General features: G+C 39.5%; 1 pseudogene across 1 annotated transcript; it reads right to left on the bottom strand.

Annotated features, from left to right (window-relative positions):
• Positions 1 to 47,592: 47,592 nt before the first annotated feature.
• Positions 47,593 to 50,531, bottom strand: LOC308653652 (iron-sulfur cluster assembly 2 homolog, mitochondrial-like; annotated as a pseudogene). The gene has a single exon. The product of its transcript is annotated as an iron-sulfur cluster assembly 2 homolog, mitochondrial-like (transcript).
• Between the last annotated feature and the right edge of the window lie 21,558 nt (positions 50,532 to 72,089).

Genomic DNA, 72,089 nt, shown 5'->3' with positions numbered 1-72,089 from the left:
CTATATCATGAGCCATCGATGAAAACACAAGGGAAATTAGAAAATATATGATCTAAATGAAAATCAGAATATAAAGGGAAACTATAGCTTCAAATGCTTATTACAGAAATGATTCAGGTTCTAAAAATGCTGTTTACAGCTGAAGAATTAAGAAAAACAAGAGCAAAGTAAACACAAAGTAAACAGAAGTTTAAAAAACATGAAACAATGATTATATTTTTAAAAAAAACTTAATGAAACAAAAAGATTAGCAAGTAGAATCCAGCGATAGTAAAAGGATAATATATAAAACATGACCAAGTAAGTGTTATACCAGGAATCCAAGTTTGGTTACCATTCAAAAATAAATCAATGCCATTTATCATATTAACAGCATAAAGGGGAAGGGTCACATTGTTTCAATGTGTGAAGGAAAGCATTTGAAAATTTCCACCCCCTTTCATGATAGAAAGTTAGAAATAGTAGTAAGTTTTCTCAAACTGAGAAGAGTATTTTTAAAAAACTTTTAAGTATTTTTCTTAAAAGAGAAAAGCAAAATTATTACTCCTTATGTCATGGCTAAGGTCCCTGCTTACTCTAACCACTTGTATTTGACACTGTTTTTCAGTTTTTAACCAGTATGATAAAAGAAGGAAGAGGAAAGACAAAAACTGGCAAAAAAAACAAACATTTGCAGATGATATGATTGTTTAGCTAAAAGAAAACTAAGGATTCTGCAAAAGAACTACTAGAATGAATTTATCAAAGTCATTGGGTACAAGGATAATATGCAATGATCAATTGAATTCTTATAGACTACTTGTAAGTAATTGGAAAATTAAATTAAAAAATACAGTCCCATTTACAGTAGCAAACAAACATATACAATACTTAGGGATAACTCCACAAAAGATATCTAAGACCTTCACACTAAATTTAAAAAGTATTGTTTAGAGAAATTTGAGAAGTCCTAAAGAAGTCAAGAAGTATGTCATGATTACAGATAAGAAGACTATAACACCGAGATTCAAAATATTCCCAAGTTTGTCACTACAATACCAATAAAACTTGTACCAGCTTTTATTAATAGATACTGAAAAACTGATTTGAAATTATAGAAATGCAAAAGACTTAAAGTCGCCCCGGAAATTTTTTTAAAAAGAAAGAACAAATTAGAGGATTTACTGTATTTGATTTCAAGATTTACTCTAAAGTTGTAGGAATAAAGACATTTTTGTATGGTAAAAAGATTATCTATGCATCAATGAAACAGAGTAGAGTCCAGAAAGAGACCCACATATGTATGGTCAGTTGATTTACTACAAAGGTATGAAGGTGGTTTAATGAGGAAAAAGGTCTTCAAAAGTTGGTGCTGGAAAGATTAATACAAGGAAGGAAGCTGGGGCAGGGGGGTGGTGTAAGGAGAGATTCTGGGGCTTAATTAGAATAAGATATTCCATGCTTGTATATTAAGGTCAAAATGGATTCTACTGTTATGTAAAACTAAAAGAACCAGTAAAAAAAAAAAAAGTTGATTTTGGATATCAATATAAAAAAATCAACCATACCTTATTTCATACGTAAAATTATGCTAAAATAAATCAAATGCCCAAATGTAAAATCCAACCTTATAAAAAATCAAGAAGAAAGAAGAAAATCTTTGCTATCTTGGGGTAGGCAAAGTTAAACAAACTGTAAAGAACAAAAACTGTAATAAAATGATAAAATTGGACTTCATCAAAATTAAAAACATTTGTTTTTCACAAGAAAGCAAAAAGGCAAACCACAAATTTGGATGAGATATTTGTAACACATATATCTGCCAAAAAGACTTGATTTGAAAATATAAAAACTCTTGAGAAGAAGACAAACAACTCAGCTAAAATATGAACAAAAGATTTAGATACTATCAATACACTTATTAGAATGACTAAAATTAAAATAACTAAGTTTTGGTGAGGATATGGAGCAACTGGAACTCTCTTGAACTATTGGTAAAATGGTAAAACAATTTTGAAAACAAGTTTGTAGCTCCTTGAAAATTTAAAACTATACCTATAGCCCCACCATTCCACTCCTAGAAAATAGAATTGCTCATAGCTGCTTTATCTTTAATAAATGAAACCTGGGAAAAACCCAAATGTATATCAACAGTTTAAATGATAAATTTAGGTTTACCTATATGGAGGGATACTACTCAGCATTAAAAAAAATGAAATATTGATATATGCAACAATGTAAATAAATCTCAAAATAATTAAGTTGAATGAAAAAAATCCAAGCAAAACAAACAAACAAAAGGAGTGCCTATTATATGATTTCACTTGTTAAAAGATAAACTGAGGAGCATTAACTATTAAATATTTTACCTGAACAGACAGTGATTCATGAATCAGACAGCACCAGACCACATGTGTGGGCTCCCCGGCAAAAGGTACAAGGGGAAGACTTTTTTTTAGATGAATGAAGAAACAATGCAAAATAATAATTGGGGTTGGTCAAAGCGGAGCAGTACATTTATTTAGGTCATTCTAGTGAAAAGTCCCTAATTGGAGGTTAGTTGGTGGTTTCTAATTTGTTAAGTTCAAATTTCATGTTACTATTTACAATTTGAGTTTCAGTTTGATTACACAGAGACCCAGAGTGAAGCAGTTGCCTCAGCCTAATTGTCTCCCAATTAATCATTTTAAACACATTTTTATAAAATTATAGCAAATGAAAGTAATGAATAGTGACAAAGCAGATCAATGGTTATCCAGGGACTGAGATGGAGGGTGAGATCACAAACAAGCATGAAGAAAAGTTTTGGTGATAGAAATGTTTGTTACCGGGGATTCCAACATGGCGGCGGGCGCGGAGAGATCAAGTCTCTGACCTCTTCAGCTGTGCAGGCATAGGGAGTCGAAAACAACCTAAATCTGTTTGCTCAGGATCACTAGGCAATGCTGAGCTGACGTGGATCTGAGGTGAACAGTCTGGGCCTCTCAGAACACACACTGAGCCCAGATCGGCTGAATTCAAGCTCCCGTTCGCCTGGTTCCCGTAGACAAACAGCTATGACTCAGCACTAATCCACCCGGCTGAAACAACTGGTCAGCCCTTCTGATCCTACGGAGGTAAATGCCAACTGAGCCTTCATAGGTAGTGGCCACAGGTTTGAAACAGGGCTTGGGAGAGACAGTAAGGACCCACCCATTGCATTGGTCACCCGGCAAAGGGAAACGAACTGTCGCCATTTGCAAGAGATACGGCCATGGCAGAGAACTGACGTCATCAGACTGTGGCGGAGGAGATAACTTCATTGAAACCTGCGGCTACAGGTGTGTAATTCCCTAGCCTTCCCTCTCCACACATCGGGGAAACCTTAAGGGCCCCTCCCAGCTCTCCCGTAAGGGCCCCTCCCAGCTCTCCCGTGAGTGCAATAGCCAGACCGAGGGAATCAGGGTTGCGCGGGACCCGTGGCGCGGAACTACCGCTCCCACCAGTGCTGACAGCTGAGGTCTCTTGCACCAGCTACCGGGGGCGTGGCTATCGGAGGGCAAGTAAAATTCGCTGAGGATTCTCAGCCCCAAGCTCTACAAACTTAGGGTCTGAGGGAATGGCAAATTGGGAGAGTGTGCCCAGTCGTTCATGAAAACAGGGCTCCCGGGAGCAGCAGACCTGGCATGTAGCCAGTATTGTGGTGAACGGCACCCGTGAGAGGGGCCTGGCTAGAGGAAAAGTGGGAAGTGACTAGACACAAGAGGAGGCCCTAGGCACTCAGGATTGGAGACTCGCCCAGTCTGGGAGGAGCTGCTGCACAGTGATTGGTTCCCGCGTATTGACAGGAGAAATTTGGCCTGGTGGGCACAGCACCACCTACTGAAAGAGAAGTTAATCAAACTCTAAGACTGCATTTATTAGTTTTTTTTTTCTTTTCTCTTTTTTTTTTTTTTTGATTTGGGTTTTTCTTTCATTTTCATTTTTCTTTCTTGTGGTTTTTTTAAATTTTTTTTTACAATTTTTTTAAAATTTTTTTTCTTCTAATTTTAATTTTAATTTTTTTTAATTATTTTTTTAAAAAATTTTTTTTTCTTTTTTTATTTCCTATTTTTTTCTTCTTTTGTCTTTTCATTTCTTTTGAATTATCTTATCCCCCCTTCCTTGAATTCTACCTGCTTACTCTCATTCTCTTTAGTGACTTCTTCCCTTCCCTTCTAATACCTTTCCTCCCAAGCATCAAATAAATTTATAGGAGTAAACAGTAACTCAGCAGTCAAACAGAACAAGAAGTAACATGAGCAGCTTCAAAAAGCAAGGAAGAAAAGGAGTACAAACAACGCAGGACAGCCTAAATATTCAGGAGGACCTAGAGTCATCAGAAAAATGGTCATATAAAGAACTCAAGGAACACCTTAGACAGATGGAATGGAACCTTAAAGAGGATACAAGACAGCAAATTCAAGCAGCGAAAGAACACATTGAGAATGAATTACATAAACAGATAAAAGAAGAAGTTAAGCATCTTAATCAGGAGATAGAGATTATAAAAAATAATCAAACAATAATTCTAGAAATGAAGGAAACGATAAACCAAATTAAAAACTCAATTGAGAGTATCACTAACAGAGTGGAGCAAGTAGAAGCCAGAACGTCAGATAATGAAGACAAAATATATCATCTTGAAAAGAGTCTAGCCAACTCAGAAAGGCTAGTAAAAAATCATGAGAAAAACATCCAAGAGTTATGGGATAACATAAAAAAACCAAACTTACGAGTCATCGGGATAGAAGAAGGTACAGAGATTCAAACCAAGGGAATGAGTAACCTGCTGAATGAAATAATTACAGAAAACTTTCCAGAAATAAAAAAGGAAACAGATATACAAATTGAAGATGCATACAGGACACCGAGCACACAAAATCACAGTAGACCAACGCCAAGACACATTGTTATGAAGATACCCAATATACAGAACAAAGAGAAAATATTAAAAGCTACAAGAGAAAGGAGACAGATTACATTCAGGGGTAAACTAATAAGGTTAACAACGGATTTTTCATCACAGACGCTGAAAGCAAGAAGGTCATGGAACAATGTATTTCAAACACTGAAAGACAATGGATGCCAACCAAGAATTCTGTATCCAGCAAAATTAAGCTTCAGGTATGACAACGAAATAAAAATCTTTCATGATAAACAAAAGTTAAAAGAATTTGCAGCCAGAAAACCAGCATTGCAAAGCATTTTGAGCAAAACACTACACGAGGAAGAAATGAAAAACAATAACCAAAACCATCAGTGGGAAGTGCCTCGGTAAACACAGAGGGCAAGGGGAAAGATAATCATGGAGAAACAAACTACATTTTTTTAAAAAAGGATAAATAATCAAACATGGATGGAAGTACAAACCATATATCAATAGTAACTCTGAATGTTAATGGCTTAAACTCTCCAATAAAGCAACATAGGCTGGTATCATGGATTAAAGAAACAAATCCAACAATATGCTGCCTCCAGGAGACACACCTGATTGGAAAAGACATACACAGGCTGAAGGTGAAAGGATGGGAAAAAATATACCACGCACATGGTCCTCGTAAGCAAGCAGGGGTGGCCATCCTCATAGCGAATAAAATCGACTTCAAGACTAAGTTAATCGGGAGACCCAACATGGCGGCCGGCGAAGAAGCAGTATTTTCAGTATCTCCACAGTAACGCGTTCAGAAAGACCCATTAATACACCTAGAATCTACCTACGGAGGGACTTCTAGCAAAATTCCGTGGAAAGGAGACCTGCCGGGAATCAGTAAGTTTATCAGAGGTGACAGTTTGTCCTAGACGAGTGAATCTTGGCCACGCGGTGCAGGGGTTCAGTCTCACTGCCAGCCGCCGCCAAACGGCGCCTCCGGCGCCGCCTGCCCGGTTCTGCAAACAGCCCCAGGCGGCCGGGCCCAGCGGGGCGATAAGGGTCCCCGCCCGCACGCCAAACAGCCCCCCACCCACCCAGCGCAGGAGGCGACGTGAAGGGAATCTAACCAAGCCTTTATGAAATAGCGAACTGGGCTGCATACGGGGGTTGCTGAAGTGCTGAAACTGGTGCTCAGAGTAGCGGCTTTAATAGAGACTTTGCACAGCTTGTTAGAGCTCCTTTCACCATTAGTCTGTAGTGAACCACCCGAACAAGCAGCAGAAAAAACAAAGAGATTGAACGCTTTCCTGTTCAGAGCCACGGGCGCTTTGCGCCCATATGCTTCCTCTTTCACTTCGCCCCCTGCGGAGAAGCTGAATGGGTAATCAGCAGTGGATCTTAAGTACCTGAGGCAAAGAAAGCTCAGTACACCCCCCCGCCCTTTTTTTTTTTTTTTTTTTTTTTTTTGAATAATGACTATACAGGGAGAGTTAGTGGTCTGAAATTGTTGGCTGGGCTGGGGTTTCGGGGCCGAAAACCCACTCCGCGGGAGCCGCCATTTGCTTTCGGCATGCTGCCTTGATGGCCTTGTCTACACGGTCCAGCAGCCACATCTAGAGACTGGAATTGGGCTGCATGCCGAGCCCTGTCCTCTGAAGGCTGGACCACAGCCTCAAGCGCCTCGGTCACCTGTTCCCTGCTGCACCTTGGGGCAGAGCCTGCTCTGGGGTCGTTGGGCATCCCCCTGCGAGGGGACCCGTGCTCCGGAGGAGGGGGTTGGAGAGCCGCAGCGGCAGCCGCTTGGGCCCCAGGAGCTAGGCACCGGGCCGAGGAGCAGCGGAGGCCGCGGCGGCGCTGCTAAGGTCGTGGACCAGCGCGGTGCCCAAAAACGCGGTTATCGCTCCCACCAGGACTGACAACAGAGGTCCTTTGCACCAGCTACCAGGGGAGTTGCTACCTGAGGGCAAACAAACTCGCTGGGGGTCCTCAGCCCCAAGCCCTAAAAACATAGGGTCCGAGGGAGGAAAACAGAAAGGGTGTGCCCAGGCATCCTGGAAAACAGGGCTCCCAGGAGCAGCAGACCCGGCGTGTGGCCAGTAATGTGGTAAACATCACAGGCGAGTGGGGCCTGGATTGAGGAACCACAAGAGAAGGACCTAAGCACTCAGGACTGGAGACTCGCACAGTATGGGAAGAAGAGCTGAGGCACAGTGATCGGTTTCCACCTATCAAGAGGAGAAGCCTGGCCCAGCGGGCATAGCTCCACCTACTGGAAGAGAAGTTAATCGAGCTCTATGACTGCATTTATTATTATTATTATTATTCTTTTTTTTTTTTTAATGATTATTATTAGTATTTTTTTTTATTTTTATTTTCACTTTTTGTAGTTGACGTTGTTGTTGTTCTTTAACTTTCTTATCAATGGTTTCAATTTTTTTTAATTCTTTTTATTCTATTATTATTACTATTCTTTTTTTAAACTTCAATTTCCATTTTTTAATACCATTATAATTTTTTGTTTGTTTGTTTTAAATTTTTATTTTTTCGTTTTTTCTCTCTTTCATCTCACTTTTCTCTTTTGTCTATTCATTTCTTTTCAACTTTCTTATTCCCCCTCTCTTGAACCCCACCTGCCTACACTCACTCTCTTTAGTGACTTCTTCCCTTCCCCTCTAATACCTCTCCTCCCAAGCATCAAATAAATTTATAAGAGTAAACAGTAACTCAGCAGTCAAACAGAACAAGAAGCATCATGAGCATAAAAAAGCAAGGAAGAAAAGGAGTACAAACAATGCAGGACAGCCTAAATATTCAGGAGGACCTGGAGTCATCAGAAAAATGGCCATATAAAGAACTCAAGGAACACCTTAGACAGATGGAAAGGAACCTTAAAGATCACATTGAAAAGGAATTACAAAAACAGATAAAAGAAGAAGTTAAGAATCTTTATCAGGAGATAGAGATTATTAAAAAAAATCAAACAATAATTCTAGAAATGAAGGAAACGATAAACCAAATTAAAAACTCAATCGAGACTATCACTAACAGAGTGGAGCAAGTAGAAGCCAGAACGTCAGATAATGAAGACAAAATATATCAACTTGAAAAGAGTCTAGCCAACTCAGATAGGCTGGTAAAAAATCACGAGAAAAACATCCAAGAGATTTTGGATAACTTAAAAAAACCAAACTTACGAGTCATCGGGGTAGAGGAAGGCACAGAGATTCATGCCAAGGGAATGAATAACCTGCTGAATGAGATAATTACAGAAAACTTTCCAGAAATAAAAAAGGAAACAGATATACAAATTGTAGATGCATACAGGACACCGAGCACACAAAATCACAGTAGACCAACGCCAAGACACATTGTTATGAAGCTATCCAATATACAGAACAAGGAGAAAATATTAAAAGCTACAAGAGAAAAGAGACAGATTACATTTAGGGGTAAACCAATAAGGTTGACAACGGATTTTTCATCACAGACGCTGAAAGCGAGAAGATCCTGGAACAACGTATTTCAAACACTGAAAGACAATGGATGCCAACCAAGAATTCTGTATCCAGCAAAATTAAGCTTCAGATACGACAACGAAATAAAAATCTTTCATGATAAACAAAAGCTAAAAGAATTTGTAGCCAGAAAACCAGCATTGCAAAACGTCTTGAGCAAAACTCTACACGAGGAAGAAATGGAAAACAATAACCAAAACCATCAGCGGGAAGTGCCTCGGTAAAGACAGAGGAAGGGGGGAAAGCTAATCATGGAGAAACAAACTAAATTAGGGTGAAAAAAAAAAGATAAATAATCAAACATGGCAGGAAGTACAAACCATATATCAATAGTAACTCTAAACGTTAATGGCTTAAACTCTCCAATAAAGCGACATAGGCTGGTAACATGGATTAAAAAAACAAACCCAACAATATGTTGCATCCAGGAGACACATCTGATTGGAAAAGACATACACAGACTCAAGGTAAAAGGTTGGGAAAAAATATACCAAGCACACGGTCCTCGTAAGCAAGCAGGCGTGGCCATTCTCATATCGAATAAAATCGACTTCAAGACTAAGTTAATCAAAAGGGATAAGGAAGGGCATTATATACTGTTAAAAGGAACCATTCACCAACAAGACATAACAATTATCAATATTTATGCACCAAATAATGGCGCTGCGACGTTCATAAAACAAACTCTCCTCAAGTTCAAGAATCAAATAGACCACAACACAATAATCATGGGTGACTTCAACACACCTCTCTCACCATTGGACAGATCCTCCAAACAAAAGTTGAATAAAGAAACTATTGACCTCAATATCACTATCAATAACCTAGACTTAACTGACATATATAGAATATATCAACCATCATCAAGTGGATATACTTTTTTCTCAGCAGCACATGGAACCTTCTCAAAAATAGACCATATATTATGCCATAGGGCAACCCTCGGTAAATACAAAGGGGTTGAGATAATACCATGCACTCTATCAGATCACAATGGAATGAAACTGGAAATCAATGATAAAAGAAGGAAGGAAAAATCCTACTTCACATGGTCAATGAACAATATGTTACTGAATGATCAATGGGTTACAGAAGACATAAAGGAGGAAATCAAAAAATTCTTAGAGATAAATGAAAATACAGAAACAACATATCGGAATCTATGGGACACAATGAAAGCAGTTTTAAGAGGGAAATTCATTGCCTGGAGGTCATTCCTCAAAAAAAGGAAAAACCAACAAATAAATGAGCTCACACTTCAACTCAAAGCCCTAGAAAAGGAAGAGCAAAACAATAGCAAATGTAGCAGAAGGCAAGAGCTAACTAAAATCAGAGCAGAAATCAATGAAATTGAAACAAAAGAAACTATTGAAAAAATTAACAAAACAAAAAGTTGGTTCTTTGAAAAAATAAATAAGATCGACAGACCCCTAGCCACACTAACGAAGAGAAGAAGAGAGAGAACTCAAATCACTAACATACGGGATGAAAAAGGCAATATTACAACAGACGCTTCAGAAATACAGAAAACAATTAGAAATTATTTTGAAAACCTATATTCCAATAAGATAGAAGAAAGTGAAGACATCGATAAATTCCTTAAGTCATATGATTTGCCCAGACTGAGTCAGGAGGAAACTCACAACTTAAACAGACCAATATCAATAGATGAAATAGAAGAAGCAATCAAAAAACTTCCAACCAAGAAAAGTCCAGGACCGGATGGGTATACAGCGGAGTTCTACAAAACCTTTAAAGAAGAATTAATACCAATACTTTTCAAGTTATTTCAGGAAATAGAAAAAGAGGGAGCTCTTCCAAATTCATTCTATGAGGCCAACATCACCCTGATTCCGAAACCAGACAAAGACACCTCAAAGAAAGAAAACTACAGACCAATATCTCTAATGAACCTAGATGCAAAAATCCTCAATAAAATTCTGGCGAATCGGATACAAAGACATATCAAAAAAATTGTGCACCATGATCAAGTAGGATTCATCCCTGGGATGCAAGGATGGTTCAATATACGGAAATCAATAAATGTTATCCACCACATCAATAGGCTTAAAGATAAGAACCATATGATCATCTCGATAGACGCAGAGAAAGCATTTGACAAAGTACAGCATCCCTTTATGTTCAAAACATTAGAAAAAATAGGGATAACAGGAACTTACCTCGACATTGTAAAAGCTATCTATGCTAAGCCTCAGGCTAGCATCATTCTGAATGGAGAAAAATTGAAGGCATTCCCTCTAAAATCTGGAACAAGACAGGGATGCCCCCTATCACCACTTCTATTCAATATAGTTCTCGAAACACTGGCCAGAGCAATTAGACAGACGAAAGAAATTAAAGGCATAAAAATAGGAAAAGAAGAACTTAAATTATCACTATTTGCGGATGACATGATTCTATACCTAGAAGACCCAAAACGGTCTACAAAAAAACTACTAGAACTAATTAATGAATTCAGCAAAGTGGCAGGATATAAAATTAACACACATAAATCAAAGGCATTTCTGTATATCAGTGACAAAACTTCTGAAACGGAAATGAGGAAAAACACTCCATTCACAATAACCTCAAGAAAAATAAAATACTTGGGAATCAACCTAACAAAAGAGGTGAAAGACCTATACAATGAAAACTACAGAACCCTAAAGAAAGAAATAGAAGAGGATCTTAGAAGATGGAAAAATATACCCTGTTCATGGATAGGCAGAACTAACATCATCAAAATGGCGATTTTACCGAAAGTTCTCTATAGGTTCAATGCAATGCCAATCAAAATCCCAATGGCATTTCTTGTAGAAATAGATAAAGCAATCATGAAATTCATATGGAAAAATAAAAGACCCAGAATAGCAAAAACAATTCTAAGCAGGAAGTGTGAATCAGGTGGTATAGTGATACCAGATTTCAAACTTTATTACAGAGCAATAGTAATAAAAACAGCATGGTACTGGTACCAGAACAGGCGGGTGGACCAATGGTACAGAATAGAGGACACAGAGACTAACCCACAAAGCTACAACTATCTTATACTTGATAAAGGAGCTAAAAACATGCAATGGAGAAAGGATAGCATCTTCAACAAATGGTGTTGGGAAAACTGGAAATCCATATGCAACAAAATGAAACTGAATCCCCTCCTCTCGCCATGCACAAAAGTCAACTCAAAGTGGATAAAGGAGCTAGATATCAAATCAGAGACTCTCCGTCTGATAGAAGAAAAAGTTGGCTCCGATCTACAGATTGTGGGGACGGGCTCAAAATTCCTTAATAGGACACCCATAGCACAAGAGTTAATAACAAGAATCAACAAATGGGACTTTCTTAAACTGAAAAGTTTTTTCTCAGCAAGAGAAACAATAAGAGAGGTAAATAGGGAGCCTACATCCTGGGAACAAATTTTTACTCCTCACACTTCAGATAGAGCCCTAATATCCAGAGTATACAGAGAACTCAAAAAATTAGACAATAGGAAAACAAATAACCCAATCAACAAATGGGCCAAGGATATGAACAAACACTTCACAGAGGAGGACATACAATCAATCAACAAGTACATGAAAAAATGCTCACCATCTCTAGCAGTCAAGGAAATGCAAATCAAAACCACCCTAAGATACCACCTCACCCCAGTAAGATTGGCAGCCATGATGAAGTCAAACAACAACAAGTGCTGGCGAGGATGTGGGGAAAAGGGTACTCTTGTTCACTGCTGGTGGGACTGCAAACGGGTGCAGCCAATTTGGAAAGCAGTATGGAGATTCCTGGGAAAGCTGGGAATGGAACCACCATTTGACCCAGCTATTGCCCTACTCGGACTATTTCCTGAAGACCTTAAAAGAGCACACTACAGGGATACTGCCACATCGATGTTCATAGCAGCACAATTCACAATTGCTAGACTGTGGAACCAACCCAGATGCCCTTCAATAGATGAATGGATAAAAAAAATGTGGCATTTATACACCATGGAATATTACGCAGCACTAAAAAATGACCAAATCACGGAATTTGCAGGGAAATGGATGGCACTAGAGCAGATTATGCTTAGTGAAGCTAGCCAATCCCTAAAAAACAAATACCAAATGTCTTCCTTGATATAATGAGAGCAACTAAGAACGGAACAGGGAGGATGAGCAGGAAGAAAAGACTAGCATTAAACAGAGACATGAGGCGGGAGGGAAAGGGAGAAAAAAAGGGAAATCACATGTAAATGGAGGGAGACCCCCATTGTTATACAAAATTACATTTAAGAGTTTACTAGGGGAATGGGATAACAAACATGGAGGGAAATGAATTACAGTAGATGGGGTAGAGAGAGAAGATGGGAGGGGAGGGGAGGGGGGATAGTAGAGGATAGGAAAGGTAGCAGAATACAACAGTCACTAATATGGCAGTATGTAAAAATGTGATGTGTAACCGATGTGATTCTGCAATCTGTATTTGGGGAAAAAATGGGAGTTCATAACCCAATTGATTCTATTTTATGAAATATGATTGGTCATGAGCTTTGTAAAGTTGTGAACATCCAATAAAAAAAAAAAGACTAAGTTAATCAAAAGGGATAAAGAAGGACATTATATACTGTTAAAAGGAACCATTCACCAACAAGACATAACAATTATCAATATTTATGCACCAAATAATGGTGCTGAGACATTCATAAAACAAATTCTCCTCAAGTTCAAGAATCAAATAGACCACAACACAATAATTATGGGTGACTTCAACACACCTCTCTCACCATTGGACAGATCCTCCAAACAAAAGTTGAATAAAGAAACTATAGAACTCAATACCACAATCAATAACCTAGACTTAACTGACATATATAGAATATATCAACCATCATCAAATGGATATACTTTTTTCTCAGCAGCACATGGATCCTTCTCAAAAATAGACCATATATTATGCCATAGGGCAACCCTCAGTAAATATAAAGGGGTGGAGATAATACCATGCATTTTATCTGATCATAATGGAATGAAACTGGAAATCAATGATAAAAGAAGGAAGGAAAAATCCTACATCACATGGAAAATGAACAATATGTTACTGAATGATCAATGGGTTACAGAAGACATAAAGGAGGAAATCAAAAAATTCTTAGAGATAAATGAAAATACAGACACAACATATCGGAATCCATGGGACACAATGAAAGCAGTTTTAAGAGGGAAATTCATCGCCTGGAGGTCATTCCTCAAAAAAAGGAAAAACCAACAAAAAATTTAATAAGAGAATGCCATTGTTTTACATTTTTGTCAATTTTCTTAATATCTGGCTTAATAGAAGACACGAGGATTCTTATACTGCTTCAGTCTTCAATCTGCTATGGTACGTTCTTTTAGTATATGAAGAAAATCTGGTCTCTTGAAGATATGTAGTTGAAAATGTGGACCCCAAGAGCACCATGAAATAGTCTTGGGAACTCCCAGTCTCTTCAGACTTCTCTTTGAGATCCTCTTGCTGCAAGTTATGACTTCTGCTTAGTCATTTTGGACTCTTCGTGGTAGTAGAACAACAGGAAACAAAAAAATAAAAATAAGTTACTATAGTGGGAAATATAGGTCCTGATTATCATAAGGAGATAGGAGACAGGATTGCTAATGTATGATATTAGCAGGCAAAAGGTCTGAATTCAGGAAATTCACTGTAACACTTTTTATTGATTTCAAACATGGTAACCATCATGACCAGGGAAGTCAAACAATTCTCCTTTGACAAACTCATGATAAATATGGGACTCAGATCCTCAGAAATGAAAATAGGTCATCACATCAACATAGCAACCTAGACCAGCAGGATTGCCAAAAAGGTGATACAGGAGGAAGATGGTAATTATTAGTTATAACTTTAGGAACACTTGCAGCTGTGGAAAATATATCTTGCCCTAGTAACTTTACTGACTCTTTATTTTTCTGTTTTGAAAATTTGACCAATCATTTTCTAAAGAATCAGGAACAAAATAGCTCAATGCAGTGTCCAAGGGGATCTGAATGATACAAAGGTGGACCACAGCTTAGCTGTTGGTGCTCAACCCATATCTTTTCAACAGTCTCCAGCCCCTTATATGCTGGTGAATGTCTGCTTCAAGCTCCTGAGACTCTAAGGCTGTTCAACACCACACAAATGGAACACTGGGCATGCTGGGGGGACCTAGGTTTCCGAAAACATCCTTGAACCAATGCTGAAAGGCAGTTAGTGGATGAAACGACTTGGCTAAGATTTGTGTTATGCAGCGTCATCTAAATCCCAATTGCCCGACCCCACAATATGTAGATCTGAGCCAACTTTTTCTTCTATCAGACGCAGAGTCTCTGATTTGATATCAAGCTCCTTGATCCATTTTGAGTTAACTTTTGTGCATGGCGAGAGAAAGGGATTCAGTTTCATTTTGTTGCATATGGATTTCCAGTTTTCCCAACACCATTTGTTGAAGATGCTATCCTTCCTCCATTGCATGCTTTTAGCCCCTTTATCAAATATAAGATAGTTGTAACTTTGTGGATTAGTCTCTGTGTCCTCTATTATATACCATTGGTCCACCCGCCTGTTTTGTACCAGTACCATGCTGTTTTTGTCACTATTGCTCTGTAATATAGTTTGAAATCTGGTATCGCTATACCGCCTGATTCACACTTCCTGCTTAGAATTGCTTTTGCTATTCTGGGTCTCTTATTTTTCCATATGAATTTCATGATTGCTTTATCTATTTCTACAAGAAATGCCATTGGGATTTTGATTGGCATTGCATTAAACCTATAGAGAACTTTTGGTAATATCGCCATTTTGATAATGTTAGTTCTGCCTATCCATGAACAGGGTATATTTTTCCATCTTCTAAGATCTTCTTCTACTTCTCTCTTTAGGGTTCTGAAGTTTTCATTGTATAAATCTTTCAAGAGTTAATAACAAGAATCAACAAATGGGACTTACTTAAACTAAAAAGTTTTTTCTCAGCAAGAGAAACAATAAGAGAGGTAAATAGGGAGCCTACATCCTGGGAACAAATTTTTACTCCTCACACTTCAGATAGAGCCCTAATATCCAGAGTATACAAAGAACTCAAAAAATTAAACAATAAGAAAACAAATAACCCAATCAACAAATGGGCCAAAGACCTGAACAGACACTTCTCAAAGGAAGACATACAATCAATCAACAAGTACATGAAAAAATGCTCACCATCTCTAGCAGTCAGAGAAATGCAAATCAAAACCACCCTAAGATAATCTTACTCCAGTAAGATTGGCAGCCACTATGAAGTCAAACAACAACAAGTGCTGGCGAGGATGTGGAGAAAAGGGTACACTTGTACATTGCTGGTGGGACTGCAAATTGGTGCGGCCAATTTGGAAAGCAGTTTGGAGATTCCTGGGAAAGCTGGGAATGGAACCACCATTTGACCCAGCTATTGCCCTTCTCGGACTATTCCCTGAAGACCTTAAAAGAGCATGCTACAGGGATACTACCACACCGATGTTCATAGCAGCACAATTCACAATAGCTAGACTGTGGAACCAACCCAGATGCCCTTCAATAGATGAATGGATAAAAAAAATGTGGCATTTATACACCATGGAATATTACACAGCACTAAAAAATGACAAAATCATGGAATTTGCAGGGAAATGGATGGCACTAGAGCAGATTATGCTTAGTGAAGCTAGCCAATCCCTAAAAAACAAATACCAAATGTCTTCTTTGATATAATGAGAGCAACTATGAACAGAGCAGGGAGGAAGAGCAGGAAGAAAAGAGTAACATTAAACAGAGACATGAGATGGGAGGGAAAGGGAGAGAAAAGGGAAATTGCATGGAAATGAAGGGAGACCCTCATTGCTATACAAAATTACATATAAGAGGTTGTGAGGGGAATGGGAAAATAAACAAGGAGAGAAATGAATTACAGTAGATGGGGTAGAGAGAGAAGATGGGAGGGAAGGAGAGGGGGGATAGTAGGGGATAGGAAAGGTAGCAGAATACAACAATTACTAATAGGGCATTATGTAAAATTGTGGATGTATAACCGACGTGATTCTGCAATCTGCATTTGGGGTAAAATTGGGAGTTCATAATCCACTTCAATCTAAGGTATGAAATATGATATGTCAAGAGCTTTGTAATGTTGTGAACAACCAATAAAAAAAATTTCTTCTGAAAAAAAAAATAAATCCCAATTGGCATTGTAGTAAATTGCTTATCATCACACCCTGCATTGCATCTGAGTTTACTTCCCCTCTCCCCTACCTGTGATTCCTTAGATCTTATCTCAAATAAATTTCTATCACTGTCTTAACTGCTGTTTCTGGGAGAACCCAAAGTAAGCAACCTTTTTTTCCACTAAAACTCAGCCTCCCATCCACCAGAGTGTCAGTACACCAGAGTCATTGTCTCAGAAATCATCACAAACATTCAAGCAAATTGTTTCAATGAATGTATATGCTATTCCTCTCACGTAATGACTTGAGGTTATAGTAATCTCAAACACAATAAAGAAATGTGATATGAAAACAGAAGATAGTGGGTGTTGTGTTGGAGTATTAGTTGGTTGAGGGGATATTTTGCAGAACCTTTCTTGTTCTGTCATGAATAGAAATGAGTTTGGCGCATGGAACTACTCTTTTTTTGTTTTTAATTAACCATGAGTTCTAATGTGTTAGCATCCTTCTTCCAAAGTATGTTTAATAATTTTTAGTGTTTATTTTTTAAAAAAGCAAATTAGTTACATTAAAAATTTATATTCGACTTTAGAGACATCTTTCCATATGCTGTTTCTTGTGAAATTTTTATTTTACAAAGAAACGTATCTGAACTTCAGTTAAAATGTTTTGAAGGCAAAAACAAAACAAAACAAAAACGCCAAATGTTCTGTCATGTTGTGCCTGTTTTTCAAAGTAAAAGAAAAGCATGTGTTTGTATTGGTTATGGGAAAAAAAAGTCAAATAACCACTGCATATATATTTGGAATATATTGTATTTACATGATTTTTGTTTATTTAGCATGATATACCAGAAATCTTAAGTTTTAGAAAAAATTAAAGCTATTCCTAGAACAGTGTTTTCTATTTTTATTTTGATTATTATAACCTGGGAACTGGTGAAAATTCAGATTTCTGGGTGCCACTTCAGAGTTACTGACTTACAGTCCCTTAGAGTGGGGTCCAGGAATTTTCTTTCTAGGTATTAATGCCTAATGATCCTAATGTGAGTGGTTCTTGGTCAGACTTTGAGAAACACAGCAGAAATTGGACTATTTTGACTACAGCTTGGATGAAATGCATACACTGAATTTATCCAAAGGCTAAGAGGAAACCCCAGAGGGGCAGTTTTTAAGATGGTACCATCCCTACTGAGGCAAAGTAGGAGGAAGTTAGAAACCCGAGCAGGGTCACATGTGAAGTTCAGACACTAGGATAAGAGATAGGACATGATTTGTAAAATCTAGGTGATGGAAAAATTATGTATTTTGAAAGTCAAATTTTATTCATCAGCATACTCTTTGCTCCTGTTCCTGTTGTTCTTCTGTGGTTTATAAAAAAGTCTTCTTAGAAGCTGTGCCTGTGTCTGGCCCAAAAAGGGAATTTACACACCTTTGTGGTCAAGTATGGTGGTGGCTACCAGAGTCTGACTTCAGAGAACCCCATGCAGAAGAATGAGATCCTTGGGGATAGAATTAGCGCTACTTAACTAGCTGCCTACTTCTCCTACACTGAATGGTTTTTCTTTTTGGCTGATCACAGAGAATTTGGGGTTTTACTTTAATAACAAGTAGGTTTCATTATTAGCTTTCTGGGTGCCTCTAATAAGGATTTTAAGTCAGTTTTCAGCTACAAGTAGTGGGTCTTCAAAAATGGTTGGTTTGGGGGGCTCAACAATGTCTTCAAACATGATGATATTTTGCACCAACCTAAGATTGCTTCTCCTTGGGGTAATGCCTGCCATTAGGAATCAAGGTGATACTTTTTTTTTTTTTTTTTGTCCAATAAGAACAATGATAAAACCTCTCCCAACCTTAAAATAAAAGTCCTTTCTTTCTAACTGGGCCAAAACCACAGATAGTTCACATGTCCTAGCCCTGGACCAGTAGAGCCACAAGGGAGAAGAATATCAAGAGCTAGTTGGCTTAGGCATGTGTTCTGAATCAATCATTGAAAATGGGGATGAGGTCATCATGGGATGTGGTCACCATGATAATATTAATAACAACCCATCCAAAACGAAAGGCAGGGTTGGATTACCCTAAGTTACATGGACTTCAAAGAAAAGGGATGGTGGACACCTAAAAAGTATGTGAGATCTTTTGGTAAAAGATGTTAAATGGAACAGATATAGGAGAAACAATTAGTGGTCTATTATGCTTAGGTCACAGAGGTATCCATTTGAAGATCTGTGTCCCATCTTGAACATAAGCTTACTCCATTTAGTTGGAGAGGTTTTTCCCTGTGACCCAGTGAAGAGTCCAGGAAGCCCTTTGGGCTAAGATGTCCTGGTATGTAGCCCAAAGAGGACATAGCCCAAAGGGGTACACTACAATATAGGACAATGCTCTGTGGCAAAAATACTTACCATGTCCATTGGATAGTCAATTCAGTGAGGGGTTGGTACAGATGAAAAAGAACGCTCTGAAGTGCCAGTCAGAAACTGTGGGGTGAGCACCTCACTTGTTGTGAACACTAAGGTGAATGGAGTGGACTGAGTCTTCATATTCAAGAGTACTTTCCAGTTTCTTTCCCTGTTTCCTGTTCAATGCTCCTTTTAACTATTCCCTTCATTAAATCTCTTTTCCCAGACAATTCTTTCTCTCTAGTAACTCTCCCTTTTTCTTGCTCACTACCTCCAGGTTTTAGTACTTTTCAGAGCCCTAGCCCTAATCCCTCTATCCATCAATTCCAAAGCTCTAGTTGATTTACTTTTCTTTAGTGCAATAATCTTCAACAGCTTTAAAAGCCAGGGCTCAAATCCCTAGCAACTGAACTCTAGCTTCCCTTTTCAGGGAAGGCAGATTCAATTATCAGACACTTCCTGGGGAAAAAGGAGAGGCGTTTGTTTTCTCTCCTGGGGGTAGGGGGTGATGGGAATGGAAAGAGGGTAGAGGAAGTTTCCTCCCTCTAAAATAGGTCGAATGGCTCATTGCAAAAAAGCAAAGAAAACCAGAAAAGAGAAGACAGATAGTCTTCTGTCTTCCATATTTAAATTGGTTTAAAACTGTCCTGTTATCTTTATATTACTATGTAAGTATCTTGTATGTCTAGAATAATTCCTTATGATTAAAAAGAGAAATGTATGGTGACCCTCTACGATCTTGATCTTGGCTTCTCTTTGCCCTGTGTTTGATGGTATGGGCTGGTGAAATGGAGCTGATATCAGTGATTCTAGTAAAAACTTCTCTTTTTTATTAAGTCATCTTGATCCTGGCCACCAAACCTCCCCAATATCTTCAGATTAAGAGCAGAGTCCGTGGTGGGATTTGTCAGCTTGGATATGGTTATAGAGTGGAAATGTAAAATGAATATGAAAAAGCAGGTGTGCTCTCACTAGAAAAATTCTTAGTAACTCCAGCCTGTGAGTCAGAAGATTGGAATTAGTGATGGAGTATCGAGTATGTTTTTCCATCCGTTAAGTTTATTCCTTGACTCTTTAGTGGGTAAAACCCCACCGCCACCCCAGTGTGCATGGACAAAGAAGTAAGGTTTCAGGTTTGCTTGTCCTTTATTAAGAGGAAAGAGTAATAGTTCTCTCCCTCCTACATACATACAACCATTTCATTTCAGATCACAGAGATAATTAATATTTAGTAGTACTTGCACAGATAAAAGTAACCAGGCCATTTCATTGAGAAACCAGCTTGCCTAGGCACAAGCTTCTTTTCTTCACTGCTCCACATGCAACTGGCTTTCTCTGTCTGCAGATGACAATACATTTCCTACTAATGACCAGCATGTGGAACTGTAGTCACTGTCACTTGTTTTGTGACGGCTGTACCCTTTTGATCTCTACCCATGATCAACTTTGATTGCTTCTTTTTCTGCTGCATTTTTACCTGCACTCCCATTAAATATTAAAAACAGGCAAAATATTTAATAAATATCCCTGTACCTGTTAAGGAGAAAGATTCTTTTCCAGGATAAGGTGATCTCTGGTGATCTCCAGTACTACAATCTGCACACTATTGAGCTCTGCTGTGCCTTATGGCACCTGGTAGCCACATATGGATATTTAAATTTAAATGCCTAAAATAAAACAATTTATTTCTTCAGTTGCACTAGATACATTTTAAGGGCTCAATAGTTGCATGTGGCTAGTGCCTACCATGTTGGAAAGGTGAATGGCGTGGACTGAGAACTTTTGCAAAAAGTTCTATTGGACAACACTGCTATAGAAGCCTAATGAAATAATGATGTCACACAAAAGGTCATTTAAAATTCTAGTTGACTATAACTATAATTTTTATACCCATTCAGGAATTCTAATTGAGTATAACTAAAAGTTTTGTGGATTTTTCCCCTTTTGTTTTTTAATAAGTAGTTCACTTATTTCAGTGAAATTGGGTGCACAGTTAGGAGTGATGATCCGCAAATTAGACAGCCCTGGATGTATTTCATGTGCCACCAATACTAGAAAATAATCTCTTTTAATCTTCTAGTATAGACTCTGTCCAATAAGATGGAGAAAAGTATGTACCTGCTTTATTATGTCCTCTTGAGTAGGGAAGGATTGCATCTCGTGCCTTATTTATCTTTGTACCCATGAAGCTTAGAACAGTGAGTGGTACATAGCTGGTGCTCAGTAAATGTTCACTGAGCTCAACAACAAAATAATTTACATGAATTTCTTTGGCAACTTTAACTTTCTCTTTAATATATAAATGTATAATTAGATGAAGTACTTTATTTCAAAATTTGAAGGAAGGCGCCTTTGGCATTATGAAACTTGGGGGAAAAGAAAAGATGGCTACAGAGGACTTTTAGAAAGTTTTATGGGAATTACAACAAAGATCTAGTAAATTCTTGAAAGCTTTCTGAGTCACAGTAGTATGGTTTAACTATTACCCTTGACTGCATTTGGCTTTAAAGTAAGTGTAACCAGACCTCATTTTATGTGTGTTACAATCATATAAGAGATTAAAAATTGTAAATTTGCTTTTTAGAATCCTTTAAATGATAATTTTCTTCTGTTTTACCCCTTGTTCTCCACAACCCTCACTAGCTCAAAGTTAGTATATAGTTTTGGGAGCGTTTCAAGAGAGCACAGTAACTTTCTGAACTGTAGAAGCTGGCTTTCTTTGCTGCAATCATACACAAAGTTACATTTTTTTCAAGAACACTAACTTGGCAATGCCCTGTAGAACACATATGCCAATCAACACTTAGAGTTTTGTCAAGTGGCTTCTGAATTAATAGGGAAACAAACTTGCCAGCCAGATGTGTGCAGGAGAATTCCAGCTGAGAAGTGCAGAGTCAGGCTGTGCTGGTGGTTTGGAGAAATGGTTGGGTTACTTCAGGAAGACTCTGGAAAGAAGGACTAAATGTTCAAAACAGATAAGCACCCTGACAGATTGGGAATAGGTTTGAGAGTTTGGGGGAACAAAGGACTATGAGGACTACATTGTTCCTTGCTTTTCTTTGCAAAGCCAGAGCCCAGATGTCCTATGTTCCAGGGGTGAGCTGGCCGGGCACATAGCCCAGTCTCTGTTTTTATTTCACAGGGGTATGAAATTCAGCTCTCTTCTTTCCTGCATCATAGAAAAACCTGGTTTTGTGCTTTGTTATTCATTTATATGCTACTGTTATTTAGATGGCTTCATGTATTCTCATCTTCATTAGTGTTTGGCATTATGAAACTTGGGGGAAAGTCTACATTCATTTGCATGTTTTAAGAGAGTTCCCTTATATAATTGAAGTGGCAAGATGGTCCTATTTTCCAACTGATTTCTATATCTTCTTTCCTTTTTTTAATTTAATGAAGGTGGTGCAAAAAAAAGGAGGTATAGAAAGGTCTTCCTTTTTTTTTTGTATCTACTACTACTTTAGCTGCTGTGGCTGACATTCTCAAAATATCCTAAGGATGATAAAAAAAAATACATCCTCCAAATGTTGATTTCTATGCAGACTGTATTCTGTAAATTCAGTTTAAATAACAAATTAACATTCCAATATCCTTTCTGCCACTTTGTTTTTCTTTTTAGGATGTGATTCCAGACCTGAATTTCTTCAAGATGACAGAACTCTTTTGCAGGCAGCCGGCATCATCTCAAGGCTAGCGCACTGTATGTCTTTGGGCTGCTTCAGGTGCACTGAAGTCTGGGTTCGTTGGTCTAATGGTGGCTACAGTCACAAAGTGATGGTTAATCTTGAATCCTGAGCATTGCCTCACTCTCCTTTCCCAAAAGATGTATAAACATAGTTCATCCTGAGAGAGAACACTGGAAGAACAAGGCAGTCCAAAGGCCTGGGTCCTTGTGCAAGTAACCAACATAGGCAAATCTTCCTCCCCTCCTCTGTTTTCCTCAACTGCAAAGGATGGAGCTAGAGTAGGTAATCGCTAAGGCTCTGGGAAAACTTCAGCCTATAAAGTCTGGAGAATACTAAGGCAGATAATTTGGGTAGGGATGACAGAAGCACCCCCTCATTGCAAATGTAAGAAAATTCTAAGCAGCAGACCATAGACCTCTCAATTGTTCCTGTTCGTCTGGTTTGAAAAGAAACCAGAAAATAAAAGATAGTATAACAAATTACTTGCTCAAACTACTCCTTTGAATGAATTCATTTTTAAAAAATGTACTAAGTGTTTCTCCAGAAAGAAGAGACTTCTTCTTTTTCATATCTCCCAATTCCAGGAACTTTTTAAGATCTCTATGTTGCTCAACATTTGGTAAAATATTTGACTTATTGTATGAGATTATGAATATGATAGAGTTATTTTGGGATACTTTATTTGAAATCTCTGTGTATTTTAAAAATATGATTTATAAATGTGAAAGTGAGTTTTTTGGTGGGCATTCATGTCTGGAAATTTATAGTGTACATCAATAGATTTCTTATTGGGAGATCAATTCCTCCAAAAAGTGAAATTTCAGAAAGTTATCTGTTGTATAAATTAGATCTACCAGCGCAATGTTTAGTCTCTTCCTCAAGGTCCCACACTGAATTTCTGTGTCACACTGTTCCTCATCCTGACTTGCTCTTTTCTCACTCCTCTGCCCCATCGACATACATTCCAGGGTTTAGGACCCACAAGTGATGTGTTTACAATGAAATAAAAAGCCTCCAGATTAAATTCTTCTGTTAAAAAGAAAAAAAGGGCTAGGGATGTACCTGAGAGATGGAGCGTTTGCTCATGATGCACAGGCCCTGGGTTCAATCCCCAGCAGAAAGAAAAGAAAGAGAGGGAGAGGGAGAGGGAGAGGGAGAGGGAGAGGGAGAGGGAGAGGGAGAGGGAGAGGGAGAGGGAGAGGGAGAGGGAGAGAATCCTCTGAAGAACAACAAATGGAATGACAGTATCCAATATCTTGGAGTAGCATTTGCTAATTCAAACCACACTGAGGTTGCCAGCATAGGGGGTAACCCATGAGCATAAAGAATAGTGAACAAATTCTATAATCTTTTTAATCCTTTGGCACTTTTGTGAATTGCACATCCCCCTTTCTCCATGAACTCAACAAGGCTAAAAATGAGATCCTCATCTTCAAGGTCCTCATCTTCAATACACAAGGGGTCTATGTATCCACTTTGAATCACAGATGGGCCCTTGGGACTCTGCTTTTTCAGGTTCCTCATTTGCCCAAGCTCCCTTTGCAATACCAACTGCTGTACCCAGAGCAAATTTCTGGAGGCTCCAATGCTTTGCCCAGTACCTGATGTCAAGCTGCAGTGTGTTCTTTCAAATATTTTTGCTAATGTGGGCCATTTTACTTCCTCCAACAGATCCAGTCAGTGTTTTTAGATGACTGATTCTTGTAAATCAGGGTAATTAGATTATCAGGTCTGTAACTTCTTCATTGGTTTCTTTTGTTTTCCTGTCTTTGAATTTGAGGAAAGTTGACCCTGGATAATCACCATATCAACTACCCAACTAAAAACCACAGTACCCAACAGGAAATTCTGCGCTTCTCTCCAAAAAAAAAAAAAAATGTAAAAATCATCATTGGGTAGAACACTAGAAGGTTTGGATGACTTACTACAGGTTGGAATTTCAGACTGATTTATAGCCAACACTTTGGGGAGATTTTCAGGAGAGATGGTTACATTGCAAGTCTGTGTGCTGGCCTTTATTCTTTCTAATTTACTAAGTTCTTATCAACTCTGATCACTTTAGTTAAGCCTGTTTCTAGTGCCAGTGTGCACACTCTCTACTAATAGAAAAAGACAGAGGTTTTCACATTGAACTACATGAAAAGTTGTCTGAGAAACTGTCTCAGGGATTATTGTGGGATAGGGAAGGTTGATTGAGTCAGGAATCAGATCACACTGTTTCTACTACCCAGATATTTTTTTGTTTTGTTTTGAACAATGAAATTCTGTATTTAACTTTGTTCAGAGAAAAGAGTTCTCGAACTCTTAAAATTTGATCAAAAAACCTTTGAATTGAGTATCCAAAAATGTACGTGTTGTTGGATATAGCCCATAAACTCTAACTAATATAGGGAACAGAATTGACAAGATCATTCTGCTCTTGGTTAAGCTGTGTGTTCATTCAAAAGAACTCAGGACCTGTGCATGAGCACAGGCCATTTAGTCATGTATGTTACTTTCATTGACAATTTGTGTATGAAAGGAAAGCCAGGAACTGTGAGATGGACGAGTGAGAAATGAAAGAAAGAGACCAGGGAGAGATACACATGAGAGTTTATTTGTCAGAGCTGAAGAATAAAGGCACATCTTTCCGTAGACAGAGAGAGGCAACACAGGCTTGGGGTTCAAGATTTTTATGGAGAGAGGCTTAGGGATTAGAGGCAGGTGGGTCCTAATGTGGGCAGTTCAGGGTAGGGTTGGTAGGTCCTTGGGCAGAAAAGAATGTGTGGTTAAAGGTGAGGCTGGTATGAGGGAGTGGTGAGCCTTCCTCAGAAAGGCCCTTGGGTGGGAAAGCCTTAAAATGGTGGCTGTCACTTAAGATGGCCATCCAGATGCTAAGCAAGGACCTTACTCTGTGTGTATGTATGTGTGTGTGTGTCTCTGTGTGTGTGTCCCTGGAAACAATATTTTTCTCTTGGGAAATACCAATGTTTTACCTATATTTCTAGTGACCAGATCCTTAATGAGAACAAAGCACCCTTAATTTAATTGAGTGCTTACCATATTTTCTCATGTATTCCTTTGACCTAACCTTTAACATGAAAAGTACATATTATTATCTGCCTGCTTCAGATGAAGAAAGTAAATCTCAGAAACACTAAACAATTTCTGCACAGTAATTTACTAAGTAAATAGTCTTTGCACTCTCAGCCTGGGGCTCTCCAGTCTATCAGCTCAACTGTAGGATTGGATAAGGCACACCATCTTTGAACTCAGCTGAATCATGTACAAAATGGAGATGATATCTTCCCTACATTATCTGGTTGGCGAAATTAAAATGAGCTGATAGGTGATAGAGAATTTGAAGGCAAAACCAACCCTATACTAGTAATAAGTGGTGTATTATTTTTTGAGACTTTGTTTGGTTTTACCTTCTGGCTATGCTAGTCAGAAGGTCAGAATCGATGATCACATAATAATGGCACAAGAGTAAGTCAGTAGTTATTGGAAAAACAGATCAGGACAGGGCTTCTCAAACTAGTTCTAAGTTTAAAATCCAGCTAGTTCTAAGTTGTTAGCTCCTTGTGGATGAATATACCAAATATAAACCCCTCTTTTCATGATTAGCTTCAAGGAATTTAAAATTGTTGTGACAAACGGCTGAAAAATTCTAAACCTGTATGAATGTTGTCATGGACTATAAGACAGTCTGTGAACATTTTCAATGGTGCTGGGTTAAGAGATCTGCAACTGATTGGAACTGAAGTTTTTCAAAACTGTTATACAGAACCGTATTTGACCCTACAAATATGAGTCCCAAATGAGCTTATAAAGAAAAGAGAGATGGGTGAAAAGAAAACATTCTTCATACTCCATATCAGGGTTTCCAGATTAGACAAATATAAAGGGGAAATTTTATCCAAAATCAGTCATCCCATGGTTTATGCAACAGAAATTTCCCAGTGAAAGAGAGCATAAAATCAGCTTGTGTGAAGGAGGCTACATGCATATCCATTAGAAAACTCCCCCACATACTGGAACTGAGATTGAGATGAAGTTGAAAGATTTTCTTTTCTCCTGTATAGAGCAGGAAGCTATATTAATGTTTCTTTGATGTTAATATTTTGTGCTTTTGAACTGGAGGCTGCCTCAGTGCCGGGCTATTATAACGAACCAGCAAAATCTCTCTGATGGGAGCTTTTGGCTGCACAGGTTTTGGCCAGAGGCTTCTCCTCCAATGCTGTTGCCTTGCTCTTATTCACAATTCCTTGTAAGAGTGCCCCTGTCGTAGTTCTCTTCTTTTCCCTGACATTTATAGTGTCTATTTGAGCCACATGTGGCATACCCTAAATTATCAGGAGTTATCATTGTCTAATGTATGCAGGAAACACCCCTGAATTAGATCATACTTTAGGTCATATACAATGAACAGACCAACAGTTAATGTTTCAGAAAGCTCAAACCTATTTAAAAGAAAGTATATTTTTGGTTCCTGGTAGTCTGCTCTATAGCGGAAGGTGATAGTCAGCTGATTTAGGAACTATATTTTGGGTGCTTTCTAGAGCGAATAATTTGAATGGTGCCAGCAGCAATTCTCTGTGAGCTGAAGGGTTGATGCAGTCTGGTGGTGTTTGTCCTTTCAGAAGTAAGAACAGGTTCTCAGAGGCCACATCCTGCTTTTCAGAGAGAGATATCAGCTTCCACCAGAGATAGTTTATTTCACACTACACATAAATAGGTAGTGAGAATAATCAATGCCAGCATAGGTTTTCTGTTTGTTTCTTCCCACTGCGGTGTGCATTATGAGGTTTTTATGGTGATAGAAATTTTCTCTATTGGTCCTCAGTTTGTGAAGACACATTTCAGAGAGTCTTAAACTAGATTATTATTTTTTAAGGCACAGACAGAAGTATATTTGGTAAGGTAGATTCATATCCAAGGGAGAATGCAGGCTGTCTCAAGAGTAAGAAGCCTTAGACTAGATGCTTACAGGTATACCACCAGCCAGACAGAGGCTCTGCCAGTATGCACTGGCACAGTCCTATTGTTTGCAGCTGATTGGCTAGTGCCTGTGTCATTCTAGTTGCTCGGGGTTGTGAATACCCAGGCTGTGTGCAAAGATACCCTCTGAGAGCTAAACTGATGAAATACAACACATAAATACATGCAGTGAGCTACCTTTAGAAACAACCCCAAAGAAATCCCATGAGTGTGATCCTGAGAAAGTATAAAAGTACCTGAATTTAAGGTGAAAACTGAAAGAAGCAGGCCTGAAATGTGACAAAACTAAGAAAACCACACGTAGAGGATCAATTGTTATAAACTCTGTCCAAATGCGAACGAGAGAGTGTTTGTCTAGAGACCTAGGACATGGCCTTGCAATAACCTCCTCTCTCTGAAGTTCATGTGGGAAACTGTCATTAAGGACAAGATCAGAAAATGCAAACTTACTTTTGTGAACTTTAAAACTAAATTTCAATGTGGTCTCCTGAGAAGCCAAGCTAAGAATCTTACATTTAAGGACGGGCTTTCCCTATTTTTCTTTTGGGTTCAAATCAAAGTCTCTGACTTCTCTATGGTACCATATGGATGACAAGAAAAGTGTGATTCCAAAGCCCGCCAGGGAAAAGAGGGGGCAGGCCTGCATCTTCTAAAGGTATGGAACGCTGTCCCTCCCACCCCCCACCATCTGAACTGCCCATTCCAGGCTTGCTTAGGGTGGGATGGAGCAGTTCCTGGTCGTTTATTTATTATACCCCCTGTGCAGATGAAAGAAAGTCTCCAGAGAATGAAGATGCTTGGGAGGAGACAACACCCTTTGTATGGCAGCTCAGTAGGTCTTTCTTGTCCAGGTGTACAGCTCCTCTTTGGGATTGGAGCCCTTGTTTTTGGGTGGGGGTTGTTGTGGAAAGCGGAGTGAAACTGGAGGCCTGGAGCTCCCCCTAGTGGCCCAATGTATTCTACCCTGACTGAAGAAAACGGAGTTCGAAGGCTGGTGGCTTCAGTCTAGTGGACACCACTGTGTACTTGAAAGGAAGTGAAGGTCCAGGATCCTTTATGACAGCACACAGCTCAAAAAACTTCAAAAATAGAGGCTGTTTTGAAATTCATTTGGCAACAAGCCTGACTTCAATTGATACAAGGCAATTTATTTTTATCCTTATAACAGATATGTTGATGTGTTTGATCATGAGATACTGCCCCAATTCCCACTAGAGGTATTATATACAATGTAGGAGTATTATAATACTCAGTCACGTGGGGGAATTATAATGCGCAGCAATGTAGGTGTGTTATAATGTACAGTAATTAAGGATGTTATAATGTCAAAGTGTACAGCAATGTAGGTGTATTATAATGTACAGTAATTAGGCATGTTATATGATTTCCAATAGTAGCATTGTAGTGTAGTTTTCACTAGGGGTGTTAAAAGGTATACTACAGCAACTGTTGTCATCTCCAAAATCTTAAGACTTCTGAAATCTGAACTGCAGCTGGCCCCAGGCAGGTAATGGAGGGTCGGTCTGTGTGTCATTAAGCTTAATACCAAGTGGCCTCAATTGCAGCTCAGCCACTCCTGTGGCCATATGACTTAGAACAAGTGACTTACAGATTCTGAGGTTTGGTTTCTTCTCTAGTAACATGAGATTATTGCAAGTTTAGGTATTAAATGTGATCATGTACAGTGTTTAGCTGAGGGCCTGGAAAATGATGGTTTGTGATTTTTATCATATTTTCTTATTATTTGACCTGAAAGAGTGAATATCTTTCTTTCTTGCTTTACTTTGATTTATAGTCACCTAGGAGTCTTCTGACTACCAGCTACCAGGCCCTCTGACCAGGAAGGTGGAACCTTGGGTAATAAAGGTTTTTCGGTTTGGGGTTTTTGTTGTTGTTGTTTTAGTTTTCTGGTGATAAGGAAGATTGCTAGAGCCTGCTGGGTCTCTGGGATTATAGACGTGTGCCACCAAACCCAGCAAATTGATTGATTTCTTTTTTCCAAAGGGCAACCATTCAGAGTTAACCCTATGACTTCAAGGCCTGTAGTAGCTCTGAATAGCCACCTTGAAATAAAGCAAAAAATATATGCTGGGGGTGCCATATAATGGGGTTCCTCAGTAAACACATAGGCCTTTTAAAGTAGAAAAGGGAGGAAGTAGAGGTCTCAGTCAGAGAGAGACTGCTGGCTTTGAAGATGGAGGAAGGGCCCACAGCCAAAGAAGGACAGGGGCCTTTAAAAGCTGGAAAAGGCAGGAAAATGAAGTCTCTGTAACCTTGATTTTAGCCTAAGGAGACCCATTTCAGACTCCCATTGTCCAGAAGTATAAGATAATAGTTTGTGTTATTAGTTGGGCATCGTGGTACTACTTGTAATCCCAGCAACTTGGGAGGCCAAAGCAGGAGAATTGCAAGTTCAAAGCCAGCCTCAGCTATGTAGTGAGGCCCTAAGGAACTTGATGAGACCCTGCCTCTAAATAAAAATAAATAAATAAATAAAAAGGGGCTGGGGATGTAGCTCAATGATTAAACACCCCAGGGTTCAATCCCTGGTACCAAAATAATAATAATAATGATAATTTGTGTTGTTTTATTCTACTAAGGTTTGTGGTGTTGGAAATCAGAAAGTGCTACCTCAAAGTACTTTGAACTGAAGGAGAATGGAAGGGTCTTAAAAGGACACTGTGACCCACCCCCCATCTCCCTTCACTGCCTTTCTATGTGAGAGTTAGTCATAAAGAAATTCTCTGATGTGAAAATTACCATAAGACCTTAATTCCAGAGAGTTCCTGTTCCCTACCTGGGGGGAAAGAAATGTTACCATAGAGGAGGGAAAAATGACTTTGCTCTACCCTGCTAGGTTCTTATGCTGAGCTACATATTAAATTGACATTAAACAGATTAACAGAAGAAATAGCATTTCAATTGACTACATATGTACCAGAGTCCCATAAAATATGAGACGTGAAAAAGGTTCAGACAATGGAAATGAAAAGAGAGACTTGGAGCTTCTGGGGCTGATAGTAAAAAGTTATGGGAAGGTAGGAGGAGGGGATGTCTGGTGAGTAAAATTAGTTTTCAGGGGGAAAAAGTGTCTCAGTTAATAAAAGTTGTCTTGAAGCAGCCTATTGAAGAGCAGACACTTGTCAGGTGTGGTGTCAACCTCCAGCTATCTCTTCCTGTGATGGAACTCATCTTGCCTGGTAAGTAAGGTTCCGGGGAGTGGATTCTCAATAATGGAATTGTTGGAGGATCTAACTCTAGGCAAGCAAAAAGGGGCTCAGAGAAAGCATCTGCCTGCATCCACTGTTCCCCCAGGTGCCCTCAGTTCAGAGTAATCGTGTTCCCAAAACTCAAATTTTGAGGTGGCATTTCTTGATCTCCTTCACCACATGGAGAGGCCATGAAGCATTTGATCAGGCAGGTCTAAGTTTCCCTTGGTGTATTACCATTAGCTCTTATTCTTTTGTCCAGTTACATTTCTACACCACTATCCAATTTTCACTGAAGGAAGTCTACATGGAAAGTTTTCTCCAGGTTTTTGGATCTTCATTTCTGAAGGTTTCTATGTCACATAAAACTCTGATTAAACACATTTGTCATGTTCTTCTCTCATTAACCTGCCTTTTGTTATAAGAATGTCAACTATGACCCTTATGGTTGATGGAGAAGGGTATCACACTTGCCCACTCCCACAGTGGCAATTAGTCACTGGGTTACCTTGTCCTGGTTACCATAATGTTACCATTGTTTGGATGGCCTAGATGAAATTCTACCTCTCCTCAACTTGCTAATCTCAGAATCTAATGCCTGAGGTCCAACATTTGCTCTTCAGATGGGCTGGCTAAAGCCAGTTGGATCTATGGTGGCTGCCAAAGTGAGACAGACAACCTCTATCTCGTTGTAAGAAAATGTTTCTTCTGTTTATTAGCCTATCTCTCCCTCCCATTTCTTCTACCTTGTATCTATAACCTCCTGAATCCTACAGGGTGAGAAGCTGATTTTAAAGTTTACCTCCCACCCATTCTTAGCCAAGAATAGAAGTCTCCCATGCCACTCCATCTGCACTCAGTGTTGTCAGAGTTCCAAAAGAAAAAAAGGACTTGGCCTCAGGTCTCAAAAACCAGGGACAACAAAACTAAGAGAAAACAGATAAATACATCAAGTTATCTCTTTGCCCATTGCAATCTTTTTCAAACTTTCCTAATATTAAGAAGCCTCCAAATTGTGAAAAGTAAATTTTAAAAAGCCGTACATGCTTCCTTCAAAGCTTATAATTCATTATGTATAATAGTGTATGAAAGTATAGACAAAGATACTGAAAATATTTATCAAATAAGAAAATGACAAGTATAGTAAAATCATTAAAATATTTGTGTAGGCCTATGAAAAATCTAGATGTCTCTTCAGACTTTTAACAACAATAAAAGTTTTATTGTTTTTATATGGAATAAGGAAACATCTTGATACTACTACAAATGTCTGTTAAAGAACATTCCCTAGTGGCCTGATCCAAAGATGGAGACTGTGTTGGAAGATTTTTGCTTAGACCAGGTACCCAGGTAGATCTCACTCTGAATTCAGTGGCCTCTGTCTACAACTAGAGATTTTGTTGTGCAAAAATTACCAAATTTCAGAAGCCTGTGAGCTTTCACCAAAGAGTATTTCAAAAGATGTGAACTCTTTAAGGGATTCCTTTGAAAACATGTGAAAATTTGCCCCCTTTACTGCTTGAGAAGGGTTTTCTCCCATGGGCTCATAGAGAGGGAGGTTTCCACATAGTGAAAGAGGTGGTGTGTCAAGTAGAAATGGAATGAGCCCTTACTTGTTCCCTTCCCTTGGGAACTTTAGTTGGAAATAATCATTCATCCCTTGTTCTGTAGGTGAAACCAACAAGTTTTAGAAGGCTGAAGCAAGAGGGTTTTACAGTAGAAAATATAAAAAAGTTGTTGGTGGCACAGTGGTGGTGTATGTGTGTGTAAATTTGAGGAGAGAAGGTTACTGAGTAGGTCTCCCTGAAAAATTTGGGAAGTCATAGAGCAGAGGATCAAGCAATGCCATACCTTGGATGAATTTGGATGAGCACGACTCTAGAACTGTAGCCAGCACCCTAAAGCTATGTGGAAACGGGGCAACTAGGCTCAAAGGCATCAAAGATTCCTCCACTTGCCACCTGATTTTCCCTCTAGGATTGGCAATTTGTGGGACCTTGTGATTTCCTCATGGCTCCAGAGAATTTTTGATATTAGTTATTAGTGTACCTTTATTTTCTAACTCTAAGAAGCCATATGACCAACCAATGGGTTAGAGAGACATCCAAGGATGCTTAGTGACTTCTACCTCGGGTAAAAGGCACAAGTGACTACAGTTTCCTAGAATCAATTAAAGCCACAATTTTTAAGGAGAAAGCAGTTGTTACATTGCAGCCAATTTTCACTCACATCTTTCAATGTCAGGTGCTGAACTTGGGACCCGATTGAAATCTATACAATTCAGACAGTGCAGGAAGATGTTGAGAAAGGGCTGCTGCCCTTCGGTCTCTCCAGAGCTATGGATCCCAAACTGACTTTGGGAGAAAAAGAAAGAAACATTTGTGTGAACTGGATTTTAGTATGATCATTATGAACTTGACTGGATGAAAATGAGTATTATAAATTGTCTGTATTGATTTTCTGCCATCATCACAAATAGGGACTTGGAATCACAAGATTTATGCGAAGTTACAAAATAACCTTTTTTTTTATAGTTCTGAATTTGGTAGACAATTGTAACAGTGAAACTTTATGCAAGTTTCAGCAGCATAGAGAAGATAATCCAGGGATAGAATTCAGGAGAGAAAACATCCCAAGAGATCAAATAAAATTGAACCGAACATCAAGAAGTCAGTGTGGAGAGAAAGTGACTCAGAGGAAGGGGTGGTAGAATCTTCTGAGAAAGTAGCAGCAATTGACTCTCTCCTCAAACCCACTAATTACTGGCTGTTTTGCTGTTCTCTTTGGGAATTAATAATTTAGCAGCCAAAGAAATCTGGAATGTATTGATGGTGACTTTGAAGTCTAGGCTATAAATTGAAGCATTTGGAAAAGAAAAAGTCATTGGGAAAGTGAACCATTGGCCACAGAAATGGTTTGAAAGTATTTTAGACCATGATTTTTCATGCCAAAACTCCTGAGTCTTGGCAAGGGGTAAAGTACAGTTCATAAGTAGAGGAAAACTGTGTTTGACAGAATTCCTAACCTGTTCAAAAGGATTTAATCTGAAATATAAAAAAGAATGGGAAAAAACATAGATAATGCTCAAAAATAAATTTGGTGATTAGCTGATACAATATTGGAAAAACCATTATGAGGATGAAGATAGTGCTTGGTTATTCTAACAATACCAGGTAAAAGAATCAATAAGTCAATTTATGGCCCTGCCTTGTTTTACATCACATTGGTGGGTACATCTATTAGTGGGTACACACTAATAGAACTGGACACTTAACACAGGTGGTCAGCATGATGTCATAAACCTCTTCATGAGGACAGAGGGAAGGACTTTGTGATTCTGATGTATGATTTGGAGGATGATACTAAGACCTCTCCATCCTATACAATCATGTTAGAGTGAGATGACAGCTCTAGGTTTAGATTTACTATATCTATGTTGACAACCAGCAATTTGGCTTTGGGTATATATCTCAGAGAGAGCCTTAACATGGATCCATAATTTATTGCAGAAATTTTAATGGTAATAGGGAGTTACAGACAAGCAAGGTGTCCATCATAAGAGAAACAGATAGTCAAACGTGATAGATGAATACCATGAAGCATTATGCAGCAGTTAGAATCAGCAATTTGGAAGTAGACATAGCCTCGTTTGTGGAGCTATACCAGATGGGTCTTTGAAGATAGCATATTGTTAGGTGTTGTTTTTTAAATTCAACCTGTAGTCTGTCTTTTGATGAGTTTAGACCATTTACATTCAACATTATTATTAAAAGGTGCTTTTTATTTTCTGTCATTTTGATTTATTTCTATTTTTAAGTTGAATTAGATTCTCCTTTTGAGTATTCTTGTAGTATAGTTTATTTGCTGGTTTTCATTTTTTATTCTCTATTTCTTCATTAATATTTTAGTTAGTATATTTTGTAAAGCCAGCTTTCTAGTTGTGAATTCTTTTAACTTTTTTTATTGTAGAAAGTTTTTATTTCATCTCCAAATCTGAAACTTAATTTTGCTGATCATAGTATTCTTGGTTAGCACCCATTTTCTTTCAGAGCTTGTTGTATTTTATTCCAAGACCTCCTAGCTTTTAGGGTCTGGAATGAAAAATTGGCTGAGATCTAAATGGTTTACCTCTAAATGTGAACAGTCATTTTTCTTTTTTTAATATTTATTTTTTAGTTTTAGGTGGACACAATATCCTTATTTTACATCTATGTGGTGCTGAGGAGCAAACCTAGTGCCTCATGCATGCTAGGTGAGCACTCTACCACTGAGCCACAATCCGAGCCCCGTGACCAGTCATTTTTCTGTAGCTGCTTTTAAAATTCTGTCCTTTTCCTTCATGTTAGGAATTTTCATAATAATGTGTCTTGGAGTGGTTCTGTGGTAATTTTGAACATTTTGGAATTCTGTATGCCTCCTGTATTTGATTTTCCATTTTATTCTTAAGGTTTGGGAAATATTCTAATATTATTTTATTGAAAAGATTGTGCATTCCATTAGTTTGTATTTCAGAGCCTTTATCTGAAGTTTGATAAATCTTAACTTTTGGCCTTTTCGAGTTATACCATATTTCTTGAATGTTCTGTTCATGGTCTCTTAACAACATTTTTCTATGGTCAACTTAATTTTCAAGATTATATACTTTATCTTCAAGGCCTGAAAAATTTTATCTTCCAAGTGGTCTAGTCTGTTGGTGATGCTGTCCATTGAATTTTTAACTTGGTTAATTGATACCTTCCTTTTGAGGATTTTCAATTGATTCATCTTCAGAATCTCTATCGCCTTACATTATTCTGTCTCCGAGAAACTCACCTCATAGACAAAAGAGATCCACAGACCAAAGGTGAAAGAAGAAGAAAAATACATTATTTACATGGACTTTGTAAACAAGAAGGGGTTTCAATTCTAATATAAGATAAAGTGGACTTCAAACCAAAGTTAATGAGAAGAAACAAGGAAGCTCATTTCATATTGCTTAAGGAAGTCATAAAATAAGAAGAAAAATGAGTCATAAATAATTTATACCTCAAATAATGGAGCAGTTACATCATCACACAAATCCTTCTCAATATCAAGAGTCAACTAGACCACAACACAATAATACTGGGTGTCTTACACACCTCTTTCAACACTAGATAGATCTTTCAAACAAAAACTAGACAACAAAGTTACAGAACTAAAAAATACAGCCAATAATCTAGACTTAACAGACATTTATAGAATATTTCGTCCATCAATGGCTGAATACATCTTTTTCTCAGCAGCCCATGGAAAATATTTTAAAATATACCATATTTTAGGCCACAAAGCTACTCTTAGCGAATACAAAAATTAAGATAATATCCTGCATCAGATAATAATAAAATTAAATTGGAAATAAAAAATAAGACAAAAAGTAAAAACTACTCCAACACCCAGTGACTAAATAAATAATTCACTATTGAATGAAAATGGATAGCAGAAGAAATCAAGGGTGGAAAAAAATACTTGTAAATAAATGAGAATAGTGATACATCAAAATCTCTTGGACATTATGAAGGCAATTCTAAGAGGAAAGCTAATAGCATTGAGCTCATTCATTAAAAAAATAGATACCAAATAAAGGATGCAATATTACATCTCAAGGCCCTAAAAGTAAGAACAAATAAACATCAAAATCAATAGAAGATAGGAAAAATCAAAATCAAAGCCAAACTCAATTAAATTGAGATTTTTTAAAAAATTCAAAAAAATCAACAAAACAAAAAGTGGTTCTTTAAAAGAATAAACAAAATTGATAAGTCCTTAGCCAAGCTAACTAAAAGAAAAAGATGAAAGATGGTATTGAATGAAAACAGTAAGGAATAGGATGATATATACAAAACACATTATCAATTATATATTCTAAAAATACACTCGCATGGAAAATCATGCACATCTTGAAAGTAAATTTTATAAGCACACATATAAATTCATTAAACATGAGAATGATTTAGGGGTTTTGAGGTAAGAATTTGGACAGACCTACAGGGTAATAGAAGAAGTATGAAAACTCAAGTCCAAATTGTAGGGTGTACAGAGGGAAAAGGAGAGAAAATGCTTTAGCAGCTCTGGAGAACAAGGAAGATTGAATGACACTTGTAGAGAAACACATGTGTTCTCGTCACAATGATTCACACCTGTAATCCTAGCGACTCACAAATCTGAGGCAGGAGGATCACAAGTTCAAGGTCAGCCTGGACAACTTAGCAAGACTCTGTCTCAAAATTTAAAAAGCTAGGGATATACCCCAATAGTAGACTGCCCTGGATTGAATCTCCAGTACTGCAAGAAAAAGGGAACTAAAGAGAGAAGGAGGGGGGTGGGGAGAGAGAGAGAGAGAGAGAGAGAGAGAGAGAGAGAGAGAGAGAGAGAGAGAAATTCAATTTTACACCCTTGTCCATGACCACATCCTGAATGATGTATTATTATTAATAACCTGAATGAAGACATAAAGATAATGCCCAGATCTGGAATAAGTTGCTATTATTTTGGATAATGGAAATCAAGGACACCATCTTGAGAGCAACAAGTGGCACCCAACCCTAGTACCAGTGTCTTCTTCTGAAGGTGATGTTTAAGATACTCATGTTGAAGAAGAGGAATCTGGAGACAGGAAGCCAGACTTCTAAAGAAAACAGGGTTGTACCCTTGGATTTATGAATAATTATTGACTCAATGTTTTTCCACTGCAATGGGAGACTCTCTGGAAGAGCACCACCCTGCCCTTGGGACCTGAGATGCCTTGATCCCATAATTTTCCCTTATAGGAAACATAAGGAAATAACTATATCATTATTATCTATTTTCTAAAGCAATGCTATTAATAACCAACTTTGCTATGCTTGTACATTGGGCCTAGTGTTGTTATAAATCCTTTGCATGCATTATTATTTTTCCTCAAATAACCCTGTGGGATATGTGCCCCCATTAATCCACATTTATAGGTGAAAAAACCAAAGAAAGTTAAATGTCTACGATTACACAGCAATAGGTTGTGGAACTAATTCTATTTTGGTTCCACCACCTAAATCCATACCCAAACTTTCTGACTCCCAAATCTATTCTTTTAACTTGCCCTCTAGATCTTCTTGATCTGGGCTGTATATTGTACTAAAGGAGGAGAATATGAAATACCCACAAATTCTGCATCAGAAAGCTCCTTTAGCTTGGAAATCATGTTTGCTTGTTTTATTTTATTTTTCTTTTTTCTTGTTTTGTTCTCCAGTCACTAAATGATTTATTTAAAATAAATAATTTTATAGTCAGCTTTATAGTCAGCTTTACACTTGGTTCTCTTAGGCTATACCTACACAGCTTAAAAGCAGATGAAGACCATGCTTTTCTAAGAAGCATTTGGACACCTGAGGACAGGGCCAAGGCCAGAGCAATTCAGTGCTCTAGTTCATTTCGTGTTCTTCAATACTCGTTTGCTTTTTGCACGTCTGACGTAAGAAAGAGAACCCTGCTCACAGTATTACATATTTGATAGGAGAAAAGTGATTGTAAATCACTGTGCTGCAGAAGATATGTCTTCTTTCCTTCCAGCCTCAGGGAACTGAGGAAGTAATGTCAGACCTAGGGTCCAGAACCTTCAGAGAAAAAAAAAAAAAAGAAACCTTTCAGACAGAGGGCAGACAGACATGGGAGTAATTGCTGGGGATGGCTTGGAACTACATATGATGGTTAATAAAGAACATGTGAAATCTTACGTTTTCACTAAATGCCCTGAAATTCTATTTCCTCATAACCCAAAGGATCACTATATCATACCCTGAAAGAGGCAATACTTTTAATTTTGGTAGTTTTAATGTACTCCTTCTTCAGATCTCTTATTTTCAAAAGCTATGTCCCATTTCTTCACCCAGTCAGGAAATTTCAATCCTTCAAATTCTTTCTCTCTCTCTCTCTTCTTCCCTCCCCTCTTCTCTTTTCTTTTCTCTTCTCTCTCTCTGTGTATTTTGTTTAGTTGTGTACTTACCTGACATCCCTACTACATTTCAAGTTTGTTGAGAACATCTATAGAGCTTATATTTTTCCCCCTTTCTATCTCACATCTGCCAACTTAGCATAGTATTTTGAATATAGCACCACTCAGTAAATACTTGGTATGTTAATGTACATATGCATGCATCGATTAGCTGTGGTTACTAATTTGTTTCTTACTAGAAACAAATTTTGAAACCCTATACTCTAATAAAATAGAAGATAGTGAAGGCATCGATAAATTCCTTAAGACATATGAACTACCCAGATTGAATCAGGAAGATATAAACAACCTAAACAGACCAATATCAAGTGAGGAAATAGAAGAAGCCATCAAAAGACTACCAACCAAGAAAAGCCCAGGACCGGATGGATATACAGCAGAGTTTTACAAGAACTTTAAAGAAGAACTAATACCAATACTCCACAATCTATTTCAGGAGATAGAAAAAGAGGGAGAACTTCCAAATTCATTCTATGAGGCCAATACCACCCTGATTCCCAAACCAGATAAAGACACCTCAAAGAAAGAAAACTACAGACCAATATCCCTAATGAATTTAGATGCAAAAATCCTCAATAAAATTCTAGCAAATCATATACAAAAACGTATCAAAAAGATTGTGCACCATGATCAAGTAGGATTCATCCCTGGGATTCAAGGCTGGTTCAATATACAGAAATCAATAAACGTTATTCACCACATCAATAGACTTAAAGATAAGAACCATATGATCATCTCAATAGACGCAGAAAAAGCATTCGACAAAGTACAGCATCCCTTTATGTTCAAAACATTAGAAAAACTATGGATAACAGGAACTTAACCTCAACATTGTAAAAGCTATATATACGCTAAGCCTCAGGCTAGCATCATTCTGAATGGAAAAAAAAACTGAAGGCATTCCCTCTAAAATCTGGAACAAGACAGGAATGCCCTCTCTCACCACTTCTATTCAATATAGTTCTCGAAACACTGGCCAGAGCAATTAGACAGATGAAAGAAATTAAAGGCATAAAAATAGGAAAAGAAGAACTTAAATTATCACTATTTGCGGATGATATGATTTTATACCTAGAAGACCCAAAAGGGTCTACAAAGAAACTACTAGAGCTAATAAATGAATTTGGCAAAGTGGCAGGATATAAAATCAACACGCATAAATCAAAGGCATTCCTGTATATCAGCAACAAATCTTCTAAACTGGAAATAAGGAAAACCACCCCACTCACAATATCCTCAAAAAAATAAAATAAAATACTTGGGAATCAACCTAACAAAAGAGGTGAAAGATCTATACAATGAAAACTACAGAACCCTAAAGAGAGAAATAGAAGAAGATCTTAGAAGATGGAAAAATACACCTTGTTCATGGATAGGCAGAACTAACATCATCAAAATGGCAATATTACCAAAAGTTCTCTATAGGTTCAATGCAATGCCAATCAAAATCCCAACGGCATTTCTTGTAGAAATAGATAAAGCAATCATGAAATTCATATGGAAAAATAAAAGACCCAGAATAGCAAAAGCAATTCTAAGCAAGAAGTGTGAATCAGGAGGTGTAGCGATACCAGATTTCAAACTGTACTACAGAGAAATAGTAACAAAAACGGTATGGTACTGGTACCAAAACAGGCGGGTGGACCAATGGTACAGAATAGAGGACACAGAAACCAATCCACAAAACTACAACTATCTTATATTTGATAAAGGGGCTAAAAGCATGCAATGGAGGAAGGATAGCATCTTCAACAAATGGTGTTGGGAAAACTGGAAATCCATATGCAACAAAATGAAACTGAATCCCCTTCTCTCGCCATGCACAAAAGTTAACTCAAAATGGATCAAGGACCTTGATATCAAATCAGAGACTATGCGTCTGATAGAAGAAAAGGTTGGCTCCAATCTACATATTGTGGGGTCGGGCTCCAAATTCCTTAATAGGACACCCATAGCACAAGAGTTAATAACTAGAATCAACAAATGGGACTTACTTAAACTAAAAAGTTTTTTCTCAGCAAGAGAAACAATAAGAGAGGTAAATAGGGAGCCTACATCCTGGGAACAAATTTTTACTCCTCACACTTCAGATAGAGCCCTAATATCCAGAGTATACAAAGAACTCAAAAAATTAAACAATAAGAAAACAAATAACCCAATCAACAAATGGGCCAAAGACCTGAACAGACACTTCTCAAAGGAAGACATACAATCAATTAACAAGTACATGAAAAAATGTTCACCATCTCTAGCAGTCAGAGAAATGCAAATCAAAACCACCCTAAGATACCATCTCACTCCAGTAAGATTGGCAGCCATTATGAAGTCAAACAACAACAAGTGCTGGCGAGGATGTGGGGAAAAGGGTACTCTTGTACATTGCTGGTGGAACTGCCAATTGGTGCAGCCAATATGGAAAGCAGTATGGAGATTCCTGGGAAAGCTGGGAATGGAACCACCATTTGACCCAGCTATTGCCCTTCTCGGACTATTCCCTGAAGACCTTAAAAGAGCATGCTACAGGGATACTGCCACATCGATGTTCATAGCAGCACAATTCACAATAGCTAGACTGTGGAACTAATCCCGATGCCCCTCAATAGATGAATGGATTAAAAAATGTGGCATTTATACACAATGGAGTACTATGCAGCAATAAAAAATGACAAAATCATGGAATTTGCAGGGAAATGGATGGCATTAGAGTAGATTATGCTAAGTGAAGCTAGCCAATCCCTAAAAAATAAATGCCAAATGTCTTCTTTGATATAATGAGAGCAACCAAGAACAGAGCAGGGAGGAAGAGCAGGAGGAAAAGATTAATATTAAATAGAGTCATGAGGTGGGAGGGAAAGGGAGAAAAAAGGGAAATTGCATGGAAATGGAAGGAGACCCTCATTGTTATACAAAATTACATATAAGAGGTTGTGAGGGGAATGGGACAAAAAATAAGGAGAGAAATGAATTACAGTAGATAGGGTAGAGAGAGAAGATGGGAGGGGAGGGGAGGGGGGATAGTAGAGGATAGGAAAGGTAGCAGAATACAACAGTTACTATTATGGCATTATGTAAAAATGTGGATGTGTGACCGATGTGATTCTGCAGTCTTTGTAATGTTTTGAATAACCAATAAAAAAAAGGCAAAAAAAAAAAAAGAAACACATAGGTAAAAGTCATTATTTCTAGTTATCCATTGATATTATTTCATGGATTTGTCTGAACTTCTCTTCTACTTTCCTGATAAATGTAACCTAGGAGGTCTATAGTTGAAGCCTGGCAATTAATTCTCCTCTCTCTCATTTAGTAAAGAATCTTATTCCCTTCTTTCTCTCTTTCCACCCTTTATTTTTCTCTTCATTTAATGAAAACTTCAATAGACTTTTCCCCAAAGAAATAGAATAATTAATTTTAGAGGCTAACAATAACTTTAATAAGATACAGGCCTTTCATATGTATGTATTGATCTATTATATGTGTGTGTGTGTGTGTGTGTGTGTGTGTGTGTGTGTGTTTTCCTGGGGATCTCATCCAGGCTTCACAATGCCAGGCAAGTGCTCTAACACTGAACCACACCTCAGCCTTCACATGTATTTATTGGTAAGACTATTTTTCTTGAACTTAATGACCTAGGCTAAATTTGATGGATTTTTATTGTCACAAAGATGTTCTGTTGTCTTTTATTTAGGACTGGGGTTGGGTGGGGTGGAGCTAAGTGTGGTCAGGGGAGCCAGCCTTGGCTTCAGGAGTTTGATTTGGTGCCAGTTGGTGAAAACTTGAACATTTCTAGTTCTTTTCAATATGATTACATAGTGAGGACAAAAATGTCCAAACTAGGCAGCTGAGAAATTATTTCCCTCAAACCATATAATAGAAAACTCAAGAAGCATTTTTTACTTTATTTGGCTGCCATAAAGCAGGAAAAATTAAGGGATATATAATGGGGTAATAAAAGCCCATGGCAATTTAGATAATCCTTAAAAAATGTATGCATTTTTTCCTATATGAAGTGGGCATAACTTAGCCTATTTTGAAATTACAAAAATGTTAGTGCTTCAGGTGGGATTCTAGATCATGTCACTTGTTAATCAACAGGTCATAACACTACACTAGGATATTTCTCTGAAACTACTAATAGTAAATGAATGGCAGTCCCCACCCCACCCCCACCAACTTTTCCCTTTTTTTGATATATTTGTGACATATATCCAAAGATTCTTCATTTCTCCCTCTTCCAAAAATGCATTTCTGTCTCCCTTGCACTCCTGGTCATACAGATTGCAGATGCTCAGGCCTCTGGAATGTGATTGGGATGGCACAACCTCATGGGGACATTCCCATCATCCCAGCTTCATTTCTACTCTATAGGTGCTCAACAAATTACCATACATCACTGTAATAGGTTGATTGTTTGTGTTATTATCTTACAAATAGATCCACCCAGGACCACAGCATCTAGTGCTTAATTGCATTAACTTTTTTTTCTGGGAAACCAATGCAGCATGTCTAGGTCAGTAGTAAAAAAAAACAAAAACAAACAAACAAAAAAAAACACCTGTGATAAAGGTGTGTTTTTGTCTCCAATGTCTAGATTGCCCTGCACATCTCTGCTAATTTCTCTGAAGTTTTATATTTGTGTGGGTGTAGGTGTTTCAAGGGGAGGGAACTATCCCTCTCAAAGAGATTCCACATTGCTAATTCGATTTTCCCAGACCTCCTCTTCTTCCTGGATACATTATTGTATTATGTTTTCCAACCCTCTTAGAATTAGGTGCGGACATTTGATTGAATTCTTGCCAATAGAATTTGAATGAAAAGAATATGACTCCCTAGCCTAGCCTGTGAGATGTCTGGATTGTTTTTTATATCAGTGGTCTTTACTGAGGCAGGGCAATTTTGAATGCACATATGTTTGTGAACACATGAGTGCATGTACATGTGTGTGTGTGTGTGTGTGTGTGCGCGCGCACACACACACACACACACACACACACACACACACACCTTCCCAAGAAATTGTTGATTGTCACAACTGAGAGGTAGCTACTTACTGGCGATACCACCGGTTACCTTAACGAATCCTTGCTTCCCCAAATGCTGAAGTATAACAACAGAGAAGAACACGGAGGCAAGGGCAGAGTGGAAAGTAAAAAGTTTTATTAAAGGATAGCAGAACCACCACCCCACCACCCCCAGGAAGAAGGAGACCTGAAAGGTGGAATCCGTGGGATGGGGAGGTCTCTAAGGTCTTCCTTTGTCCTCCTACATTCCTGTTCCTTATCTTGCTTATTTCCCTGTATCCTGCATGTGATGGGGGATGCAAGTGGAAGGCCTGAAGGCCAAAGGTGGAAAACAGGTTGGGGGTGGGGGATGGATTAGGGCAGGAAGGGCCTAGGATCAATTAATTAGCACCCCCCTATCTGCTGGGAGCTGCTTCATTAACAGTTCTTAGGATGGGCAGGGGTGAGGGGGGCCCTTGGGCACATTAACATTTCAATCTCCCAGGTGTAGTTTCTGATTTCTGGAACTCAGATCTGACTTCATTTTCTTTATTAGACTGTACTCCATTTTTCTCTATTAGACTGGATATCAGACCCGATTTACCTAGCTGCACTAACTACCTATCTTTAAATCTGGCTTCACTGGCATTAAGTAGGTAAAGGCCAAGGATGCTGCTAAATATCTTACAACACACAGGACAGCAAGTAAAGAATACTTCAGTCCAATATATAACTAATAACCTTAGAATTCTGCATTGAAACAAAACCAATAGGATATGATTAGATCAATATATATTAGAGGAGATTTATTATGGAGATTGGCTCACAGGAATATGGAGACTGCAAATGGCAGCTGGATACCCAAGAACCAGAGGAGTTGTTTAGGGCCTAAAGATGGGAAGAGTGGGTGGGGGGCCAAGGCAGGAGAAGGTAGAAGTCCCAGCTCAAAGAAAGAGAATTCACCTTTCTTCCACCATATTTTTCTATTTCAGCTCTCAATGGATTGTATAATGCCCTCTTATATTGGTGAGGGTGTATTTTCATTGCTCAGTTTATCTGTGACCCTGTGTAATGGTTTGGATAGAAGGTGTCCCCCAAAAGCTCATGTGTGTTTATGGACTGAGGTCTCTAAAACTATAAGCCCCAAATAAATTTTCCCTCCTCTAAAATTGTTCTTGTCAAGTCTTTTGGTCACAGCAGTAAAAAGGCTGATTAAAACACCCTGTCCTAATCTTTTACAGCTTAGGCAACCTGGCTAAATATCTATGCTGCCCTAATCGTGCTTATCTTTGAAGACTGGATGCCTGAGGAGGGCCCCAGAAGTTCTTCAGGTGTACTGGCTGAAGCTTTGGATTTAAGATGGTTGCCAGAGTGGCCCAGACAACCTCTAACTTCATTAAAATCCATTTTCATACTTAGTGACACACCTCTGGCCCCTTGACAGTTGACTGTTGCCATGACAATGACCAGAGATAAAAGAGGTGATACCTGAATTTCCAAGAAATCTCCACCTATTTCCAGAATAAACATTAATACCCTTCCCTTTCATTAGTTTATCTCTTCCCCTCATTTCTTTTAACCTATATCTATAACCCTCCAATCTGCAAGGTTTTTGAATTTATTTTTCATTTCTCCTATTCTTAACCAGAATAAAATTTTCACTGCTCTGTTGGTTGCTTGATTTATTTATTGTTTCCACAATTCTAAGAGGGGAAGAAGGATCCAGACTTTGGGGACAAAAAATGGCAGCATACCAATTCAAATTCTAATCCCTTTGAGAAACATCCTCACAGACACATTCAGAAATAATGTTTTGCCATCTATTTAGGAGTCCCCTAGCCAAGTCAAGGTGATGCATAGAATTAATTATCACAAATGCTGAAATTGAGAAGCATTACTTTAAGCACTTCTTTACTCTGTGCTGTTCAGATGCATTGTCTACATCACTAGATTGGAAGAGACTGGAACTCTGGATCCCAACACAATGGTTTTAACTGAACATCTGGTTGGTCTGCAACTTAAGCAAGGAATAAAACTTTCGCTGTGCTAAGTTACTAAAATTTGAGAGATGTTTATAAAGCCATTAAAAAATCATTGACTAATGTAAGCTCAAATCTTGTGAAACCTACCAAATTTCTTCTTTCTCATCTAGGCAATGGCAATAATAATAGTACCTACTGATAGGTAACACGTAGATATTCACAGTGGAACATGATATTAAGGGGATAATTCTATGAATTAGGTCTACTATTTTTGTCTTTTTTAAAAAGTGATTTACCTGTGACCCTGTTCTGGCTTAAGTCAACAGAATATGCTATAGTCCTCAGCAACAACCTGCTGTCTGATCTGGAAAGGATTTGTCTACAGAAGGATTAACGCTTGGGCCTCTTCCCAGAGACTACCTTTCCAGGTTTGATGGACACCCCTTCTTCAGGGTTTGGTTTTATCACCAGAAAAGAATGTATTGGGAAAGGATCAATGCTCTCAATGTATGGCTTTTCTTCTCACTCCCCTTTCCCTGGGTATCACTACTTCTAGGGTTTGTCATTTTCCATATCTAATACAGACCAGATTCTAGAACTCAGGGAGAAAGGACAATTAGAAGCAAAACCCCCCAACCACATAATCTGTAAGAATTAAGTTCCAATTAGAACTGGTCAGTGCTAGTCAAAGTGACTCAAAATTGCTTTTTTTTTTAGCATGTCATTTCAATGGTAGATATCCCCTCAATGGGTAAGAACATGCACAGTGGGGACTTAGAAGTCTGAGGCAATACTGCTATGAGTAAAAAGTCAAGAGGTGGATCTGTGCAGGGTTTTCAGGAAACTTCCTTAGAACCTTCAGTAAAACCAAAGGGGAGTACTGCCCCTCTCCTCTCTGAGTCAACCCACCCTGTCCTTTGAAAGTATATCCTTTCACCCTTTTCCTATCCCTTTTTAATGGTTTGGATGTGAGGTGTCCCCCAAAATCTCACATGTGAGGTAATGCAAGAAGATTCAGAGAAATGACTGGGTTGTAAAAGTCTCAACCCATTCAGTGAATTAATCCTCTAACTGAGTGGTGACTGAAGTGGTAGGGTGTGCCTGGAGGAGGTGGGAATTAGAGGAGTGGCTTTGGGATATATATTTGTATCTGGCAAGTAGAGACCCCTCTCTCTGCTTTCTGATTGTCACGTGAACTACTTCACTCTGCTACACTCTTTTGCTATGATGTTCAGCCTCACCTTGAGTCTACAAACTGAAACCTCTGAAACCATGAGCCCCTAAATGAACCTTTCCTCTACAGTTACTCTGGTCAAGTCTTTAGTCACAGAAAAAAACTGACTAAAACATCCTTCTAATAAACTCATGCCCACTACTCTGTGCAATCCGTCTGAAATCTTGCTGGCATGGTTGCAAGAACTGGTCAGAGGACATCTGTGGTCACTTCAGCTCTGCAGATGGCCTTACTCTGTAACACCTACCTCATAGGGTTTTGTGAGGATGCAATGAATTTACATTTGTAAAAACTTAAAGCAGTGCTGAGCTAATTGGCTAGTAATTTATCCACAAAAAAACTGATATGCCCCGCAACCCATTTCCACAATGGATTATTCTATGACAGACACTTAGTGAGTACCTCTGTTTGTTCAGGCCCCAGAGTTAGCTACATTGCAGACATCATCTGCATTTAATCCTTTTATAATGCATTTAGTCCCTGTGAAGTACTATCACAATTATATTATTCTTTTTTTAAATTTTTTTAATATTTATTTATTTTTTAGTTTTTGGCGGACACAACATCTTTGTTTGTATGTGGTGCTGAGGATCGAACCTGAGCCGCATGCATGCCAGGAGAGCCTGCTACCACTTGAGCCACATCCCCAGCTCCTCATTTTTTTAAATATTTATTTTTTAGTTGTAGTTGGACACAATACCTTCATTTATTTATTTTTATGAGGTGCTGAGGATTAAACCCAGGGCCTCACATTAAACACAGGGCGAGCACTCTACTGCTGAGCCACAACCCTAGCCCTTATTTTCACTATTTTTAATAATGAATTTTCATAGCAGATGACCTTAATTCCTATCTAGTCCAGAGATTCAAGTTTCTGCTATAACAAATTTTAAGTGAAAGATAGATTTAATCAACAACTCTCAGAATCAACCTGATTGTGGTTTCCCCCACATTAGTATTAAAAAGTTATCTGTTAGCTGGATACAGTGATTCACATCTTTAATCCTAGCAATTCAGGAGGCTGATACAAGACGATCACAAGTTTGAGGCCACAATGAAATTTAGCAAGACTCTTAGCAACTTAACAAGACTTTCTCAAAATAAAAAATTAAAAGGACCGGGGATGTAGCTCAGTGGTAAAGTGCCTCCAGTTGCCAAAAAATAAAAAAAAAAATTATTTGTTATGATGGTGGTGCAAATTCTTTTTCAGTTTTTTATCTTTACTATTCTGGGTCCCCTAGCATCATAATAGAATTATTTAAACCTCCATAACCCATTTAAAGGCACACCTAAACAAATACTTTAAAATGCACTGGAATTTGTGGTTTAAAATCTTTTCATTTAGACACCCTAAAGTAGGATTGCCATGTTTAGCACATAAATGTTATGTATTGTAGACAAAGAGTAGACATACTTATATTACAAAGATTAAATGATATAAAAAAATTTGTTGTTCATCTAAAATTCAAATTTAACTAGGCAGTTTGCATTTCATTGGTAACCCACTCTTAAAAAAGACCTCTATTAAAGAAGTACTCTAGATTAGACAAAGAGAAATGAAGGGAAGGGAGGGGGAATGGGAATAGGAAAGACAGTAGAATGAATCAGACATTACTGTCCTATGTGCATATATGATTACACAACCAATGTAATTCTACATCATGTACAACCAGAAGAATGAGAAGTTAAATTCATATGTGTATAATGTCAAAAATATACTCTACTATCATGTATAACTTACAAGAACAAATTTTAAAATATTTAAAAAATTGAAAGATTTCTATTACTGGGCATGGTGGTGCATGCCTGTAATCCCAGCACCTTGGGAGGCTGAGGCAGGAAGATTGTAAGTTCAAAACCAGCCTCAGCAACTTACAGAGACCCTGTATCTAAAATAAAAAAAAAAAAAAACTGGGCATGTGGCTCAATGGTTAAGTGCCCCTGGATTCAATCCCCAGTACTGGGAAAAAACAAGAATACCTCTATTAGCTACATAATGGAGTTACACTTTCAACTAGAATAAGAAAGACATTTTATACCATAAGGTAGATGAAGCAACATATCCTAATAGGATTCAATTACTAAATGGTCACAGATCTTGAAATGTCTGTATGAATACAGAGTATCGAGGCTATTTTTCAAGTTATTCAGGTATCAGAGTTTTCCCAAGTTTTCTGGGGGATGGCTCTTGTTTTTTTTTTTTTAATCCTAGCAGATCTGTGAATATGACAATATCACATGGGAAGTAGTGAATGGGCTGCATAGAAAATAAGAAAATGTCAGTAGCACATTCATAAAGGGTGAAATGTGAAGCTAATTTGTGGCACATACCTGTAATCTCTGCTTCTTAGGAGGCTAAGGAAGGAGAATTGTAAGTTCAAGGTGAACCTGCATAACTCAGTGAGAAAAAAAATGTATATAAAAAACAAAAAGGGCTGGAGATGTAGCTCAGCAGTAGAGCACTCCTGTTTCAAGCCCCAGAAGGTGGGTGGGGTGGGGGTGTGAAAGGGTGAAATGAAAAAGATAACAATTCATAGGCCTTTCTCATCAGTTCTGACCTAGTAATCAGTGTTCAAGTTACCCAATCTATAAAATTGATCCAAAACACTCTAAGGACTTTCTTTAAACTTAGGCTTTTATACATTGTTATACATATATGTTCAAACATTCTGGAGGCTAGAGAAGTAACTCCAATTTTGGAGTATTGGAGGCTCTATAGAGTACACTAGGTTTCAACCAGTAATTAAATATGAGGTAACAACATCTATAAGCTTGGCCTTAGCATTGTATAGGAGTTGGGGAGTAATTTAGGCCAAGTGTAAAAGCTTCACATTCTGAAAATATTAGTGGAAAAACACAACACTTCTGAATTAAGAAAAATAAAATTGAGAGAGGGACATGATTAGAAGGAAACTTCTAGAATTCTACTAATCGCAGTTCCTCAGATTGGTGCAACTGATGGCAATCTCTGGATCACCAGTCATCAAGTTTGACAGAGAAGGATGACCCACAGGAGCAGCCTTGCTCTGCTTGAGGATTGTTCAACACTTGAAATGAGCTTCGGATCAGTTCTTGGCTGAAGTCCACCTGGGCCGGGCCCCCTTTACGAAGGCCAAGCTGTCAGAATCAACCACAACTCTTGCCCCACCCTGTTCGAATACCCTGTCGTCGGGGTTGACAACTGTATCCAGTGAAAATTTGTACTGGAATCCCGAGCATCCACCTCCCTCCACCTCCAGCCTGAGGAATTCTGACCCTTCGGTGATTTCCAGAAGCCTCCGGACGCAGCAGTCTGTAAGGCGGATCTGCCCTTTGCTAGGCTCGGGGCTGGAAGACGATGCCTCCCAACGCGTCTGAAGTCCCTGACGGGATGCGCAGAGCCTGCCCCTCCGCCAGGGAATGACCGCTCTTAGGGCCGTGGCCGTTAGGGACAGGCCCCTGGTAGCCACCATCTTCCCCCAACAAACTCCGCCCCTCGGTGCACCCTTCTCCCCTCGATATTATTCTTATAAAGAAATTGATTGGCTGAATTTTCTCAGTTGATCTAGTTCAAGTAAGATTCGAATCTATCTTTAATTCAAGAACCAGTGCTTTTCCTACTGCTCCATTTGTGGTGCTATCCTTCCCCAAGTAGTATAAAATGGTCTCATTCAGAATTTAACCAAAGTGGGAGACTAAAAGTGGAGTCTTCTCTGGTGATAAACCATTGCTGTTCAGTTGAAGTTTCTGTCAGGATGGAAATTGTCTATGTCCAGCTGGTTGGTTTAGTAGTCAGTAGCCACCTGGGGCTATTGAGGACTTAAACACAGCTAGTGAAGTTTAAATTTGATTTTAAAATTAATTTAAATAGCCATTGTAGCTAATTTCTGCTATATTGATTGATGCAGCTCTAGAATACAAATTCCCTGAGATCAGGCAATTGTTCATGTTTGTTCATTGTTGTATACTCAGTGCTCAAAACTGTGCCTGGGACATAGTAGCTACTCAAATAATATATAGTGAATGAATTTTGAACCTTGGAGAAGATTGTTTTTAGGGGAGCTATGTATCTACATAATGTAATAAAAGTAAAATTAGTAATGTATGATCTGGGCTAAACCATAATTTGTTATCCTTTCTCCTCATTAAAGAGCTCCAGATGTGGGCTGGGGAATGTGGCTCAAGCGGTAGCGCACTCGCCTGGCATGTGTACGGCCAAGGTTGGATCCTCGGCACCACATACCAACAAAGATGTTGTGTCCGCCGAAAACTAAAAAATAAATATTAAAATTCCCTCTCTCTCTCTCTCTCTCTCTCTCTCTCTCAAAAAAAAAAAAGAGCTCCAGATGTGTGTTATGCATTGGATTTTGAATTTCTAACTTCTTCCACACAAGTATCTGTATAGCTAAATAAGATAGTACTCTCTTTGACTTTATTTCTGCCTTACATACAAGCCCTTCTTTCTTATGGACCATCTCTGAGGTAGGTACAATTATGGGTTGGATGTGAGGTGTCCCCCAAAAGCTCATTTGTGACACAATGCAAGAGGGTTTAAAGGAGAAATTATTGGGTTAAGAGCGTCTTAATCCAGTCAATAAATTAATCTCTGGTGGGATTAACTGTGTGGTGACTGAAGGTGAGTAAGGTATGGGTGGAGAAGGTGGGTCATTGGGAGCATGGCTTTGGGGTACATATTTGGTATCTGGCAAGTGAAGTATCTCTCTGCTTTATGATCATCATATGAGCTGCTTCCCTCCACCACACTCTTTCACCATGATATTCTGCCTCACCTCTAGCCCTGAGGAATGGAGCCAGCTCTCTATGAACTGGGACCTCTGAAACTGTGATCCCTCAGATAAACTTTTCCTCTCCTGAAGTTGCTCTTGTCAGGTCTTTTAGTCACAGCAGTGAGAAAGCTGACTAAAACAGTACCGCTGACCTGTTTCTTTCCCCTGGGGCACCCTGATACTACTGAGAGGATGGAAGGTGCTTTTCTTAATATTAATGAAAAAGAAACACTGTAAAAATGGTCATCACTTCCCAACTATAAGCCTCTCTAATCCAACCTGAACAGGGTGTCCTGAAGTTAGTGGCCTCATCCAACACCAATAGAAATCAGGACTTTGAACATTTGTCTACACTTGCCTGTAGAGGTTAGAAATGAAGTAAAGGAGGAAGGAGTTTTGCAACCTATAGGTACAGTGGATTCATGCAGAACCGCAGAGACTTGGGTTAATGTGAGAAGGTAATAGAGAGACATTGGGAGAAACTTAAAGTAGCCAGTTCACATAGGCTACCTGGTCAGTTCTTTAGGATAGAGCATGTACATTTTCCTTTTCATGTTTATGCCTTTGCTGACTTTCCAGCTTGCCATTGCATATGTTGTGGAAGAATCTCACTTTGTGCCTCAAGAATGACTCACAGAATAAAATCATGGCATTTGCAGGTAAAAGGATGGAGTTGGAGAATATCATGTTAAGTGAAATAAGCCAATTCCAAAAAACCAAAGGCTGAATGTTTCTCTGATATGTGGATGCTGATCCATAATGGGGTAGGGTGGGGAGCATGGCAGGAACAGAGGAACTTTGTATAGAACAGAGGGAAGGGAGGGAAAGGGAAGGGGTTGTGAGGGTAGGAAAGATGGTGGAATGAGATGGACATCATTACCCTAAATACCTGTATGAAGACACAAATGGTGTGACTCTACTTTGTGTGTAATCAGAGAAATGAAAAATTGTGTTCTATGTGTGTACTATGAATGGAGATGCATTCTGCTGTCATGTATACCAAATAAGAATAAATACATAAGTTTAAAAAAGAAAGAAAAAAAAGAATGACTTTCAAATAAAAATGTACATTATAAATGGACTTTCTAAGGGAAAGGTCTAATGCCTCCCACCCAACCAGGGAAATCCAGAGCCAAATAGGCAAGTTCAGCAACTTATGTGGAAGGCAGTGGCCCTCGAGAAGAGAAGGTAAATGGGAAATTACATCTGCTCTTTATCAGGCTCTTCTTGTATTCTATTATTCTTGTGCTTCTTCCTGCCTACCCTGAGTTTCAGCACTGTCTCATGAACTCACATGAGTCTTACTGCTGCACCCACCCAGGGCACCAACAGTTTCCTTCATCATCAAACACTAAGTTCTATGTAATGGCAGCTTTTACCATTATCCTGGTCTTTTTTTCCCCTTTACAATTCTTCTTAAAGATTCTGAAGTCAAAGTCCATATTCATCTAAGGAAATGTGGTATAACAGAAAGCTTCATTTGTACCAAGAGAAACCATTCCAGCTCCTAATAATTATTTATTTAGACTTTCACTGTATCTCCAAATAACCTGGAGAAAACTACAGATACCAGGCTCTATCACACCCCCCACCATGCCCAAGCTTGAGATCTCTTAGTCTAATGTACAGCCAGAGTTGAGACTGCTGATATAGACTGTCATTTATAAATACAAACAGATAATCAAGAATCCTCCAATATTTGAAAACATCAGCAACATAGGGGAAATGAAAACAGACTAATCAAACCGAGTAAACAGATAATTTTATTAACAGATCAAATCTTTAAATATATACATATATGCATATATATATATATATATATATATATATATATATATATATATATATATTCATACACACACACACACACACACACAAAATCAACCTCTGCATAATGATGCTTCATCAACAATGTACCTCATATATGATGGTGGTCCCATAAAATTATATCACCTAGTGAAGTGGCATCACAGCCATTTTAGTTTCTGTAAATATACTCTTTGATGTTCACACAATCACAAAACAGCCTAGAGACCCATTTTTCAGAATGTATCCCTGTCATCAAGGGATGCTCAACTATATATACATATGTATACTTATGTATCCATGTATCTATATTTTCAGTGCCATTTGAGAATTTTAAGAGACTGCCTGCCACATCTTTGAAATAAGAAAGATGTTATATAAAAAAAGAAAAAACTTTGCATATAGCATGTAGAACTCTTTTAAACCTTTTCTTCTCCTGCTTAAATACCCTGTTCCATCTGTCCCAGGTGTTTTAACCTTAGCACTAACATTTCGGGTGGGAAATTCTGTGCATGTATAGGAGTATAGAAGTATCCCTGGTTCAACCTACTAGATGGTAGTAGCATAGTTTCCTCCAAGTTGTGACAACTAAAGTTATCTCTAAACGTTGCCAAATAACTCTTGGGGGGACAGGAGAAAATTGCTCCCAGGCTGAGAACCACTGCTCCACTCCAAGAAAAGGGCAATGACATTTAAGAAAGTGAACCCCAGGCTCGGTGGTGGGGTGCTCACCTTGCACGTGTGAGGCACTGGGTTTGATCCTCAGCACCACACATAAAAATAAATAAAAGTATTGTGTTCACCTACAACTAAAAAATATTTTTTAAAAAGTGAACCCCAAAGAGAAAACCTGATATAGTTGGCTGACTCATCAGGAAATCCTGATGTGGGTTATCTTGCTAACCAAATTTTGGGGAGGCTGATTTTGTTTTAAGTTACAATGCTGGTTTATATAGTTGCCCAAAATAGATGTAAAGATGCTTCTAATAGTTATAACAATAATGAACACGTAGTAGTTGCTTAGTATATTTCAGGATCTGAACTAGTATTTTTACTAGATTATTTCATTTAATACTGAAAATAGCAACTAGCCAATCAATTGGATATTACTCTTGACATTTTACCTAGGGGAGACTGAGGCACAAAGCTGTTGAGAAATTTGTCCAAGATCAGGCAACTAAAAATAGAATTCCATGGAAAGACCAGGTGGTCTGACTTGAAAGTAGGCAAGAAGTTCACTCCACTCCTTTCCTAAAGAGTGGTTCTAATAGGTTTGTCTGGTCCTCAAAGATGACAGTAGGAGTAATATTGAGGTCGTTGGTACTCTCTGTGCCTGTTTTAGTCAGCTTTTCACTGCTTGGATCAAAAGACCTGACAAGAACAATTTTAGAGGAGGAAACGTTTATTTGGCGCCCACAGTTTCAGAAGTATCAGTTTACAATGGCTAACTCCATTGCTCTGGGCCCAGGGTGAGGCAGAACATCATGGTGGAAGAGTTTGCTGGAGAAATACAGCTCAGGACATGGCCATTAAAGAGCAGAGAGAGAGCTCCACTAATCAGGGACAAAATATAAACCCCAAAGGCATCCCCACAATGACCCATCTCCTTCAACCACGCCTTATCTGCCTCCAGTCACCACTCAGTTAATACATTTCAGTTTCAGTGAATTAATAAAGTAATTAGGTTAAAGCTCTCATAACCCAGTTATTTCACCTCTAAACTTTTTTGCATTGTCTTTACACAAGCTTTTGGGACACACCTAATATTGAAACCATACATTTTGACCTTTACACCCAGAAGTTTATGCCAATCTCACAATGCAAAATACATTTAGTTCATTTCCAGGAATCCCCATCATCGTAACAGTTTTAGCATTGTCCAAACCTTCAAGTAAAAAGTCTTCTCTGAGACTCAAGGCATATTCTCAGTATGAGCTGCTGTAAAACTCAAAAGCAAGTTACATATATCCAATATATAAAGGCATAGAATAAACATTTCCATTCCGCAAGGGAGGAAAAAAAGGCATAGAGGGAATGGATGGGAACAAAAGAGGACTAAAATCCAGCTGGGCAAACACGTCCTGTAGCTCCACATTTAGCATATGGGGCACATGTCTTAGTGAAGTTGTCTCCAAAGGACTTGTGTAACTCTGCCCCTATGGCTTTGGTGGTTGCAGCCCACATGTCCTCTCTTGAGTTGTTTCTTATCAATTTTTGCAGCTTTCCTCATGAGTCATCCCATGGTACTAGTGTTTCTTAATCTCGGGGGTCTCCACTGCAGCTTTGGCTTCCTTCTCATTTTTCCATGCATCCCCCCTTTCAGAGACAGCCCAAGGGATTCCAATGCTGCTACACTTTGCCCGGCTTTCCAGACCTTCCTTTGAAATCTTGGTGGAAGCCTCCGTGATTCCCTAATTCTAGCATCCTGCATTCCTGCAGAACTAGCACCATAGGGTTAACCCCAAAGTTTGCCACCACCTCAAGTGATAGTCAACCCCCTGGCTGCAGCAGCCTCTGAATACCTGGGTGGCTAAGCATGATATTAACAACTTCCTAGGCCATGCTGTGTAAGTAGGGTGCCCCACTGATCTTTTCTCAAGGGAATTTTTATTTTTACTCCCTTGAGACTGAAATGGGTGTGGTCTTGCCAATTCCTGAGATTCCCTTAAACCATTTTCCTATTGTCTCTGGGTAAAGCTTTTTTTAGCATTTCTTTGGTGGCTGTAATCTCTTTAACAACTATACCTTGCTTAGCCCCCATCTTAATCTCATTTTAATGGCCAAACTGAAAGTTTTTTAGTCTTTCTGCTTTACTTTCTGCTCCTGATTATCATAATTAAAGCCACCATTAATACCCATGCTACCCCTGAAGACTGTGCCATCTTGATATTTCCTCTATCAGATTAATTAGCCTATCATGTTTAAATTCAGCCTCACAAAAAGTCTTAGGACATGGGCAAAATGTAGACACCTTTTTAGACAGAATGTTATACGAATGGCTTCTAGTTCAATATCCAATTGAGTCTTCTTTTTCCTCTGAAAATTCTTGAGTCTGTTCTTCACTGTCCACAGTGATGTTGGCATTCTGGTCAACTGAGCCCCGATATTTCCCATTAAGCTCTGCTACAACATCCTAAACTCTTCTACCTTGCATTTCCGAACTTTTCAAACTTTCTTCCAGAAATTCCAAAAAGCTTCAAAAGCTCTGAACCACAGGGTCAAGTTAGTCAAAGTGTCAGTCCCACCTTCCGTAACAATTTGTTTTAGTTAGCTTTTTTGTTTCTGTAACCAAAAGACCTGACAAGAACAATTTTGAGGAGGAAACATTTATTTGGGGCTCAGAGTTTTAGACTTCTCTGTCCATAGATGGTTGACTTTTACTCTGGGCCTGAGGGGAGGCAGAACATTATACTAGTAGGGTATGGAGAAGGCAAACAGTTCAGGAAAAATCTATCAGGAAGCAGAGAGTTTTCCATTCACCAGGGAAAAATATACACCCCAAAGGCATCACCCACAATGACCCACCTCCTCCAGCCACACTTTATCTGCTTATAGTTATAGCCTGGTTAACCCCTATCATTGGATCAATGCACTGATTAGGTTACAGTGCATTAATCTAAGGTTAAATGCACTTTAAGGTTAAAGTTCTCAAAAACCAATAATTTCACCTCTAAACTTTCTTGCATTTTTTTCACACATGAGTTTTTTTGGATAAAACAACAGTTCCTTCTACCCTCATCAGCACAGTACTGCCCACCTGACTCATGCCTTTGGCAGCCCTTTATATGAACTGGTAGAGCTCCTGTGGCAAAAGGTATAGGGAAAATACCTTGTGTCGTGCCACCTGCACATTATCCTTGGACCATTTACAATGGTAATGACCAAGAGGGCAGACAGACTGAGAATATCAGAAACTTATCCAGTGTCTGTAATACCTATAGGGAAAAGATGACTTATGGTCACACAGCCATAGGTTCAAAATGTTTTGTGGTCAATGAATTTCCAGTTCTGAGACTCACTTTCTTCTGCTGCACATTACAGGTCATAAATATTAAACCTGGCAGGGTTATGATGTATGTAAGGCATCTAACAGAATGCCTGGTACATGGATGAATTCAGTTAATGGTAGTTGTGCTAGTGGTTAAAAGATGCTTCCTTACTAATTTGCCTTTGAAATTGAAATGTATCTGCTTTGAACTCTGCTTTCAATTTTGACTTCTTTTTGCTGTTTGTTCCTGGCCACAGCATCTAGTCTACAGTTATGTGGTTAAGAAGCACTTAATCACCACCTCTTCTGGTCAACCCACAGTTGGGGCTTTTGTTTCCTGGGGTTTCTCTGTGCCTCATGTGATCCCTGGGTCACATATTGCCCTATGTTCCTAGTCTTGCTGTGCAGCTTCCTGTACTTGTTTCTGATAAAACTACTGATGAGCTGTGACAACTAGGATTCAAAGAATGAACATTCATTAAAGGTGCTTATTCAACAGCTAAAGAAAGAATAGCTGAAGAATGAGAAAGCCATAAATACAGAAGTAAAAAAAACAAAACAAACAACAACAACAAAAACACTGATGAAGCAATAGCAAAGGTTGCATAATGTGGGTGAAAATAAGTCACAGGTCTTTTCTCTCTGACCTCTATGTGCTTATCTGCTCTCACTGCTGATGTAGTAGTGAAAGCAACAAAGGTTGAAAAACTTGAAGGAGTAAGGAGTCAATGCTAAGGGAATTCTTTGAATCATGATTGCTGTGCCCAACTGCTTGCTTACAGTGGGCAAAACTACAGAAATATATGTTGGCAAAACAAATTCTGACTTTTTATGTGTTTGAAAGCTGCCAGGAACAAATTTTTTCTTCTTTTTTGCTACGTCTCCTGCTAATACCCATGTGCAATGGTAAATCTTAGAATAAGATATACCCTCCAAGTGAAGTGGCACAAACCTATAATCCCAGTGACTCAGAAGGCTGAGGCAGGAAGATGGCAAGTTCAAAGATAGCCTGAAAATTTAGCAAGACTCTGTTTCAAATTAAAAAATAAAAAGGGATGGGGTTGTGGCTAGAGGTAGAGCACCCCTTGGTTTCAGTCCCCAGTACCAAAAAAAAAAAAAAAATCACCTATTTCAGGTTGGTTTTACAAACTTCAACCACCATCCACAGAATAGAAAACATGTGTATACGATACTTCCTCTTCCTCCATACATCGGTAAGGTGGTGAGATAAAGCCTGTGAACCTGAAAGATACCTTTAATGGAACATTACCTTTAATGGAACATATCTTCTAATCTGGTAATATGTCAGGACACAGCACATCAGAAAGGCTTATTTATTTCATTTCATTTGGTTTATTTATTTATTTATTAGATATAGATGAAAATAGTCTATTTTGACATATATGCATAGAGTATATCTTATTCTAATTAGGATCCCATTGTGGTTGTACATGGTGTGGAGATTCACTGTGGCATAATCATATATGAACATAAGAAAGTTATGTGAAAGTTTTATTAAAATGAGGGAAATATTAGCACTAACAACTGATAAGTTAGTGTTATGGCTTGGATACAAGGTGTCACCTAAAAGCTCCTGTGTGAAATGATGCAGGAATGTTCAGAGGTCGAATGATTAGATTATGAGAGCTTTAACATAATTGGTGGATCAATCCACTTGAGGGATTAATAATTTGAAGGAATTAATGGATCATAAGTGTGGGCAGGTAGGGTGTGACTGGAGGAAATAGGCCATTGGGGGCATGATTTTGGAGATTATGTTATCACTGGCTTTTTTGCACTCAAGTTCTCCCTGCTTTCTGGCTTTCATGAACTGAGCAGTTTTACTCTGTCACAGCCTTCCACCATGAGGTTCTGCTTCAAAGGTGAGCACAGAGCTAGAGTCAGCTGACTATGGAAAGAACCTTTGAAATCATGAGCCAAAACAAACTTTTTCTCCTCTTGATTGTTCTTCTCAGGTCTTTTGGTCACAACAATAAAAATCTGACTAACACAGAAATTGATACCAGAAGTAAGGCTAACATGACCATGTGGTTCAGACTGATTGGAACTGGTTTATGGGACAAGTTTGGAAAAGCTTGGAAATACAGGCTGGAGAAGCATTAGGATTTTGTGAGTCTAGCTTAATGGGTAGTTCTGGTGGGAGCTCAGAAGACCAGAATGCTGATATGACTGTGGACAGTAAACACTGGACTCAGGAGGTTTCAGACAAGAAAGGAGACTGTATTGGAAATTAAACTAGTGACCATTAATATTACATTTGGGAAATAAGTTGACTACATTTTGTTCATGTCCTCAGACTTTTCATGAGGCTGAATTTAAAGGTGATGGGATAATCTGGTGGAGAAAATTTCAAGACAGCACAGCCTTCAGGGGATGACATAGATATCGCTGGCAGCTTTTAGCCAGGTTTACAGTGATAATCAAGAGCAGAAATCAGAGTGCAAAGGTTTGAAAAACTTGAAATTTAGACAGAAATGTGCACATAGAACTGGGGCTAAGGAAGTTGTGGTTGTTAAAGGCACTTCGGTCACTAAAGAAATGCTAAGTACTTTGCATAGAGACAAAAGGAAAGATGGCTTATAGCAGCTCAGAAATTGGCAAGATCACAGGCGTAACGTGCAAGAGTAAAAATTCCTTCGAGAAGAGATCACAGGGATATTCTGCTGCACAGGGTTCTAGGAAGTTGTTTCACCAGTCTCAGGCACTCAAGCGCTCAGAATCCTCTCTCTGTACCCTTGATCCCAGTAGGCTTGGCTAATGCATAAGATGGCAGCAGACATTGCCATCATCCAGGTACCACCTCTGCAGGAATTCATAAATTAGGGGGTCATAGAGACTTCTACCAAGAATTCCCAGGAAGGCCTGGGAGACCAGACCAATGTAGCAGAGTCACAATCCCTGAAGCCAGCTCCTGAAAGGATAATATATAAAGATGTGAGAAGAAAGCTGATGGTGTGGTAGAGACCCCTGAGGTTAAGAAATGCCAGTAATGTGGAATATCTGCCAGAAAAGCTGCAGAAATCAAGCAGAAATAAGCCTACAGACAGGCCATGCATATTGTAACCAACAAAGCCATACAGGTAGAGCTGCACAGCCCTTTGGAGAGAACTTAACTTGGCCTTGTGCCCCCGATGCTGGACATGGAATTGCAGGACTTGTTTGCCTAGCTACATTTCAGTCCGTTATTTGTCCTACCCCTTCTTTCTATGTCCCTATTTCTCCCTTGAGGGATGGAAATACTTCTCTGTGCCATTATGTATTGGATAAATGTAACTCGCTTTTTACCATTATAGGGGCTCACAGCCAAGGGTTTGCCTTGAGTTTCAGATGAGATTTTGAGCTTGAACTTTTGGACAATTCTAGAACTATGAAGACTATGAGAATTCTTATAAATGAACATAATGTGAGATGGACATTGTGAGATTGGCATGAGTTTTGGGGATCCAAAAGCAGAATATTATGATTAGGATATGTGGTACCGTCTAAAATCTCATGTGTGAGACAATGAAGGAATATTCAGGGGTGAAATGATTAGATTATGAGAACCTTAACGTAATTGGTGGATTAATCCATTAAGGGTTAGTGATTTGAATGGTTTAATAGGTGGTAACTGTAGGCAGGTAGGGCATGATTGGAGGAAAGAGATCACTGGGAGTGTGCCCTTGGGGGTTATATTATCACTTGTTCCTTGCATTCAAGCTCTTTCTGCTTTCTGGCTGCCACACACTTTCACCATGATGTTCTGCCTCACCTTGACCCCAGAGCTATGAAGTTGACTCATCATGGACAGCACCCCTGAAATTGTGAGCCAAAATAAACTTTTCTTCTTCTAAGTTGCTCTTCTCAGGTCTTTTGGTCACAGCAATAAAAAGCTGACTAAGCTGATTAACAGTGATCAACATTCTGTCTGTACCCACACATCTGGGTGAAGATTATTTTATTTAATTGAAACAAATATAGTCTGTTCAATTTGTGATACATTTTTCAACAAAATGAGGGGTTTTACTGATGCTTATAAATCATATTATTGCCTCCGGCCAAAGAGGATAAAGAAACAGTTTTCATGCCCTCTCTGTTCCCATCAAGCCTGTGAGCATACGGAAACCTGGAAGTAGGTAGTGAGAGAAGGGAACAGGGAGTATAATAAATATGAAAGTGTCTGTTTATTGAACATGAGCTTTTACATTCTACCTGGAACGAGTCACAGGACAGTTCCTGGCAAAACTCGAAAGAAGTTTTTATGTCTCAACTTGGTGGGGTAAGCTTCTGTAATTCTCAGCACGGCCAGTCCTTAGAGAACGAAGCACACCGAATTCACATGTTCCAGACTTATCCCCTTATCTCAGTCTCACCCCCATCCTGATTCCCAGCTGTGACCTGTCCAGACATCTGGAGACTTGGCTCCATTTTTCAGCTGGACTTTTGCTTTATCTACGCCGTGCTCTTTCCTCTGGCTCTGGCAAGTTCCCTTGTGATGGAAGAAGCAGACATTGAGGGATAGGAGCTGATGGGTAGATGAAGCAGGGAAAAACTCACAATTTGTGCCAGCTACAAGGGCTTCAGTGGCAAATGAGGTGGTCACCAGCTGAGCTTTAAGGAACCTACTCTAATGTGTACTTTAGTCATGAGAGAAAAGTTATTTCTAAAGAAGAGTCCAAGGGCTGGGGATATAGCTCAGTTGGTACAGTGCTTGCCTTGCATCCAAAAGACCCTGCGTTCAATCCCTAGCACTACACACACACACACACACACACACACACACACACACACACAAACACACACGAAGGGTCCAAGGAGTTGCTCTGGAGGTGATGACTTTCTCTTTAAGATCTCTTTTTTTTTTCTCTTTCAGGTTTCTTTCAAAGAGGGAACAATTCTGGAGTATGGATGGAGGTTCAGATGTAGTTCTGAATATTATAAGGAGAATAGGTTTTTATTGGTCTTTCCTCCCCTCTCTGGACATGATGAGTACCTTAGGAGAAGAGGACTTTGCAGACTGTTTAGGGTACTTTCAGGGCCAATGTGTCTCCTCTTGCCAGTTGGAGCCTAGGGAAGGTCCTGGAGAGGTTAGCTCTGTGTTTTGCTTGAAACCAACCAGCCTCTTGCGGGACATTTTCTTTGGCGAGGCATCTATCTCAGATCACAGCATATCCTCTGGCTATTACTCAGCATCTCTGGCAAACTCTCCATCCATCTGAGTTTGCAATGATCTTCCTGTTTGGCTGAATTGCCAATCTTGGGCCAAGATTTTTTAAACATGGGTTATGTTAGTCCCTATTGGTTCATGCAGGAGATTTGGAAAATTGCAAGTTATATCAACAAAACTATCCTAGGGACATTAACAGGAAATCTGCTTTCTACCCATGGTGGGAATTCTCTACTATCAAGGAAATGGTACATCCCAGTAAAGCAAAGACCTTGGCAATTGTTTTCAAAGACATAGACATTTTATCATCCAGGTCTGTAAAAATAAGCATGGTTCCTCTGGGACAGAACCCTTAAATTCAACTATTGTTTAAACTCCCAAGCCCTGCAAATTCTGTTTGATTAGTGGCTCAGCAGCAACATCCCTGCTGTCAATCTCCAGGTAGACACAGTTTATTTGGTTGGCAGGATAAAGCTGGTCTTCTTTGGGAAATATGGCATGGCTCTAACATTGAGCCAGTGAAGCACCGCAAGAGAGGAACATGTCAATTTCCAACCTACATATAAATTGCTTTCTTTACTGAACAGACCCAAGGTTAAAAAGGAGGAGATGTTAGTAATAGCAATGGTTTGTTTCAAATCTGGAAACCCTCTGCTTTTTTCTTTTTTTTACCCATGAAGAAGCAGGTAGCAGAATGAATGAGATGAAGTCCAGGAAATAAAGCGATTAAGAATTCTGGAAAGAAGTAAATTCTAAAACTGATAATCTTTCAATCTATCCCAGAAATTTTTAATCTTACCAACTGATTCTCTCTTTGGAAGGTAAGCATAATGATAATTAGTGCCTACTCTATACCAGGTAGTAGTTGCTTTTTTTTTTTAACCTATATTAAGATCTGACCTTCTACAGCACTCTAACGGGTTATGCAGTATTTTTATTCCCATTTTTAAAAAGTAAGAACAAGGAACAGAGAGTATCAGGAATTTACTTCAGGTTTCATAGCTACTTGAGTGGAAGTCAAGGGTTGAATTCAGGTAGTTCAGATACAGTAGCTTAAAATACTCCAAACACTTTGCAATAAAAGGGAGAAGTTAAAGACAGATGAAATAGCATCTGTCATTTCTTTCCCTTATGCAATTGATTAGGTTTCATATTTGAGTGACAAGAACTATACGGTAATTTTCCAAACATCGCTAATGGTCTATGGCTTTGAAATTCAATTCTCTGTCCCTGTGTTCTTAGCGCTCCCTCCCTGGCCTGGCTACTCATGTGCTAACTAGTATCTGTAGGCTGATTATGTTAGAAATGGAGCTGAGGAATGTGGCCTGTATTCACTCCTAAGAAAAGTCACCTTAGTGTGGACCTGCGGTCAGCAGTTCTGGGTGGGTTGAATCAAGTTGCTTGCCTTTTAGATCCATTCTGGGAGCCCACGCATGGATGCTGGTTAGACGGTATGTCATTTTCCAGCTCTCAGCACGTGCTTGCCAAATTTAGATTCAAAGGTGACATTTTATGAAACACCAGATGTTCTTTGGTGTCTGAGTAAAATTAAGTGTAAAAACAGCCATGAATCCATAGGAGTGGAACAATAAGCTCTCCAGGAAAGTTTTCTACCTCTCAGATCACTGACTAATCACTGCTCCATCCAACTAGATGCGAATGCTGCCAACTCACGACAATCAATTATAATGGAAAGAGATGCTGGCTGAGCTAATCCAGGTTACAAAATAAATCTTCGTCATTAATTTGTTTATCTTGTGCTTCCAAAATTCATCTTAAACGATGAAAGACCAACTTTCTAATTTGTCGCGACCCCTTGCCCGCAAGGAAGACGCAACAACAGGAATCTTCTTTCAGCCGTTTATTCAGGCCCCTGATGTTTCTTCTTCTCTCTCTCGGACGCCCCTCCCAGCCTTAATAAAGCATCCCAAGCCCCAATGCGAAGCTGCTACGTGGAGCTTTCTCATAGGGTGTTAAAAAATCACGTGCCAACTCTCCCAAATAAGGAGTTGTTTATCACAGACCACAGCGGAGCCAGCGCCATCTTGTAATGGTGACCACAGTCCGAAGAAACGGCTCACCACAGTTCCCCCTTTTGTTTTCTAAGAACAACACAGGAGAGAGTAGAGGTCCTATCCCACTGTGCAGAAGTGGCTGCATAGTATGGCTCAGCCCCAAGGAGGTGCCTTCCCCAGATCTGAGGCCATATCAGCCGACGCTTTTCTCCGTGGGACGGGGCGTGGACGCGTCTAACCCGCATACAATAGGACATGCTCTCCTTGAGGTCCACTTCAAGGATCACTCAAGTGCAGTGCCTTGCCTCGCATCCTGTATCGTGACGATGGTGGACGAAGGGGGATAGCTAAGGCTGAACTGTGGCTGTATGGAAATACAACGACAAACAAGTTGATAACACCCTAAAAGAAAGGCACGGGTTTTAAGGCGATAGAAAAGCACTAGTGTGGAAACCCATCTGCGTGCAATGGTAGGAAAGCCGGCAGAGTGCAAGGGCTTTCCAACACTAAGAGAATAACAAGGAAAGACATGTCAATCCCAGTGCAATGTCCGTAAGACTTGGGGTGCGACGACCATGTCAAAGATTTACTGTTTAATTTGCGCAAGCCAAACTTGAGGTGAGTTGCCATTTTCTAAAGCTGCAAGAGCTTGTATGATCATAGCTTTATCGTGAGCATTGCGGGCCTTGAGGCGACAGAGAAACCACAAGCAGAGAACCATACCGAAGCAACACATTGCACCAAAAATGCCTACCCCCACCCACTCTTTAAAAAAGGAAAAGGCAGAGGATATCCAATCGGTGAATTGACCCAAAGTTACGGGATCGACATGGGTACTGTTCAAGACAGCTATCTGGGTTAGTTGAGACTGGATCATGTCTTCCGCTGCCATGGACCAATTTCCGGCCAAGTATTCGCCAATGATACGGGAGGCATTCCTGGAATCATTAAATCTGACAGAGGTTATACATAAATGTGCACGTTGGTCAACACAGCCCAAAAGCACCAAATCAGCCAATTCTTCTACCTGAGCTTGGAGTAAATCTATTCTTTGGTTGGCAGCTAAAATCCCTGACAAAATATGTTGATTAATTGTATTCTGGGATTCAAGTATGGTGGAAGTTTGTTGAACAACTTGATTAATGGTGGCAGCAGTCTGCACTTGACTGGCCATGGCCACTCCGGCCGTGACCGCTGCAGCAGCAGATACCGCCACGGCTGTCACTATAGCAGCTGTGATTCCAAAATCCCTGCGGACTCTAAGTAGCTCAACAATGGGGAATTCGTCAGGGTCCGCAGTGACTGGGATTGGGACAAAAGTTGGAATTTTCATAACCACCGCTACAGTCCAAGAACCATCCCAACACTCAGATAAGAGACAAGTAACATTAGAACAATCCAGCACCCCTGACGAGGTGTCATTAGCCAAAAGGAGTAAGAACGGGGATTGGACACAGACCATTGCAGGGGGCAATGCGGCATTATATAACAGAGAGTTGAACGAAACAGATGTGAGTCTTTTACCTCGTTCACTCTCCCTAACAGTGCCAGAAACATTAGCCAGCCAACTTTTGGCTCCCAGCAATTGAGCCAGTGCAGAAATATCAGCTGAAGCCCCCTTTTCATTGGAGATCAGCCATTGAAACCAGGACCAACCCACTCCTGTAGAGGAGTTGACACTGTTGTTAAAGTTATAAACATACCTCTTAAGAGAGGGGGAAAGGGAGAAACCTTTAGCAACTTGACGTTGCTCCCAAGAATGATCCTGACAAGGCGTAAATGTTGGGGGGAAACCAAGATTAGGGGTACAGTAAGGAGAGGCCTTAAAATGGGTGGCATTATAAAGACTATTAGAAGAAGGAGGCACTGGGATTAGTACCTCGGAGATAATAGCCAAGGTAGTTATGTTTAAAGCAGAGCTATTTGCGGGGGTTCCTGAGCCTGTTTGTTCCCCTGAGACTACTTGGCTCAACACAGCACTGAGAATGCTCCCTGAAACCTGACTGGACCGCAATGGGTCCTCCCAGTTAGTCAAATTCTTGGTCTTAAGACTAATACAATGAGTGTTCCCAAGGCTGAAACAAAAAACTCCTGTGAGATTAACTTGAGATTGATTAAAAATGCTATCCACGTCCCCTCTAGGAGAGGCACAGGGAGCAGACATCTCACATGAGGTAGAGAAAAGAGTGGGGAGGACACTAGAATTACCATGAACCGGCATTGGCATTGGCCAAGCCCGTGCCACTGCCCACCACTGCATTGGTGTCATCTGTGTCATCGGCATCAGCACCAGAGCCAGAGCACTTAGCAGAATGAAGATCCTCATCACGGGATTGCTGTGGTATTTCCTGTTGCTGGTTAGCCGACGTCAAGACTCTTCTTGTCAGGCGTTCAGGGACCCACAACGGTTCCGTGCGATCCTGGGGAAAAACACATACAGATCCTCGTGCCCATGTCAGCACGGGGTCGGGGCCGTTCCATTGGCCCGTAAGAACATCTTTCCACTTAACATAGCCAATCACAGAGGGCTGAGGGGACACATGTCTATCGGCCGCAGAGCGATCATGAATATCCAAATTCAAAAAATTAATGGTAAAGAGAGCTAAGGACAGGCGTTCTTTAGGAGTATGTTCAGCACCTATTCCCCCCTTTTGTTTATGTAAAGTTTCCTTTAAGGTGCGATGAGCACGCTCAACAATGCCTTGCCCTTGAGGATTGTAAGGCAAACCATGAGTAAGTTGCACTCCCATAGTAGAACAAAAAGATGTAAATTGTCTTCCAGTATAAGCAGGTCCATTATCAGTCTTAAGGGACGTAGGCGCACCCCACGCCGCCCAGGCCTCCAGGCAATGAGTAATGACATTACGTGCCTTTTCTCCCGATAAAGCAGAAGCATGAATAATTCCAGAGTACGTATCAACAGAAACATGGACATACTTGAGGCTACCAAAGTCAGGTATGTGCGTCACATCCATTTGCCAGACAACCAATGGCTTCAATCCCCGTGGGTTCACTCCATAAGTAGGGGGATGAAGAAATGTGACACAATGGGGACAGTGTAATACTATCTGCCGAGCATCTGCTCTTGAAATAGAAAAACGCCTGCGCAGTGTTAAAGCATTAACATGAAAATTTTGGTGAAACAATTTAGCCTCCTCTAAGGAGGAAGCCAAACAGATCAACTGACCTCTAGTGGCTGAGTCCGCACAGGCATTACCCTGCGATAACGGACCAGGAAGAGAGGTGTGAGCCCGGATGTGCACTGGATAAAAAGGAGCAGTGCGGCCACGGATAAGCTGTTGAAGCTGATTAAAGTAAGCAGATACATTACGGGCATCACTAATAGCTCCCACAGCCTCCAGGATTTGTAGTGCTTGCACCACATAGATGGAGTCCGAAATGAGATTAAAAGGAAAAGAACACTGTTTAAAAACCTCAATAACAATTTGTAGTTCTACCCATTGTGGATTTCCAGGAGCAAATTGATGCTGGACAGGGGGAGAATCATTAATTACATAAGCTCCCATTCCAGACTTGGAACCATCAGTAAAAATGTTAACAGCCCCCGGAATGGGACTGGATGAAGTTACTTTAGGGAAAATGATAGGATGTTCTTTAACAAAATGGAGTAACGGATGAGAAGGGTAATGATTATCAATATCCCCTTGAAACGAGCAACATAGAATAGCCCAGTTATCTAGAGTAGCACACAAGACACTAAGTTGAGCTTTAGTGTAGGGTATAATAAGAGAAGAAGGTGATTGTCCGAAAAATTGAATGCTTTGTTGAATCCCTTTAAGTGCTAATGCTGCAACAGCATCAGGATAATATTCTAAGGATTTTCCTGGGGATACATGTGGGTGAATCCATAGCAAAGGTCCATCTTGCCACAGTACTCCAGTAGGCTGCCGCATAGTGGCAAGCACACATAACTGGAAAGGTTTATCACTCTGGAGCCTGCATAAAGTAGCATGTTGTATAGCTTCTTCTACTGTCATAAGGGCCGCTCTAGCCTCTTTGGTGAGGCTACGAGGGGAAGTAAGATCTGGATCACCCCTAAGAGTAGCATACAAAGGCTGTAGCATAACATTAGAAATATGTAAATATCCTCGTATCCAATTAATATCTCCCAGCAGTTTTTGAAAATCATTTAGAGTTTGGAGATCCTGAGCTCGTATGGTGATTTTCTGTGGTCGTAATTTGTCACACCCAATTGTTGCTCCCAAATACTTAACAGAATCCCCTGTTTGAATCTTTTCAGGTGCGATATGCAGTCCATATTGAGCTAACAACTTCACTAGGTCTTTATAGGCCTCATGAACTGTCTGCTCTGATTTAGCAGCCAATAATACATCATCCATACAATGAATGATCTTGATGGAGGAATACTTTTGTCTGAGAGGTGCGAGTGTCTTCCCCACATACATCTGACACATCGTGGGACTATTAGCCATTCCCTGCGGCAACACTACCCACTCAAACCTTTGATCTGGTTCCTCGTGGTTACACGAGGGAAGGGTGAAGGCAAAACGCTGCGAGTCTTTAGGATGCAAAGGAATAGAAAAGAAACAGTCTTTAATGTCAATAACAATAATGTGCCAGCCCTGAGGAATCGAGGAGAGCAGAGGCAGCCCTCTTTGAATGGGCCCCATAAGTTGCATTTGAGCATTAACTGCTCGTAGATCATGCAGTAGGCGCCACTTCCCTGATTTTTTCTTAATGACAAATATGGGAGTATTCCATGGAGAAGTAGAAGGCTGGATGTGACCCAAGTCAAGTTGTTCTTTAACTAGAGCATGAGCTGCTGCCAATTTAACCGAGGGAAGAGGCCACTGAGGCACCCAAACAGGCTCCTCGGTGAGCCATGTTATGGGTATTTGAGCCCCAGCGGCCCCTAGGAAAAACCCAGACCAAATCTGTCAAGCTTTTGATGACCTTGTACAGGATGCTTACGTCCCTGTAAATGTTTTCCTAGTCCTAGACCTGGCCTATACCCCATATTTTGCATAATCTGTTGAGACACTGGGGAATAGTCATTACTAAGAGTGAACCCCATGTCTTTCATCAGATCACGGCCCCATAGAGAGATAGGTAAATCAAGTACATAAGGCTGAAAGGTACCATTATGTCCTTCTGGATCCTTCCAGACTAGATGTCTACAGCTGATCTGAGGGGCCTGGGCATATCCAAGTCCTCTCAAGGATTGATCAGAAGTCTGCACTGGCCATCCCTTAGACCAGTCCCTAAGTGCTATAATACTACGGTCTGCTCCGGTATCCAGTAATCCCACAATAGATTTACCTTCTATGCTTAATTCCAAAGTGGGGCGATTGCTCATATCTAGTGACAAATAGGCACAATTCCCTCCGGTGGTACCAATCTCATTCCCTGTCCGTGACCTTGAATCAGCAGGGAAGTGATTATGTAAGCTAGGCAAAATTAGCAATTGAGCAATCCGATCCCCTGGGGAGATGGACACAATGCCCCTTGGAGCTTCCACCATAACCTTTATTATCCCTATAGTATCAGGACTTATGACTCCGGGGAAAACATGAAGACCTTGTAAAATAGAGGATGCACGTCCAATTAGCAAACCTACAGTGCCAGGTGGTAGAGGCCCTGTAAACTCAGTTTCCACCAATTGGACTCCCATCTTAGGTGTTAATACGAGTCTGGAGGTGGAACAGAGGTCCAATCCCGCGGCACCTGTAGTGGCTCTCCGCGTTTCATGGGATGGCGTAGAGATGGCCATGTCTCGGGTTCGGGTGTGACATTCTCCACTGCCCCATATATTTGTGGGCCCTGGGGTCGAGGGCCCCGTCGGCCGTTTTTTGGCCCAGCTGAAATAGGCTGTCCATGGATGTCCCTCACTGATCTACACTCTCTTGCCCAATGCTTCCCCTTTTTGCATCTTGGACACAACCCCGGTAGACGAAGGCCATTGGAAAGGCCACCGTGAGAAGGTCCAGTAAAATTGTCTTTTTTGGAATTGTCTTTTTTGGGACATTCACGTCTAACATGACCGGGTTGACCACAATGGAAGCATGTTCCGGCGGCAGGACCGCCCCCTTTTGCAATCCGAAGGACAGCAGCTGCAAGACCTGCATTAGTTAAAGGTCCTCCAATCTCTCTACACACCTTCATCCATGCTTCTATGCCTTTGTTCTTATAAGGAGCGATTGCTGCTTTACATTCCTTGGTGCATTGCTCAAAGACCAATTGCTTGACAAGGGGCATGGCTCTATCAGGATCCCCAAAAATCTTTCCAGCGGCGTCCACCATCCTTGCTACAAAGTCTGAAAAGGGTTCTGTAGGGCCTTGTATAATCTTAGTCAAATTACCAGATACCTCTCCTCTATTTGGAAGTGACTTCCATGCCCGAATGCAAATTTTATTAATTTGATCATATACCTCAAGAGGGAATCCCGTCTGTTGATTAGCAAATCTACCTTGCCCCAAAAGCATGTCCTTATCCCAATGAGGGTGTCCCGCCGCATGGTTTTGGGCGGCCTGCTCTATTGCGCCCTCTAGCACAAATGCTCTCCAGTCCAAATATTTACCTGGGGAAACACAAGCCCGAACAAGGCTAGCCCAATCAGAGGGAGTCATACAGTATCTAGACAGACTCTCCACCTGAGTTAGTGTGAAGGCGGCATCCACCCCATAAGTGCGCACAGACTCCGCCAGAGTCTTCACAATTTTGAAATCTAAAGGCTCATGGAATCTTCCCCTATTATCATCCTGAAAAATTGGATAAGCAAGACCCATCTCAGCGTTAACAGCCCTCCATGTTTGAGCATGGAAAGCTCTCCCCGAAACACCCCCGCCATACGGCGGTGGATCCGGAGGATCACATTTCTTGAGCTCCTGTTTATTTTTGTTCCCTTCTCCTATAGCTAAACTCCCTAGCTGGCGAGACAGCCTCCCAAGCTCCTCCTCCTCATCCTCCTCTTCCTCTGACCCACTTTCACATGGGGGTGTGCGCAGCGCACTGAGATCTGGATACAATCGTCTCTTCCCCTGTTTCACGCTCCGCACACTTCCATCCTCCCGAGATACCTCACTTCCTGCCGTCTCCGATTTCTCCTCATGTAATTGTTCTAGAACTTCCTGTCCTTTAGTAAGTGCTTCCTGACATCTGCCATCTGTGAGGCAACTACGGACCATTTTCCAAAGGGGTATCACCCCGCCCTCTAATATGCCCTGCTCAGAAGCAAAGTCAAGATCTTTGCCTAATTTATCCCAACTAGGTAGAGTAAGACTGCCCGAAAAT

This window comes from Spermophilus citellus, assembly GCF_964194105.1.
Source record: "Spermophilus citellus genome assembly, chromosome: 7".
Taxonomy (NCBI): Eukaryota; Metazoa; Chordata; class Mammalia; order Rodentia; family Sciuridae; genus Spermophilus; species Spermophilus citellus.
Note: the sequence above shows the minus strand (reverse complement) of the source record. Positions and strands in the feature narration are given on the sequence as shown.